At 45.0% G+C, this 72,089-nt stretch overlaps 1 protein-coding gene across 2 annotated transcripts; it reads right to left on the reverse strand.

Moving 5' to 3' along the window:
• Positions 1-5,062: 5,062 nt before the first annotated feature.
• Positions 5,063-29,400, reverse strand: LOC109877802 (A-kinase anchor protein 11). Of its 2 annotated transcripts, XM_020470010.2 has the most exons (14): positions 29,084-29,400; positions 26,158-26,257; positions 25,908-26,018; positions 25,772-25,825; positions 25,184-25,315; positions 24,211-24,472; positions 20,386-24,071; positions 20,060-20,230; positions 19,636-19,955; positions 19,083-19,229; positions 15,857-15,940; positions 9,378-9,424; positions 8,502-8,704; positions 5,063-8,391 (listed from the first exon to the last, which is right to left on the reverse strand). In XM_020470010.2, exons 2-14 carry the CDS (start codon positions 26,218-26,220, stop codon positions 8,206-8,208), a joined length of 5,466 nt encoding a protein of 1,821 aa, XP_020325599.1. In that variant the 5' UTR covers positions 26,221-26,257; positions 29,084-29,400; the 3' UTR covers positions 5,063-8,205. The 2 variants fall into 2 exon arrangements, with proteins under 2 accessions (XP_020325599.1, XP_020325600.1); XM_020470011.2 differs by lacking the exon at positions 15,857-15,940.
• Positions 29,401-72,089: the final 42,689 nt, after the last annotated feature.

Genomic DNA, 72,089 nt, shown 5'->3' on the forward strand with positions numbered 1-72,089 from the left:
ATGCTGTGGGTCTGAGGGCTGCCCAGCCTCTAATTATCCCACTGACATAGTGCTGTCCATGTGTGTGGTAAACATAATCTCCTCTGTGATCCCAGCAGGACCTAAACACACAGTCTGCCTCTGCTTCACCAGGACCCCTGCATTACATCACTTCTTTCATCTGCCTCTTCATCTCTCCAATTTACTATTCCCTCACCCCATCTCCCTGTTTCACCCCTCTCTCTATCGCCCTGTTTCACCCCTCTCTCCATCGCCCTGTTTCACCCCTCTCTCCATCTCCCTGCTTCACCACTCTCTCCATCTCCCTGCTTCACCACTCTCTCCATCTCCCTGCTTCACCACTCTCTCCATCTCCCTGTTTCATCCCTCTCTATCTCCCTGCTTAATCCCTCTCTATCTCCCCATTTCATCCCTCTCCATCGCCATGTTTCATCCCTCTCTCCATCGCCATGTTTCACCCCTCTCTCCATCGCCATGTTTCACCCCTCTCTCCATCGCCATGTTTCACCCCTCTCTCCATCGCCATGTTTCACCCCTCTCTCCATCGCCATGTTTCACCCCTCTCTCCATCGCCATGTTTCACCCCTCTCTCCATCGCCATGTTTCATCCCTCTCTCCATCGCCATGTTTCATCCCTCTCTCCATCGCCATGTTTCATCCCTCTCTCCATCGCCATGTTTCATCCCTCTCTCCATCGCCATGTTTCATCCCTCTCTCCATCGCCATGTTTCACCCCTCTCTCCATCGCCATGTTTCATCCCTCTCTCCATCGCCATGTTTCACCCCTCTCTCCATCGCCATGTTTCACCCCTCTCTCCATCGCCATGTTTCACCCCTCTCTCCATCGCCATGTTTCACCCCTCTCTCCATCGCCATGTTTCATCCCTCTCCCCGTTTCATCCCTCTATCCATCGCCATGTTTCATCCCTCTCTCCATCGCCATGTTTCACCACTCTCTCCATCGCCATGTTTCATCCCTCTCTCCATCGCCATGTTTCATCCCTCTCTCCATCGCCATGCGTCACCACTCTCTCCATCTCCCTGCTTCACCACTCTCTCCATCGCCATGTTTCATCCCTCTCTCCATCGCCATGTTTCACCACTCTCTCCATCGCCATGTTTCACCACTCTCTCCATCTCCCTGCTTCACCACTCTCTCCATCGCCATGTTTCATCCCTCTCTCCATCGCCATGTTTCATACCTCACTCCATCGCCATGTTTCATCCCTCTCTCCATCGCCATGTTTCATCCCTCTCTCCATCGCCATGTTTCACCCCTCTCTCCATCGCCATGTTTCACCCCTCTCTCCATCGCCATGTTTCACCCCTCTCTCCATCTCCCTGCTTCACCACTCTCTCCATCGCCATGTTTCACCCCTCTCTCCATCGCCATGTTTCATCCCTCTCTCCATCGCCATGTTTCACCCCTCTCTACATCGCCATGTTTCACCCCTCTCTCCATCGCCATGTTTCACCCCTCTCTCCATCGCCATGTTTCACCCCTCTCTCCATCGCCATGTTTCATCCCTCTCTCCATCGCCATGTTTCATCCCTCTCTCCATCGCCATGTTTCATCCCTCTCTCCATCGCCATGTTTCACCCCTCTCTCCATCACCATGTTTCATCCCTCTCCATCACCATGTTTCACCCCTCTCTATCTCTCTGTTTCATCCCTCTCTATCTCCCCGTTTCATCCCTCTCCATCGCCATGTTTCACCCCTCTCTCCATCGCCATGTTTCATCCCTCTCCCTGTTTCATCCCTCTCTACCCTCTGGTTTCCTGCCTGGGTGGATTGATGGTCACACTGTACTTCAACTGTAACGCTAACAATAGTGAACCCATTAGCTACAGCAGTTACAGCAAACATCAATCTAAACTGCTGCCTGTCGTCAATTGTCATTACCTGACACATTACAAAAGCCTATGACAGAACTCCTGTTGCTCTGTGTGAACTGCGAGAGAGAGAACAGAGAGAGAGAGAGAGAGACAGACCGGGAAAGACATGTGAGAGGTTGTAACTGACTGGAGGGATGTGAGGAGGCATGTTCTGCATGTTTGTAGATTTTTGGATGACCTCCTGTTTGCCGTTCATCTCCAAACCACATCTCTGTGGTGAAACATGAATTCCTACAATAGGATGTCTGGTGCCAGGCCAGTTGAAGTTCCAGCTCCACTGGAGTAGGCTGCCTGACAGAGCTGGGAGGAACAGCACTAAAGGCAGGATCAACAATGACATCAATGTTGGACGTCTCCAGTCATCTGAGGATCTCCCTCCCAAACCTAACCTCTCTTTCCTCTCTGTGGTCGATTCAAACACCACAGCCCCGGAGATATGAGACGACCGTGACGTGTGTGTAATGCACCAGGTTTGTGTGTGGGATGTGCAGGGAATGTGAGGGTGCCTTGAAGTCATGGAAAAAGGTGAGGTGTTGAGGTGTTTCCCTTTTTGAAACAAAAACACATTTAGCACAAACATCCAGAGTCAGACATTGTGTCATATGGGCATACTGTGTAGGTAGATCAGAGGGAAGTAACCATACCGTTTGTTATTAGGTTATTAAGCAACACTCTCTATTCATCAGTAGTGAGTGTTCAGTGTTGACCCAAATCTCAACTGTCTCTACGTTTAGTTTCATACTGTGGAAAACAACCTGAGTGGACGTCAGCTGGGAGATGTTGTGCAGCGGCTCTGAGTCAATCTGAATTATTATCCCTCTTCTAAGATGGATCCATATACCACTAGTTACCATGACCGATCTGCTGTTTTCAATCACTCTAGTCAAAACATGGGCTTCATGGTCAGGGGAAAACACGAGCAGGCCCACTTGACTTAGACATTTCCCCTCCGCCAAATGTCTTCTCTTCCTCTTCTCATCCCTTCATATTGGGATAAACACTTCTTCTCTTGTCATTCCCTCCTTCTCACATAAAATGAGTCAGCTGCTCCTCTGACCAGACTTCTTATCTCCCTCTCTGCTTCCTTTCTCTCGTCTCTCTCCCTCCTTCCCCCTCGGTGTTGCCTGTTTGGTTTCCATTGTAACCAGGGTCAGGTCATGTCCGTCGAGGTTTCCGCTGCCCATTTCTACGCACAACTGCCTGGTCCACAAACACAACACACACACACTCACTGCCGTCACGAGCGTGGATGCCCTCTGAACTCTGACGACTCCTAGCCACTCTGTAGGCTACAAAACAGTGCCCTGCGATCACTCCTCCTAGATAAACATATGCTCTCACTGATAGACATACGAACAGTGAGAAATGGTGAGCAGTATTCTCTTCATGTGTGGACAGATGAGTGATGACTCAGAGATCTCTGTGGGAGGTTTCATCTCATCTCATCAGGATTAAAGACTTTCAGCACCAGGATACTCATGTCACTATGTATGACGCCATCAATAAACTTGTTTTTAATAGAAACTAGATGACACTAAAAACAAGAGAGAAGTTCCTCAAACGTGGCCCCAGCTGATCATGGCTATGAAGCTGTTACACAAGAGAAGTGGTCTGTTTACCATAAAACCTTTAATAAATCTACCCTATGAAAGACTTCTAAACACAGCAAGGATATGAATCTATTTGACTGGCAGAAAATGCATCCAATGTGGTCTGCCACGTTATTCCTTCAGGTCATCCACAAACTCCCCAGATGTGCCTCTGAGTCCCCCAATTAACAAAACACCCACACATAATTATCAAGACAAAAAGTCTACCCACACAAGAAAAGGACAGTAGAAAAACAGTATTTTGTTGAACAGGGCGAGGGTAAACAGAGGCTTGGTGTAGAATAGATGATGTAGCTGGAGTTCCCCTTAGACACAAAGCCCTGAGCCTGTCATGGATTCCACAGGCCTGACTCAAACACCCCTCCTTCTCCTCTCCAGTGGTCTCTCCCAACAACCCAGCCGTTTGTTGGTGTAGGGAGGGAAGTGATGTCAATGGGCTGTTGAATCATGTCCGACCCAGGGGGGATTCCAGGCTGGGGCCAAGCCGATCTGTCAGACCACACCAGTCACACCCTGATAACAAGTCGGATGTCAATTACATAAATAATGGAATACTAAGCACACACCTTAGAACAGGGATCATGACCTTTTTTTGGAGCGGGTGGTCGCAGGGGGGGGGGGGGGGGGGGTCTGAACTTTGCGGTTCCACTTTTTTTAGTTTGAACCTTTATTTAAGGTGAAAGTCAGTTAAGAACAAATTCTTATTTACAATGACATCCTGGGAACAGTGGGTTTACTCCCTTGTTCAGGGGCAGAGTGACAGATTTTTACCTTGTCCGCTCTGGGATTTAATCTAGCAACCTTTGGGTTACTGGCCCAACACTCTAACCACTAGACTACCTGACGCCCCACATGCACCGCTGAGGCCCTGGGTCAGATGCCCAAACAAGAGTTCACACCCTAAAACATGAGGTGCTGACAGAAATTGATAAAGATAAAGAAGTCAGCAAGTCACACCTTATCCTCTTCACTGCAGTGTGATCTGTCACAGTCCATGCTCCTCAGACTGGCAGAGATCAGATATGTGCCTCTGTCACATTCCACAGCTCCTGTATCACAGCGATAAGCCTGCAATTAGAAAGACAGACACTAGCTACCATTCATCCCAGGCCTCTGGGGCAGTACAGTAAGCTGACAGGCCCTCAGCATTGTGCTGTAACACTAACGCCTAATTACAGATGTATCGATGGGAGGAAAACCATCTGTAATTACATACAGAACCAACAATGGCTGTCTGTGTGGCAGCACGGAGGAATAACCACACGCCGTAGCACAGTCGTTAGGAACAGAAGGGCTTGGTTAAGTGATCACACGGTTTCCTTTCAGAACTAGAGATGATCCGTTTAATGCGGTACTACTGTTGACTGTAGACACGATGAAACAAGTGACTGCTCGTTTGAATGGCGGTTCAGATAAAAAGCCCTCTCCAAAAGAACCCCAAAACACCTCGGCCAGGTGTCCGCAAGGCCAAAGGCAAGTCTTACAGAGAGTAAACTTGATTTGTGATACAACATTCGCTACATCAAACACCTAAGAAAGGGTAGTACTAGGTAGGTAGTTAGGCAGAATCACATGAAAAAGCTTTATTGATACACAGCTTAAACAATGACAAATACAGTGCTTTGCCGTCAAGCTTAGATTGTGTGAAATATTTAGCGATGTCACTAGAAGGGGACAAATAGTAGTGTACTCACTGTTACAACTTCAATCATCATGAAATATCTTATTTGGCAAGATTATACAAAGAAGTAGGAAAAATACAGGATCCAGTAAACACAATTTGCCTTCCGCGGTGCAGGACAAGACGCTAGTAGAACTGCAACAACGACAGTAACAAAATAGACTGATCTGATAGTACATCTCATACTATGGAGTTCTCTCTGCGGACGCACATTCAGCTTTAAATAACACATTATAGGGGCAGGCAGCCAGGCGGCCTGTGAAGGAGCGCATTGGAATGTACAGTAACACTAAATACATTGATAGATACAGGAGGGCCCGACAGCGACCAGCTGTCTACATGTTTACAATCACAACTCAACAAATAAACATATTACAATCTTCCTCTGAAAAAAATATATGGATACTGTGTGTTATTGTACTGTGACATAGTTGGCAAACTCTTATAGGCTCTATATACACTCTCTGCCCAACTCCCATATATCTCCATACATTCCTCTTTAATTACATACATTTTCTCCTAGACAGGAATGTGTTTTCTAATACAGGTTTTAAAGTTCTTAACAGTGTCCCAATACATTAAGGTTATAAACACAATGTGTGTGAATCCTTTTTCAGATTTCACATGGATCAGAAACATTTGGCAGCACAGAGAATCAGCATTAATACACAAGGCATCAGCAGTGGCCTACTGTACTGTATGCTGTCAAGCAGTTTGACAACGTGGAGTCTACAGCTATGCTGTCAAGCAGTTTGACAATGTGGAGTCTACAGCTATGCTGTCAAGCAGTTTGACAACGTAGAGTCTATAGTTATGCTGTCAAGCAGTTTGACAACGTGGAGTCGACAGCTGTGCTGTAAAGCAGTTTGACAACGTGGAGTCTACAGCTATGCTGTCAAGTAGTTTGACAACGTGGAGTCTACAGCTATGCTGTCAAGCAGTTTGACAACGTGGAGTCTACAGCTATGCTGTCAAGCAGTTTGACAACGTGGAGTCTACAGCTATGCTGTCAAGCAGTTTGACAACGTGGAGTCGACAGCTGTGCTGGAAAGCAGTTTGACAACGTGGAATCTACAGCTATGCTGTCAAGCAGTTTGACAACGTGGAGTCTACAGCTATGCTGTCAAGCAGTTTGACAAGGTGGAGTCGACAGCTGTGCTGTAAAGCAGTTTGACAACGTGGAGTCTACAGCTATGCTGTCAAGCAGTTTGACAACGTGGAGTCTACAGCTATGCTGTAAAGCAGTTTGACAACGTGGAGTCTACAGCTATGCTGTCAAGCAGTTTGACAACGTGGAGTCTACAGCTATGCTGTCAAGCAGTTTGACAACGGAGTCGACAGCTGTGCTGTCAAGCAGTTTGACAACGTGGAGTCGACAGCTGTGCTGTCAAGCAGTTTGACAACGTGGAGTCTATAGTTATGCTGTCAAGCAGTTTGACAACGTGGAGTCGACAGCTGTGCTGTCAAGCAGTTTGACAACGTGGAGTCGACAGCTGTGCTGTCAAGCAGTTTGACAACGTGGAGTCGACAGCTGTGCTGTCAAGCAGTTTGACAACGTGGAGCCTACAGCTGTGCTGTCAAGCAGTTTGACAACGTGGAGTCTATAGCTGTGCTGTCAAGCAGTTTGACAACGTGGAGTCTACAGCTGTGCTGTCAAGCAGTTTGACAACGTGGAGTCTATAGCTATGCTGTCAGGCAGTTCTAACTGGGGCTATTGCACAGCTGAAGTGTCATTAGGGCTCATTCACTGACAGGCATCTCAATATAACAATTTTCAAGTGATGAAGAGCATGAGGATCAGGCCATGGTAAACACTGAAATAGGCTCTGCTGATGGTACAGCTATAGTACAGTGCAGAACTATAGCATGGAACCATTTGAGGAGCACGTACAGGCATATGTTGTTTATAACATTGTAAGTGATTGTAATCGACCACAGCACAAAGGCCTGCTAATGCAGTCCTGGGAAGTTCTATAACACAATAGTGAGTGTTAAGTTCTCACTCCGTTTGTCCAGGGATGTCAGAAGCAGAACAGCCATGCAAACTCAACAGTTCAATACACGCAGGCAGGCATGTATATTACAGTGTAGAGAAGCCACAGGATGGTCAATATCCACATCATTTCACATGGTCTGAAATCCCCTTAATAATACAAGCAATCAGTGTCACAATAACATCAGAGATTTATTTTGGGCCTGTGTGAATGTTCGCTGCTGTGGTTGACTGACTGACTCTAACTTTACTGTTAACCCTAACAGGATATGGGGCCACTCACTCAAACATTTCATTATGTTGTAGTATCATCTATAAGGAGGCAGAGGCCTGGGGCAGCTGGTGGAAATGCCCAGCCTCACCTCACCACCCTTAAAGTGAATTCACAGCAGGAGTGTTTCTGTGTTGGGGTAGGAGAGGGAAGTTGCGGGGGTCAGATTCCCTCGGCCCACACTAGATGATGTGAGAAAGAGTGGCTGTGTGCGATGACGGTGTCAGAGGGCCAGAGGGCTTTAGCAGAAAGGCACATGAATCAACGCATGTGATATGCAGCCTAATATTAAACACAAAAGAACCACAACAAAACCAAAGAGAAGAAAAGACACAATTACTTTCAGTCACGGCATGCAATATATGCCCACACCCGCTCACCCACCCACCCACCAAACACAATAGATAATATTAAGAAAAGCTGTTTTTATAGCGCCCTCTGGGTAATGAATGGGTGTACAGCCCTATAAGAGACAGGATCCACAGTACAAGGAGGTGGCTAGATTTGGGGTTTGGCAGGTACGCTGCACATCACTGAAGAGTGATGGGAATCTTCATATGGTTTAGTTTAACATGGCCAGGTAGTGCTCATTATGTGGCAGGCTTCACAAATACTGTACAGTAAGTCACGTGGGGGTGAGGAGAGAGAAGACGAAATGAGGGAGAGGTGAGGAGGGAGGGGAGAGGAGAGAGGTGAGGAGGGAGGGGAGAGGAGAGGAGAGAGGAACGAGAGGTGAGGATAAGTGCAGTCAGCCTAGGCGTGCTCCAGGAGCCACTGGAAGAGGGGAGTGTGGTGGAGTGCTCTCCCTGCCTGGGGTGTCTCCTCTCTGGGTTCAGACTGGGGTGGGGTGAAGGTTTCCTCACAGTAGCGCAGCAGGGCTTGGAGCAGCTCTCCCACCCTCCACTCCCTCTCCTTCAGCCTCTGGACCACCGCAGGCAGCTAGAAGGGCAGACAGAACACAGCTCAGCAGGCAGGAACAAGTACACACCTCAGTAATGACAGAGGCAGCCGTCCGTCCGTCCGTGCGTGCTAAGGTTAAAGCCACTCACCTGCTGCAGGTCCCAGCTGCCACTATGACCCAGCTGAACCATTGGCAGGTCTGCAATGGAGGCCGCCGCCCACTGCAGCATGCTCCTGAGCTGGGGGTCAAAGGTCATGTGCTGTGGGTCAGAGGTAATCTCCCTGAGCTCCGAGTTGACCACCAGGAGGAGCCTATGAGCCTGAGCCTGGCCCCGGTCCACACGCACAGAACCTGGAGGGGGGAGAGAAAAGATATCATCATCATCCTCCTCTTTATATCTTTCAAACACCTCCTGTGTCTCTTTCTTTGACTCCCCCAATGTATCCCCCTGTTGTCTCTCTGTGTGACAGTCCTCTCTTCAGTACAGTAATATCCCATCTCAACCTGGCTTCCCTTGTTTCCTCTGCTCTAAACTGGTGGTGGGCCAGGCCTGTTTCCCATGCTCCCACCCACACTGTGCCTGCGTCTGGGCCTGACACAGCCTGGAGCCTCAGCCCTTTAGAGAACAGCCCACGGGGGGCTCTGGTCTGACAGATAAGCAGGGAGACTCAGGGGGAATAGATGAATGAATGAGTGGCAGTGTGGCTGAATGTGTGGGCGGTGGGTGAATTCCCCTCCTAGCAGCACAGACACACACAGCTCCAAGTCTCCTAGTCTAACCACTCTTAATCTATAGCAGGGAACTCAGGATTAGAAGGTTAACATTTTCATGCTGAGGTGGTTCTGATTGTAGTGTGGTTGTGTAACATGACAACATGGTACGGTATGTACTGTTGCTGCTGATAGAGACCAAGTTTAACCATCAAAACTATCAAATGCTTCATGTAAAAAATAAGAGAATATATAGCAGCCCATTTTCCATGGATATCCGGTGCAGTTATTGATATAAGTAACTATATCATACCGCAGGATTCATCCTTGGTCTCAAGCTCCTTGTCCTCAGTGCAGTCGCTGTGGGGTAAGAAACATTACACTGGTTAGAGAACTGACCTGCACAAGGCCATAGTAGAGACACAGAGAACAGACACAGAGAGAAGAGAGGGAGCAGAGAGAGAGAGAGAGGGAGAAGAAAGAGAGCAGCTCGTGTAAAGAGGAAGAAAGTGACAGAGAGCAAATAGAGCAGAGAGGAGAGAGAGAGCAGAGGGAGAGAGAGAGAGAGAGAGCAGATGGAGGGAGAGAGCAGAGAGAGAGAGAGAGGGAGAAGAAAGAGAGCAGCTCGTGTAAAGAGGAAGAAAGTGACAGAGAGCAAATAGAGCAGAGAGGAGAGAAGAGAGGATGAACAGACTAAGAGTGTGTGAGAGAGTTAGTGTATGTGAGAGAGAAGAGTGAGGGAGCGAGAGAGAAGCGAGGGAGAGAGAGAGAGAGAGAGCAGAGGGAGAGAGAGGAGAGAGCAGAGGGAGAGAGAGGAGAGGATGAACAGACTAAGAGTGTGTGAGAGAGTTAGTGTATGTGAGAGAGAAGAGTGAGGGAGAGAGAGAGCAGATGGAGAGAGAGAGCAGAGGGAGGGAGAGAGAGAGCAAAGGGAGGGAGAGAGAGAGCAGATGGAGAGAGAGAGCAGAGGGAGAGAGAGAGAGAGAGCAGAGAGGAGAGAAGAGAGGATGAGAGAGAGAGAGCAGAGAGGAGAGAAGAGAGGATGAACAGACTAAGAGTGTGTGAGAGAGTTAGTGTATGTGAGAGAGAAGAGTGAGGGAGAGAGAGAGCAGATGGAGAGAGAGAGCAGAGGGAGGGAGAGAGAGAGCAAAGGGAGGGAGAGAGAGAGCAGATGGAGAGAGAGAGCAGAGGGAGAGAGAGAGCAGAGGGAGAGAGAGAGCAGAGGGAGAGAGAGAGAGAGAGCAGAGGGAGAGAGAGAGAGCAAAGGGAGGGAGAGAGAGAGCAGAGGGAGGGAGAGAGCAGAGGGAGAGAGAGAGAGAGAGCAGAGAGAGACAGAGAGCAGAGGGAGAGAGAGAGCAGAGGGAGAGAGAGAGAGAGCAGATGGAGAGAGAGCAGAGGGAGAGAGAGAGCAGAGGGAGAGAGAGAGCAGAGAGAGAGAGAGCAGAGAGAGAGAGAGCAGAGGGAGAGAGAGAGCAGAGGGAGAGAGAGAGAGCAAAGGAGAGAGAGAGAGAGCAGAGGGAGAGAGAGAGAGCAGAGGGAGAGAGAGAGAGAGAGCAGAGGGAGAGAGAGAGAGAGAGAGCAGAGGGAGGGAGAGAGAGAGAGCAGAGGGAGAGAGACAGAGAGCAGAGGGAGAGAGAAAGAGAGAGCAGAGAGAGACAGAGAGCAGAGGGAGAGAGAGAGAGAGAGCAGAGAGAGACAGAGAGCAGAGAGAGAGAGAGAGCAGAGGGAGAGAGAGAGCAGAGGGAGAGAGAGAGCAGAGAGAGAGAGAGAGAGAGAGAGAGAGCAAGAGGGAGAGAGAGAGAGAGAGGGAGAGAGAGAGAGCAAAGGAGAGAGAGCAGAGGGAGAGAGAGAGAGAGCAGAGGGAGAGAGAGAGAGAGAGAGAGAGAGAGCAGAGGGAAGAGAGAGAGAGAGAGCAGAGGGAGAGGGAGGAGCAGAGGGAGAGAGAAGCAGAGGGAGAGAGAGAGAGAGCAGAGGGAGAGAGAGAGAGAGCAGAGGGAGAGAGAGAGAGAAGCAGAGGGAGAGGAGAGAGAGAGAGCAGAGGGAGAGAGAGAGAGAGCAAGGAGAGAGAGAGGAGAGAGAGAGAGAGAGAGCAGAGGGAGAGAGAGAGCAGAGAGAGGAGGAGAGCAGAGGGAGAGAGAGAGCAGAGGGAGAGAGAGAGAGCAGAGGGAGAGAGAGAGAGCAGAGGGAGAGAGAGAGAGAGCAGAGGGAGAGAGGAGAGGAGCAGAGGGAGAGGAGAGCAGAGGGAGGGAGAGAGAGCAGAGGGAGGGAGAGCGAGAGAGCAGAGGGAGAGAGAGAGAGCAGAGGGAGAGAGAGAGAGAGAGCAGAGGGGAGAGAGAGAGAGAGAGCAGAGGGAGAGAGAGAGAGAGAGAGAGAGCAGAGAGAGAGAGAGAGAGCAGAGGGGGAGAGAGAGAGCAGAGGGGAGAGAGAGAGAGAGAGCAGAGGGGAGAGAGAGAGAGAGATTAAATGGGGAGCAGAGGGAAAGCAAGAGCAGAGAGGGAGAGAGCAGAGGGAAAGAGAGAGAGCAGAGAGAAAGGGATTAAATGGGGAGCAGAGGGAAAGAAGAGAGCACAATATGACATTTGAAATGTCTTTTATCTTTGAAGCTTTTTGTGAGTGTAATGTTTACAGTTAATTGTTGTTGTTTATTATCTACTTCACTTGCTTTGCAATGTTAACATATGTTTCCCATGCCAATAAAGACCTTAAATTGAATTGAGAGCGCACAGAGAGAGAGAGACAGAGAGAGAGAGAGATAGAGAGAGAGAGAGAGCAGAGGGGGAGAGAGCAGACAAGTCTTCGGGACAAGTCTCTGAATGTCCTTGAGTGGCTCAGCCAGAGCCCGGACTTGAACCCGATCAAGCATCTCTGGAGAGACCTGGAAATAGCTGTGCAGCAACGCTAAACATCCAACCTGACAGAGCTCGAGAGGATCTGGAGAGAAGAATGGGAGAAACTCCCTAAATACAGCTGTGCCAAGCTTGTAGCGTCATACCCAAGAAGACTTGAGGCTGTAATCACTGCCAAAGTACTGTGTAAAGGGTCTGACTACTTACCTAAATATTATTTCTGTTTGAAATGTTTTTATACATTTGCAAAATGTTCTAAAAACCATTTTAAGGTTTGTCATTATGAGGTATTGTGTGTAGATTGATGAGGAAAAAACTACAATGTCATCCATTTTGGAATAAGGCTGTAACGTAACAAAATGTGGAAAAGGTCAAGGGGTCTGAATCCTTTCAGAATGCAGTGTAGATATCACTCCTGGACTAGGGTGGGGTTTGGCATTGTACTGTACAGGCTACAGAGATAGATATCCCTTATCCTAGGGTGGGAGGTCGAAATGACTGTTGCAGTGCTCATTTTGACACTCATTTTTTTTGTCATTTTGACTCAAATATTATTAAGTCTTAGTCACATTCTTGTCATTTGAATAATGATTTAGTTTAGTTATTGTCAAAATGACTAAATCAGTGGGCAATTTTAGTCAACTAAATATCCTTTCATTTGAGTAAAATCACATCTGTATTGCCTCATTAACCGATAGTAAACATACATCACTGACACACACATACAAAGCCTTGTCCTACCAACATACTTTTCTGCATAACATCATCTCCTCTTCCCAACAGCAGAAATATTACAAACATAGAAGAATATATAACAATTATCTGTCCATGTAAATTCCTAATTCAGCCAATATAGATATTACACATTACATACAAAACAGACACACTCAAGCGAGAGCAAGAAAGAGACAGACAGAGTGAAAGGAGAGAGAGAGAGAAATACAGAGAGCAAGACAGAGACAGACAGAGTGAAAGGAGAGAGAGAGAGAAATACAGAGAGCAAGACAGAGACAGACAGAGTGAAAGGAGAGAGAGAGAGAAATACAGAGAGCAAGACAGAGACAGACAGAGTGAAAGGAGAGAGAGAGAGAAATACAGAGAGCAAGACAGAGACAGACAGAGTGAAAGGAAAGAGAGAAATACAGAGAGCAAGAGAGAGAGACAGTCAGAGTGAAAGGAGAGAGAGAGAGAGCAAGAGAGAGACAGACAGAGTGAAAGGAAAGAGAGAGAGAAATACAGAGAGCAAGAGAGCGAGAGAGAGAGATTTATGCTTGTTTATTTTCCCTTGTGTACTTTAACCATTTGTACATTGTTGCAACACTGTATATATATAATATGACATTTGTAATGTCTTTTTTGTTTTGAAACTTCTGTATGTGTAGTGTTTACTGTTAATTTTTATTGTTTATTTCACTTTTGTATATTATCTACATCACTTGCTTTGGCAATGTTAACACGTTTCCCATGCCAATAAAGCCCCTTGAATTGAGAGAGAGGAGAGAGAGGAGACAGAGCGAGAGAGGAGACAGAGCGAGAGAGGAGACAGAGCGAGAGACAGAGAGCGAGAGAGAGAGCGAGAGAGAGAGAGAGGAGACAGAGCGAGAGATAGAAAACCACAAAATGAGGTGGAAACTGAGCTGTACTTCCTAACCTCCTGCCCAATGTATGACCATATTAGAGAGACATATTTCCCTCGGATTACACAGATCCACAAAGAATTCGAAAACAAATCCAATTTTGAAAAACTCCCATATCTACTGGGTGAAATTCCACAGTGTGCCATCACAGCAGCAAGATTTGTGACCTGTTGCCACGAGAAAAGGGCAACCAGTGAAGAACACACACCATTGTAAATACAACTCATATTTATGCTTATTTATTTTATCTTGTGTCCTTTACCATTTGTACATTGTTAAAACACTGTATATATAATATGACATTTGTAATGTCTTTATTGTTTTGAAACTTCTGTATGTGTAATGTTTACTGTTAATTATCTACCTCACTTGCTTTGGCAATGTTAACACATGTTTCCCATGCCAATAAAGCCCTTGAATTGAATTGAGAGGAGACAGAGAGAGAGAGAGAGGCACAATCACCAGATGGTGCAGGAAAGTATTGGAGAAGTCGCATGGGTTACACCTCCATCACTCGTCCCATCATTGACATCGTTATCAACGTTCAACCGACGATGCAGCCACTATGATGCCTAAAAGGAGAATTGGGGCTACAGACTTTGAACGGGGGAGCTAATGACTGTTTCGCCCAGTGATGTAGTCGAGTCACTAAATCTCAAGTCTGAATCGAGTCCCAAGTCCCCTGTGTTCAAGTCCGAGTCCCCATGTCTGAGTCACTGGGTCCACATCAACTCAAGATAAAGTTCAGCAGTCAGATAAAGTGTAGTGGCTAGAGTGATTTAGTCAATCAAATGTTTGCTATCCATTTTCTTTCTTTCTGTACCACCAAATATTTGCATATAGGCTACTGGTAATGTTACCAGGGCCATGTTCAGTTGCAAAACGTTCTTGAACATTGCAGATAGAAATTCAATGACTAGAGCCGATGTTATTCCTTATTCAACATGTCAGAGGCATGTTTGTTCTACATAGCATATTTCTATCTGAACTTTCCAAAACATTGCATCTTGCTGAACGCGCCCCAGGTTGTTCGCTATAGCTAGCTAATAAGGTAACTTGACTGAACAAGGGGTAGCCTAAACCAATGGTTAACGGTCCGGACCGCAAGTAGCCTAGTTTTAAAACAGTCCGAGATATGCTTTATGAATATAAGACCGCCAATGGATGATAGAAACAAACAAACACTGTATTACAGGTAATATCATTTGAAGAGTAATGGCTAGAATCAAGCTGTTTTCTCTGAGGAAAAGAGGGAGACTTGGCAAGTACGTTGTCTACAGAACCTGGCTATGAAATACAGTGGGTTGAGCGAGACTTTTCTATACTGAAGGGAGAGAAAAATATAGCTGGCATGTTAATTTAAACTAAAGCTGCTTGTGTTTCTTAAACCAGGCAAAGGGTATCTAACTAGAACGTTGGTGGTGACTGGTTCGCTACGGGGAAGCAAGACAGTCGCCTGCGCGATGTGTATAATTGGAAGGCGGAGCCTGTCTGCCCACACTCATTGCTTGCTCCCCTGCAGCTCACCAGCTGATATAGGCTAGGATGTGTGCCGTATCCTTCCCAGTGTTTTGTCGAGAACTACGTGCTCTACAAAACACTCTTGTCCAGTCCACGTAGTATTCAGATTTTACTCAGAGAAAATGTTGTCTCGTCTCATTTTAATCAACTCAAATAAAAAATCATTTACGTTTAGTGGTAGTTTTTCTGGGTCTCGTCAATTGCCAGTGAAAATAGGTGTTTGACGAATATTTTATTCCCTATATTTGTTGACGATTAACACTGATCTGTTGTCATCACACTCAGCCATGCAGCATGCAGGCAGACAAGCAGCCAGCCAGACAGGCAGACAGAGGACATGCAGCAGGTTCACACACACACTGATTCCATTGACTAGGCTAATTCCACTTGTGTGCCGACATAGTGGCGAAGAACACACTGACAAATACATTCTCTGTCCTCAATGGTTATCAAGAGGGATCTGTAGAGGGTAGAAGCTGTTGTCTCATACACAGTCACATTCTACAGTGTTGCTGATCACAGCTCTGACATCATGCAATGATTAGGGGGCGTAGGTAGAAGTTGACCCTAACCACTGACACAGGATCACATTATGTAATGGTTTTCTAATGGTAAAGGTTAGGATTGGGTGATAGGATCTGATCTTACATCTGTGGTTGAGGGCAACTTCAACCTGCACCTATGTGGGAGTTAGCAGTCAGCATTATAGCAGCGTTAGATGTGTGTGTGTGTGTGTGTGTGCGTGCGTGCGTGTATGTGTGTATGTATGTATGTATGTATGGACCGACCTGTCGGAAGGAGAGAAGGACAGGTGCTCCTCATACATCTCTCCCTCTAACCCCAGGCTGCTCCAACTACTGCTGTTCCCATTGCTGCAAGAGACAAGACCATTGCTCAACACTGGTAACATACATACACTGATCATAACCCTGTCCATTACCCTAATCCTAGCAATGACACTAACCCTGAACCGACAAACCCTAACCTGCTCCAACTAAACCTAACCTGCTCCAACTAACCCTAACCAGCTCCAACTAACCCTAACCAGCTCCAACTAACCCTAACCAGCTCCAACTAACCCTAACCAGCTCCAACTAACCCTAACCAGCTCCAACTAACCCTAACCAGCTCCAACTAACCCTAACCTGCTCCAACTAAACCTAACCTGCTCCAACTAAACCTAACCTGCTCCAACTAAACCTAACCTGCTCCAACTAAACCTAACCTGCTCCAACTAACCCTAACCAGCTCCAACTAAACCTAACCTGCTCCAACTAAACCTAACCTGCTCCAACTAAACTTAACCTGCTCCAACTAACCCTAACCTGCTCCAACTAACCCTAACCTGCTCCAACTAAACCTAACCTGCTCCAACTAAACCTAACCTGCTCCAACTAAACCTAACCTGCTCCAACTAACCCTAACCAGCTCCAACTAACCCTAACCAGCTCCAACTAACCCTAACCTGCTCCAACTAACCCTAACCTGCTCCAACTAACCCTAACCTGCTCCAACTAAACCTAACCTGCTCCAACTAACCCTAACCTGCTCCAACTAAACCTAACCTGCTCCAACTAAACCTAACCTGCTCCAACTAACCCTAACCTGCTCCAACTAAACCTAACCTGCTCCAACTACTGCTGTTCCCATTGCTGCTGGGGAGACAACCGTTCAACAATGGGCACACACACAGTCTTAGGCATGGGAATCACTTCGGTCAAGCAGGTTCATAAGATACCTGGTTGATCTTTCTTACCTGACAGCAACAACTGCTTTAAAGCATTACATGATCCATCTCAATGTGAGGCTCATACAATAGTTTTGGTCCTGAAAAAACTATCCAAGCAATAACTGATGACAGCCCAATTATGTTAGATGAGATCACTGCATACTAGTCTTCACTTGTGAATTCCACTGGGACATCCAGCTGGCAGCATCACAACACACTGTAGATCCGACAAGGCCCTTGAGCTAGGCACTTAACCCTAATTTGCTCCAGGGGCACAGTACTACTATGGCTGACCCTGTAAAACAACACTTTTCACTGCACTTATCAAACCAAATTGTATTAGTCACATGTGTTGAATACAACAGGTGTAGACCAGCGTAGCCTAGTGGTTAGAGCGTTGGACTAGTAACCCAAAGGTTGTAAGTTCAAATCCCAGAGCTGACAAGGTAAAAATCTGTCGTTCTGCCCCTGAACATGGCAGTTAACCCACTGTTCCTAGGCCGTCATTGAAAATAAGAATTTGTTCTTAAATGACTTGCCTCGTTAAATAAAGGTAAAAATATTATTTTTTTAGGTGAAATGCTGACTTACAAGCCCTTAATTACCAACAATGCAGTTAAAAAAAATAAGAATAAGAAATAAAAGTAACAAGTAATTAAAGAGCAGCAGTAAAATAACAATAGTGAGACTATATACAGGAGGCACTGGTATAGAGTTAATGTGCACTGGTTAGTCGAGGTATCTAGCCGACAATATGTATTTTTTTGTTTAGTTAAATTAGCCTTGATTATCAGGCTGGCTGGAACCTGCACACTGCGCAACCTGGTATGTAAAGAATGATGTGGAGACCTAAAAATAGCTCCACCAACTAGTTAAATGATGACCTGAGCTAAAATACTGTCTCCGTAGCTGTGGTTTATGAAAGTGGTATGCTGAGAGATTGTTAAGTCAATCAGTTCTTCTAGGGTTTGAAAACCTTTACAATGGAGCCTTTCCCTTCCTGAGTTATCTAGTTTATATGTTGACAGTTGGGAGACAGTTGGGAAAGTATTTTAAAGGGAGAGAGAGAAGCTAATGAATAACAAATGGTGGAAGGACTTTGTTCTTGTGGAAAGGGCCTGAGGCAGAGAGAGAGAGAAAGGCTGCTACAGACACACCTGAAAAATAACTATCTGTTCTCCTCACACATTCTCCCATTCAGTATCTGGGGAGATACATGTTGACTGGGTCTGCTTCCATAGAGATATCAGACTGAGCCAGGGAACGTCAATAACTCTCCTCCAACCGTGAGACTGGGTGAGACCACGTCACTCTCAGAGCATTACATCAGATTCACTAACAGACCAGTATGTGTGTGTGTTTCTATCATAAAGGAAAATGATAGAAATGATATGATGCATTAACTCAAACAATCTCAGCAGAACTTGGCATTAAGCAGCTATTTAAATTATATAACATGTGAGAGAATATATGTAATGTACTATTTGCTCAAATCAGAGATAATTGTTTCTCGGCAGCAGAAGGTCCTACAGGTTCCCAAACTATACATTCTGCTGATGACCTCACATCATCCAGCAGCCATCCGACAGACAACATGGAGAAACCAGTCTTGTACTGATCTCAACTCAGTCTCGCAGCATCAAACCAGCTAATCCCCAATCACCACAGTCACCTTAAAATGCCATGGGAAATGCCATTTGACCTCTTGATTGAAAAATACATCTATTTCTCATTGGCAGTGCAGCCAAAGCAGTGATGGCTGACTTGCCTTTATTAGTTTCAGCATTAATTGAAGTCTAGGCTGAATGCCACAACCCTGGTCTAAAGCTCTACTAACTTCTATATCAATCCATCTGTGGACATTGAACATGGGTTAGTCCTTCGCTGGTGTGAAAGAGTGAGACAGAAAACAGTACTCAAAGACATTAAAGTAGTGTTTCAAGAGGTGAATCATTAATCAACTAATCTAGATTAGATCTCTCTAATGTAGCCTTCAGAGTAGAGGTCGACCGATTAATCGGAATGGCCGGCTAAATTGATTTTATTGATGTATTATATTAAGTTAAAATAAGTGTTCATTCGGTATTGTTGTAATTGTCATTATTACAAATAAATAAATAAAAATGGGCTGATTAAATCGGTATCGGCCTTTTTTGGTCCCCCAATAAAATCGGTATTGGTATCGGCGTCGAAAAAACCCATAATCGGTCGACCTCTACTTCAGAGAAACTAAAAGAACAGAGCAGATTAGTTTGAGACTACATGATGTTCTGTGTGTTCCCTACCTGTCGCTGAGGTGCAGGAAGCTGCTGGTCTCGTCGGGGTGCTCGTCCTCAAAGCTAAGGTTGGACCAGCTGCCCAAACTGTCATCTCCCACACTCAGACTGAGCTGCTGGGACACCGTGGACTCTGTGGCCTCCCTGCCTGGAGAGCTACCACAGGACATGGAGAAAGGGAACCAGACACAAGAATAAAGATACAGAATCTTTATACAGAGACATCCAGTTCATAATCCTATCAACATTAGGGACTGAGAGTTAGTAATCAAGATGGTGGACCTCTTCTTGGCTCCTTTACTATTGTTGTGTAATCTGGTCAAGTACAAAATTGCGAAAATTATGGACTCTTCAATTAATTGCCCAAGATGGTGCGTCACAAGAATTAGTCAAACCCTTACATATTACTAAGCATCATGGTTAACCATAAGGAAATCCATGTGAACAGTCATGGAATCTTATGGGTCTTGACTCACCATGTGGTTGCTCTCTAGAACATTAGGGCTCATCACAGATTGGTGGTGTTGTGTCTTACACAGACTTTGCCACAATGTATTTGTACCTGAGGTTGGCAGTCTGGCATGCGTTGGACAGCGCGGACGTCATGATCTCTGCGGTCAGACTCTCGGCAAAGCTTTGCCCGTCGTGTCCGATCCCGCTGTCAGCATTCAGGCTGGTGTTGCTCAGCTCTCGTTTCGCCCCCTCCATTGCCGTAGTGACGATCTCCTCTGCGAACACTGCCCTGCGGTCCAGATCGATGTGGATCTCAGGGATCTCCAGGCCACACACCCCCACCTCCCCGTCTGGCCTCCTCCTCTGGCCTGCTCCTGCCCCAAGGATGTACTGCCTGCTAGGCCACGAGCAGAACGGACACTCGATTACCTGTAATAGCAAACATGAATACTCAAGAACTGTATATAAAAAAAATGAGTGGGTGATAGACAATAAGTAATCCATCAGAAAAAAAATGGCTGAAACTTCTTGACCTGGCAGTATCGGCAGGTTGTCTCCCCCAGCACAGAGCCCACTGCTCCCCCCTCAGACGGTCTCTCAGAATGGGCGTGTCTGTCTTGACCCTGTTGGGCTGGGTGTCCGGCCGAGGCCAGGCCCATCTCCAGTGTGTCGTCCACTATCTTCCTGGCATAGTGCTCCATGACCTGCAGAGACAAATGCTGGGAATTGGAGAAAGCTGAAGTCTAATGCTACAATGCAATGATGATAACATGAATCAGACTGCTGTTAAATCAATGTGTACATGTTTTAACAGTCTCTTTCCCTACTCAAATAAAATTATGAACTAAACCAAACTTACCTGCATGACTCCACTGCTGTAGCCTCCGTCGTCCAGGCAGCCTGTGCTGTGGTACTGCCTGCCCTTTCCCTCGTTGGCCAGCAGGGGGCATGAAAAGGAGTTCCTGATCAGGTTCTCTGCCATGTCCTCCAGCTTGAATTTCTGATACAGACACGAGTCAGTCAGGGACTTGGGTAGTCGGTCTGACGACACACAGAGTTTGCGTGTGACGTCACAGGTGATGTTGTACGCCAACGACTCTGCGAAGTTCACCAGCTCCATGTACTCCCTCTGGCTCCCATCATCAGAGTCGCTGGAAGGAGATCCCACTCTCCCTGCTTCGTCCCTGGGTACCGACAGCTCAGCGTTGGGCCCCCTGCAGCCATCCTGGTGGAGCCTCCTGGAGGAGTGGTGCCTGGAGGAGGAGGGTCTCTTCTTCATGTTGCGGGCAGCATGGGCCAGGCCCAGTTTGATGGAGCGATAGGCCAGACGGCTGGCATACTGATCCAGGACCAGCTCCCTGCTGCCTCCCTCTTTCTTCAGCAACCTGATGAGGTAGCCAGCATACTCATCTGTCACACTTTCACAGCTGGGGTAGTCAGAGGACAGGCCAGAGCTGGCAGTAGATGTGGAAATTGACGGGTGGAGGACAGAGGAGAGGAGGTCACCAGACCACTGTTCAGCCAGATGACCCACTCTGCAGCCCCTGCTGTGTTCACTGGGCTGGAGTTGGTTGTGGTGGTGAGGGCATTCCCCTGACCAGTCCTGGCTGGCTCGTTTGACTGATATTTGACGACACTGTCCTGACCCCATTATCCTCTTCACGTCACTGATCACCTCTCCCGCGACCTCGCCAGCGTAGATCCACAGCGTGTTCAGGGTCTGCTCCGAGAACTGGGCCACGCTGTCTCTTCTGTCCTCCACCGTCCTCCTACCTCTATCCTCCACTCCTCCCAGAGTGTCCATCTCTGTCGCCATGGAGATGATGTGGCACGCCAGGCGCTCTGCATAATGGAGGGCTCCCTTGTCGGCCATCTTGTGTCCTCCAACAAATAGGTTGAGTTCTGGCTGCGGACAGTTTCCTGTCTCGGTTCCAGAGTTAAGTCCCTCTACTCCACCCTCCTCTTCCTCATTCCCTTCTGCCTCCTCAGACAGAGACCTCATCAGTTTGAGCATGAAGTCAGCCTTGTCCATCTCAGAGGGAGACTCTTTGGGCTCAGGCCCTGGCTGGTAGTGTGGGGTGGATGGAGGGGTGGCGGGAGAGAACTCCTTGGCCAGTTTGCCTTTCAGCTTCTTGGAGAACTGCTTGATCTGCTTCTCCTGGGACACCTTGTTGGGATGCTGGGGGGTGGAGGGGGGCGTACCAGGGGTCCCGTAGGACTTGCAACCAGCGCCGGGAACCATCTCCTCACCGGAGGCCATCTTCCTGCCTTCCCGGCTGTCCATCTCCAACCCTGGAATCTCTAGAGTGTCCTTCATCATCACAGGCCGGGTCTCTGAGACAGCTCTGCTGGTCCTGGAGCCTGACTCACAGGTCACTCTCCCTGGGTTCTGAGAATGAGGGTGGAGAGAGGAGTGGGAGGTCTGGTCAGTGACAGTACCCTCCTGTCTGGATGGAGGTCCCCGACCAACAATGGCTTTAGAAAGGAAGTCAGCACAGTCCTCCACCTTCTTCTTCATCTTTGTGGCAGTCATCAGCTCACATGCTTCACTCACTATCATATCCACCATGTTGCCAGAGAAGTTGTGAAAGGGTGTCTTTGGCAGCAGGTCAGTCTGTGTGGCAGCAGTAGCATCAGAGGCGGCTGTGGTCACCATTCTGCTCTCTGAGCTGCAGCTCCTCTTGGGGCTGGTCTGGGATGTGTGGGCCAGGCTGATCTTACACTGGCAGATCTCTTCTGAGTCGTGGAAGAGGGCCTGGCCTGCCTGGGGGACAGGTACACAGCTGGCCATCCCAGACACACAGAACAGAGCCTTCTTCACAGTACAGCCATCCTCCCCTGATGGACCTGGGCCTTCCTCGGCAGGGTTAGGCTGGTGGTCAGCAGCAGTACTGCAGGTAGTGTGTGTTTCGTCAGTGCTGACGTTGAATATGTTGTCCAGAGAGACACTGATGGCTGCTTGGGTGGTGAAGGCCACGTCAGCCTGGGACAGTTCGATGAAGGCCTCCTGGAGGACAGACTCAGAGAGGTCCGAGGCATAGGAGGACACCACCTCCTCATCGTCATCCTCCCCCACGCTGAAGGACCAGTCACTGGGGGTGAGGGGGGTGGAGGGGTGGGAGAACTGACACACTTCCATCATCCCCTCATACACTAGTTCCTCCGCCAGGTCGGCGGCAAACTGAGTCACGGTGCTGTTGAACATCTGCTTCTTCATGGTCAGGAAGTCCTTCAGAGCGCCCGACACTGCCTCTCCCACCAGGAACCCAGCCAGCCCGTTGATGGCCCGTTCCTTCAGGACGTAGGCGCGGCGCATGCCGATCTCCTGGAAGGCCATCTGGAAGACAGACGAGGTGAGTCTGGCAGCCAGGTGGCAGAGGGTGGTGGTGCAAGAGGACACTCCCTTCTGCAGGTCTCTCAGAGCGCTGCCCAGACTCATCTCTACCAAGTCTGTAGCGAACCTCTGGATGCCGTCCTTCAGAGACTGGGGCTTCTGCTGCAGCTTGGAGACAGTCACCGTCTCCTGGATCTCAGACAGCTTCATGACGTGTCCAGACTGGTTCTGGAACTCCTTGTGACAGACACAGCTCAGGTTCTTGTTGTCATTGAGGTCCACGGGAGACTGGTATCCACACACGGAGCCCAGGATCTCCTTGGACAGACTGCTGGCAAAGTCTGAGTAAGTCTTGTAGAGGGAACACAGGTCCTGGGGTTTCTTTAGCTCTGACTCATCTCCTCCATCTCCCTCTGTCTTCCAGAAGTAATCCAGAGCTCCATCTCCGAGTGGGCTGAAGGCTGAGGAGCTAACGGGGCTAAACAGAGGACCTCCACCTTCCTCACAGGAGGTCCGGGACGGCCGGGGGGAGTCAGGGGATCCATACGGAGAGCCAAGGGGGAGGGGACTTCTGAGTGGGGTGGGCTTCTTCACATTCGCAGGGAGGGTGCGCTGGTCAAACCGGTGAGGGTTCATGGTGGAACAGCTTCGGGACACTTTCTTGGACCCTGACTTGCCAGTACCAGAGTACTTCTTCTTCTGGTCTGGGCCGGTAACGATAACAGAGGAAGTCGGGTCTAAAGGCAAGGTGAGTGTACAGCTCTCTGAGCTCAGCTCGTCTAGGTCGTCAAACTGGTCAAAGCTGTCGAAGAACTCGCTGACCTCAGAGTCAGAGTCCTCCACCCTGTCCGTCGGCCCCCCGGGGATCTGAGGGATGTCCAGTGTCGCTTTGAGACTTTTCTGGTAGCCAACCTCATCTAGGAAGATGATTGGACTAGGGCTGGACCCGTCCGACTCCTCTGATTCGCTGACAGGACATGTGGGGGAGGGGAGCCGGGCTCTAGGGCTGCAGAGGGTCCACTGGGAATCTGCCCTTCTGGAGCACTGTACGGTAACGGACACCTCTGGAGGAGGCCTACGATTGGTTGAGGACATCCTGTGGGAAGAGCTGATTATGATCCTGGAGCCTGATAGGTCCTTGTCTCTCTTGTGGGCAGGGACTGTCTGGGAGGCCACATCACGGTGGTTTCCATGGAGATAAGAGTCATCGGCTAGGGAGAGAGGGAGATAGAGAGTGGAGGGGTAAATGTTTCGGTCTAAAATTGACTTAACACTTAAGGTTACGCAATAATAAGTGAACACATCATGCTCTATTGAACGTTCATCTACATAGAGCTGTGATGAACCTACCGTTGTTATTCTCTCCAGTGGCCTCCTCTTCTAGGTGTTCCAGAGCGGTGACAAAGTCATCTTCGATGGAAGACACAGACTGGTTGGTGTCATCATCCTCGGGCTGGCAGGGTTCTGCCGTGCCCCTGTGGAGGGCCTGGAGCTCCAAGGCATAACGGACCCCCGCAGCATAACGCCCCAGCAGGCCCACCAACACACCAACAATGGCCTGACTCGGGCTGGAGCTGTGCCTTACAACACACACCGCCTTTATCGAGCACTGCTGCAGAGGATAGAGAAGAAACAGTCAGAGTTTGCTGGCTGCCTGGTACAGTAGTTTATTCTTACTGCCAAGGGACAATTAGCTCTTTGAGGAATAAAAAACTAGGTCTGCAGACTGTCAGTGCCTGCCAAGACACGGTAATCATCGGAGAGTCTTTGGCTTTGGAAACTCACAGGAATTCACGCAAGAGTTCTCTTTCCTTCGGTCTGTGTCTTAAAGAGAGAGGGGCTCTACTGGGACAGTCTTGTTATGTCTACATGTCTGATTGTGGTCTGATGGGTTGTTGTATATGCAGAATAGAACACTCAGCGTCACTTCTGTCTTGGCCACCGTGGGTAGAGGCTCAGTTTTAGTTGCACTGCCTGTCTGTATATCTGTATGTCACACACACTGTAACCACAATGCTGCAGAGCCAGACTGAACACTAGTACAGACACATGGGACCAGGCAGGACAATGTGGCAATCACTGGTGAGAAAACAAGCAACCACACTATCCCAGAGATCTGTATACCTGGCTAGGTTCAACAGGGTGAAAACACAGAATCTCTCAGGCCTTTACAAGCAGCCTGAGTAAGGTCCTATGAATCAGCTTCAAACCTATATTGAACTCTTATTTACCTGTGAAATACTGTATTTCCTCTGAAGCAGTCTATAGACCTGAGAAACACACAGTCTTTCCCCTATTAGACACTTCCTTCTCTCATGTCTACCTGTGTAGTAGAGTCCCTCCTGTCGGCTGGTTTCCTGCTGTCCTTCAGCAGCAGCACCTCTTCGTTCCTCAGGCTGGTAACGTGGGGAGACCTCAGGAGCTCCGCCAGGTCCCCTGGGAGAGACGACAGGGCCTGGGAACGAGGACAGAACATCACACAAATAATACGTTAATAATGAATCACTTAAAGGGGCAATCAGCAGTCGCTACATCCATTTTTTAACTTAATTCATTAATTATATGTACCCATTGATTCTTGAAGAATATAACTTATAAATAAATGCTTCATGAGTTTAGTTCAACTGTCATACCCCATCAGAACCCAAAATATAAGCTTGTTTTACTCTAACATTTGTAAACAAAGTAAATGTAAACAAACATTATAGCTTCAAAACATGGTTCAAACTATCATTTTCATATCATGGATGGTCAGTCCTTGCATCCACAGCTGTCTATGAATCTGAGAATGGTTACATTTCTCCAGCCCCAACTCTCACATCTTTAAAGAAACGCTTTGTTATCGTTTCTACTGCTGAGTGCCGCATTCATTGAACTACAAAAGAGTCAGAGCTGGTGCAGTACATCTCACCTGTAGAGTTAGATCCTCCCCTTCAGAGAGGCCAGGCAAACACACAAAATTGATCTGAGGGAAGAAAAGGACAAGTCAGGGAAATCCTCAAAATCATGAAGTCATAATCAAAACGTGTGTGTGTTGTGATATACACCTCAGTCAGGCGTGGTGTGTCTCTGGTCTGTAGCTCCAGTCCCATGCTGCACAGCTCCTTCCTGCTCCTCAGAAGGCTCTTCACACACTGAGGCCCACTGTCACGCACCGTCTACACCATACATACAATTAGAGGGTAGCTTAGGTTTCACACATGCACAACCTCACACACAGTACCAGGTTATCAACATTTAAATGAAATAAATCGATCAGTCAATTAATGAATCAGAATATGGCAGTCTGACACTAACCTCTTTCCTGATGGAGGCTCTGGTCCTGAGAGGAACTCCTTGGATACGGGCACAGGCGTCCATGGCAACGCAGGCTGGGTGTGGCGGACTAGCCACTCACCTGTAGAAGGAGAAAGAGGGGAAGGAGAGAGGTGGGAAAGAGGGAGAGATGTTATATTTTAAAATGTTATATCATTCAATTCTGATTTACTGACAATTCTCAAAGAATAGAATGAAAAACAACGATCCTAGTCTATTGCAAGTACAGCTGCAAAGGGAGGGTATATTATTGGAAACTTTACAAGTTCACCAGTAAACTAACAGAATTTTGCTATCTTTCAAGGATTTTATGTAATCTATCACAAGAATATCAGAGGTATCTGTAATAATCTCCAGCCCCCTGTGGCCTTAGCACATGTAGAATCTACACGGAGTATACCAAACATTAGAAACACCTTTCTAGGAACACAGCCTCAATTCATCACGGCATGGACTCTACACGGTGTCTAAATCATTCTACAGTGATACTGGCCCATGTTGACAATGCGTTCCACAGTTGTGTCAAGTTGGCTGGATGTCCTTTGGGCGATGGACCATTCTTGATACACACTGGTAACTGTTGAGCGTGAAAAATCCAGCTGCGTTCTTTTGTCTTGCCCATTCACCCTCTGAACAGCACACACACAATCCATGTCTAAATTGTCTCAAGGTTTAAAAATCCGTCTTTAACCTGTCTCATCCCCTTCATCTAGAATGATTGAGGTGGGTTTAACAAATTATATCAATAAGGGATCATAGCTTTCACCTGGATTCACCTGGTCAGTCTATGTCATGGAAAGAGCAGGTGTTCTTAATGTTTCGTTCCTAATGTCTTTATACTAAACCCTCTTTGATAAGACTCAGTCTTCATCCACTCTCAACACAAACCCTAATCATAACAGGAAGTCAGCTGTAGAGGTTAAGAGGTTAGATGTACCACTGCACAACAACACAACCCCAGTCACCTCAGAAAGACAAACACTGGTGGAGATGAACTGAACTGATGCACTCAAGCAAACACTCAGATTAAGTTCAATAAATTCAGAAATCATAAAAGCAGATATTCTTCAATCAGGTTTCCAGCAGCCTTAGATGTTGGCCTAGTCACTCTGTCTGATGTCTTCCTTCAGGCTCCAAGCCAGCACGGACGATCAAACGGCCGTAGAGAGAACAGGGGTGTGGACCCGGAGTCTGAACACTAACCCAGGGCAGGAGAAACACACTTGGTAAGCATGAAAGAGCAGCTAAAGACAGCAAAAATATTTACAGTGAGCGAGGAAGAAAGTTTCCCAAGAAATGTGAGCTGTTCTTTGAGGTGCTGTCCAAAGCAGCTGGTTGAATCTGAGTCTAGACGGCCAGTCTTTGATAGGATGCCTGTCCTCTATGGGAACCAACCAGGGGAAATAATGAATACTCTCTTTCTCTTCCTCTGCTGTCCCAGGACCTCCTGGTCTCTTGGCTGCTTTGGTGGGGTTTTCAGAAACAACAACGCATGCTGTTACCAGCTAACCTCAGCTATGTACTGACCCCACTGCTATGACCATAGAAATGCAGCTCGAACTAGGAAGTATAGTTTTGCGTGACTGCTACACAGCAGCAAACTGACAGGCTTCTGTCTCTACTACTGCAAGTTGTATTTTCTCTTGATGGTTCTGATGATGCTCAGTTCATGTGTCTTATACCATGGCATTTTAGTAACACATTTTTTTATTTTTACATTTAGGCTTATAATCATACTCAAATCATAGACTTTGCACAAGAAGCTAGTGCAGAGAATGTCAAACTATGGGGATATGGCAAAATAGAAATGACCTATACTACAGGTTCTTATGGTCTCTGTAAGCAGCTTGGCATGAATTGTGTAAGGGCTCAAAATAGGTCAGCCTTTGAGGCGTTGCAGCATGAATGTGTGACTATGTGGGCAGATGGGTAAACAGGAGGAAGAAATGCAGTAGCACACAGGAGTGAAACTACAGCTGAAAATTCAGATAACCTTTTCAGTAAACCATACATCTTTACAACTAGGTAATACACAACACAAAAACAAACAATAAAATATCTGACAAGGCCCGCAGTTGTTGTTGGTGTAGCTACATCATCATCTGCTGGGCTGATACTAGGAACTGCGTTCTATAGCCTACTGAAAATAGGGGGAGTGATAGCTAGCTACTTTTGCTATCAATCTTTCACATTAGCTCGCTACTTGGGGGAGGGGGAAGGGGAAGGGGGGAGAGGGAAGGGGGGGGGGGGTAATAGATTGCCATTGTAGGTGGTGACAGGCCTGTGTCGCATCTGTATTATACACTAACGTTAGCTACCTTATGCGCTATGAAACCGTCCATAACCGCCTGTGTGGTTGACCACAACAAACATGCAAGCCAGCTGATCAAGCAACGAACTAACGTTAGAATTCGCTCCAGTTACGTTTTACTAGTAAACAACTTTCTAACTTCTCGTTCAGGAAAAACTGTAGCTATATAGCTTGCTAGGTAACTGCAAACACGTTTATGTTATGGCAGGCCATAATTTACGGCCAGTGTCGCATTTTCAGAGGAAATGGAAATTATTATTTGATAGTCCCATTACCTGTGACATCCCACTATAGGAGTAGCGTAACATGTTGGTTTAGTATACTCTGTGCAAATCAATCACCTATCTTAGCTAACTAGCCAAATGTCAACAAGCTAGCGTAAGGGTATTGACTAGTTAGCTAGCTAGGCTAACTGTCAAACATTGTAGCTAGTTAGCAACGGACATTGTTCCACTGCACTGTCATTATGCTAGCTAGCTGGTGTGAACATATACAAAACAATTGTCCTCTCATGTCATTAAATAATGACGATACAATAATTTATCGTCAATTCACCACAAATATGGTATTTCAACCTCCCACTCCTGTTATTCTCACCATTTAGCAAGTGTTGGACTAGAAGCGAGATGATATTCCACTGACTGACAGTTCATTCCATGAAAACAAGACTGATTCAGGCAGTAGTAATCACTCTCTGAGCTCTGCTTTCCCTCGGCGATGGAGAAGCACAGAGTAGTCGATTGCGTGATGTCATATCTAAGAAAAGATGCCATGCCAAGCAAAATTCTAATAAAATGGTCCTACATCAAGTACAGATTGTTTGTGAGGCCTGGGTGTCTTCAGCACTAAATTGGAAGTAGGCTGCCCCATTCATAGAGGCTAAATGCTTTAGCGCCTTTTGACAGTAGGCCTATCTTCTGACAAGGGGGTGTTAAGAGCCCCGATGCTTGCTGTGAACATTAACAGGCATCGCGTGTTTCCCAATGGCCATATCTCCATGTTACAGCGTTCGTTTATGGAAAAGTGACAGAAGACAAAGGCGACCTGTACTAATTAGCTATGTAGTGTGTTCCAAACACCTGACCTGTGTGTACGCGTAAATCACAGTCACACGACTTGGACGTTACATATTTGATGATTTGAGACTCAGCTTAATAGACAATAAAATGGCTTTACTTTAAATTATTCGGCCAGGCTTTGTAGCACAGTCTCCGCGGGTTTACTCTCTAAGCAGCGTTAAAAATTCAACAGATTGGCTAGCGAAACGCAACCTCTGAATGGACCAGCAAACTGTCAATGCTGTAGAGTTACAGGATCCGGTGCACTGCAAAAATCTAATTGTAGGGAGAGGATGCATATAAATATAAATAAATATGCAGCTCAATTTAGAAGCGAACCAGCAAGGGGGCATCAAGCAATAATTAGTCTACTAGCAAAGGCCTACTGGTCTTTTGGAAGGCCTATGTCAAAATTGCTTGAAATGTATAATTTACGTATGAAGCTTGCATTTTAAATGTGTTTTTAAAATGTATTATTACTGTGGCAATGAAGCACCATAGACGCGTCTCTCTACTTGCACTCTCCAAACTGTCGCCGGTGGAGAGCGCTTCTCTTGTCGAAATGTTTGCTGTTGCTTTCTCAATTTTAATTAAATGCAGTGGTGAAAATAACTTACGTAAACATACTTTAAAATACTACTTGATTAAGTAGTTTTTTTGGGGTGTCTGTACTTTACTATTTATATTTTGACAACTTTTACTTCACTACATTCCTAAAGAAAATGATGTACTTTTTACTCCATATATTTTCCTTGACAACCAAATGTACTCGTTACACTTAGCAGGACAGAAATGGTCCAATTCACACACTTATCAAGAGAATGTCTCTTGTCATCCCTACTGCTTCTGATCTGGCGACCCTACTGTCTCTGATCTGGCAACTCTACTGCCTCTGATCTGGCAACTACTGCCTCTGATCTGGCGTTTCTGAAGGATGTCTGATTATTCCATCTCAGCATGGCGTATTGCAACACTTAGACATGTCTGTTTCATGTTTGAAATTATACATTTTCATTTAGGCCTACCATTTCTCTCTGACAGGGTCGGTATGTTTATTGTCCACATGAACATTCAGCAAGATGCATGAGGTAGAAGTTCCATTTATGTGTATAGTTTCCTTTGTTATGAGAATATTTCCCGTGATGTATGATATAGCTCTTTCACCATGGATTACCAAGACCTGTAAATGTATCTACACTGAGCAGGATAACCTGCCTTGCCTTCTGCTGATTTCCCTTAATTAAGACTGCTATAAGGTCCCTATTTTACAATTACGTCATCAAAATGTGTTATAAATAAAATAGTGAAAAGGGCTGTCTGATAGCTTCAATAAATAGGCACAGATTTGTAATTTGGACTTGAGACTTGACTTGAAAAAATGTGACTGGACTTGACTTGCTCTTAGAATGTATGACTTGCACTTGACTAAAGACTTGACCCATTCATTCTACTTGGGACTCTACTTGAGACTCAAACCTTGTGACTTGAGACTTGCTTAATAGCCTAATAGTGACTTGGTCCCACCTCTGGTAACTCGGGAAGTCTAGTGGAACTTAGTGTAGTTCAGTGGGATGGAGGCACCCATAGCTGTATGGATCTGTAAAAACCTGCTACAGTAAGTGTATCTTTTTTTATTTGAGGAATTCTTTCCTGCTGATGAACGATAAGGGCCATGTGTATAGAAAGCGGTATTGCAAGTGAGGATTATTGACCTTTCTAAAATGAAAACAGCATCGGGATTGTAGAACCAGTCGTGGGTGAAGCTAACTGCTGAAAACTGTGGGGAGAAGGCAGAATGCCACTAGAGTTTTGGTTTTTGAGCTAGATTGGAAGGACAATACTGCCCTACCAAGCAAAAAGGCAGTAACTGTTCATAGAGTGGAACTGTCACGTCCTGACCGTAGAGATCTTTTTATTCTCCATATTTGGTTGGTCAGGTGGGAAACTCTATGTTCTTTGTTTCTATGTTTTGGCCGGTTATGGTTCTCAATCAGAGACAGCTATCTATCGTTGTCTCTGATTGGGAATCATACTTAGGCAGCCTTTTTACCTTTTGTATTTGTGGGTAGTTATCTTTGTTAGTGGCATTATAGCCTAAGTAAGCATCATGGTCTTGTTCTTTGGTTTGTTGGTGACATTTATCAATAAAATAAATGTACGCTCACCATGCTGCACCTTGGTCCGGTCATTTCCACGACGACAGCGATCGTGACAGGAACTGAGAAACTGTTTTTTATTTACCTTGGTTTCACAGTAATTTTATGTAGTTACTGCTAACATGACTGCCATTTTCTCCAAAACACAATACAATAGAGGCAGGATACTTGTCCACATGATTAAGCATGTATTTAATGTAGTAAAAATGACATTAACAAATTTTAGACCAAATTAGCAGTTTGCCATTTTGCTTGGTAGGGCAGAGTAGTGGCACCAGGAATCCAAGTTCCTAAGAAAAATAAATGATTTAAATCAAAATGTCTGAAATAACTGTAAAAGCTGCAGAACACTCTTAGCTTTAATGGTTCATCATCAGGTTTAGTGCCTCCTCTTCTTAGAGCGACAGCCTCTCTTCTTTTTAATTTTTAAATTTTTTACTTCACCTTTATTTAACCAGGTAGGCTAGTTGTGAACAAGTTCTCATTTACAACTGCGACCTGGCAAAGATAAAGCTAAGTAGTTCGACACATACAACAACACAGAGTTACACATGGAATAGACAAACATACAGTTAATAATACAGTAGAAAAAGTCTATATACAGTGTGCAAATGAGGTAGGATAAGGGAGGTAAGGCAATAAATAGGCCATGGTGGCGAAGTAATTCTAATATAGCAATTAAACACTGGAATAGTAGAAGTGCAGAAGATGAATGTGCAAGTAGAGATACTAGGGTGCAAAGGAGCAAGATAAATAAATACTGAATGGGGATGAGGTAGTTGGATGGGCTAATTATAGATGGGCAATGAGGCAGTGATCACAGAGATCTTGGTTGAAAAGAGCAGAGGTGTATTTGGAGGGCAAGTTGGTTAGGATGATATTGATGAGGGTGCCCGTGTTTACGGATTTGGGGTTGTACCTCGTGGGTTCATTGATCATTTAGATTGTAGGGTGGCCGGGGTGTTAATCATGTCCCAGTTTAGGCCACCTAGCAGCATGAGCTCTGAAGATAGATGGTGGTGTCCAGGGCACAGCTGGGGGCAGAGGGTGGTCTATAGCAAGTGGTAACGGTGAGAGACTTGTTTCTGGAAAGGTGGATTTTTAAAAGTAGAAGCTCAAACTGTTTGGGTACAGACCTGGATAGTAAGACAGAACTCTGCAGGCTATCTCTGCAGTAGATTGCAACACCGCCAACTTGGGCAGTTCTATCTTGTCAGAAAATGTTGTAGTTATGGATGAAAATTTCAGGGGTTTTGGTGGTCTTCCTAAGCCAGGATTCAGACACGGCTAGGACATCTGGGTTGGTAGAGTGTGCTAAAGTAGTATATTAAAAAAACTTAGGGAGGAGGCTTCTGATGTTAACATGCATTAAACCAAGGCTTTTACTGTTACAGAAGCCAACAAATGAGAGTGCCTGGGGAATAGGAGTGGAGCTAGGCACTGCAGGGCCTGGATTAACCGCTACATCACCAGAGGAACAGAGGAGGAGTAGGATAAGGGTACGGCTAAAGGCTATAAGAACTGGTCGTCTAGTACGTTCGGAACAGAGAGTAAAAGGAGCAGGTTTCTGGGTGCAATAGAATAGATTCAAGGCATAATGTACAGACAAAGATATGGTAGGATGTGAGTACATTGGAGGTAAACCTAGGCATTGAGTAATGATGAGAGAGATATTGTCTCTAGAGACGTTTAAACCAGGTGATGTCACTGCCTATGTGGGAGGTTGGAACTAAATGGTTGGTTAAGGCATATTGAGCAGGGCTAGAGGCTCTACAGTGAAATAAGACAATAATCACTAATCAGGACAGTAATGGACAAGGCATATTGATATTAGGGACAGGCATGCATAGCCGAGTGATCATAGGGGTCCAGTGAGTGGTTGGGCTGGCTGGGACACGGCGATTCAGACAGCTAGCAGGCCGGGGCTAGCAAGCTATCAGAAGGGCCTTAGAGGGATGTTGCGATGGAGGAAAGTCTGTTTTAGCCTCTTCGTGTGGTGTCGTCGATAGATGGATTAGATTAGTAGGGTTCAGAGTAGCAGAGGGTTCCAAGTCCAATTGGCAAAATAGGTATAGTAGCCCAAGAAATTGGCTGATGGATCTATTCAGCTAACAGTCCAATATGCTCTAGACAGCTAGCGGGCCACGGCTAGTAGGCTAGCAGATGGGCATAAAGGGGACGTCGCGATGGAAGGGCCTGTTGGAAAAAAAACCTTGGGCAGATTACGTCGGTAGTCCAGTCGTGATGGATAAGCAGGGCTTCGTTGAGTAAAAGGGGCCCAGGCCAATTGGCAAAATAGGTGTAGTGGCCTGAGAAATTGGCCGATTGGCCTATTAGCTAGCAGTCCGATATGCTCTAGACAGCTAGCGGGCCGCGGCTAGCAGGCTAGCAGATGAGCATTCAGGGGACGTCGTGATGTAGGAGCCAGTTGAGTACCCCCTTGAGCAGATTATGTCGGTAGTCCAGTCGTGAAGGATCGGCGGGGTTCCGAGCCCCGTACCGGCAGTAGAAGGGGTCCGGGTATTGTAGCCCAGGAGTGGCTGATGGGCCTCTTCAGCTAGCTTCTTGGGGAAGCTTTGGGAGGTTGACACTGGATGAGCTTTGTTTGCTTTCCAGTTCTCAGTTTCCCACTTAACACCCCTCTTCTCCTGGCCACCTCCTACCTCTTACACGTCCACTATCTAAGGAATACAAACAAGGACATAAAGAACAAACTAATATATAAAGTGTTGTTTTTCATGACTCTTTTTGCCTTGTTTCCAATGAATAACATTGTGTTGTTCTTCTATAGGCTTTCTCAGATGGTCCCATTCTATCCCCAGTACTTGTAGAAGCCACTGGAAACTGATCAGGCCAATACCGTTCAACAAACAAGAGATGTGAGCAGAGAGGACCCAAAGCACACATCCTGCAGATTCCATCCTTCTGTCTGCTCTCCCTTTTTTATTTTATTTATCCGTTATTTTACCAGGTAAGTTGACTGAGAACACATTCTCATTTGCAGCAACGACCTGGGGAATAGTTACAGGGGAGAGGAGGGGGATGAATGAGCCAATTGTAAACTGGGGATTATTAGGTGACCGTGATGGTTTGAGGGCCAGATTGGGAATTTAGCCAAGACACCGGGGTTAACACCCCTACTCTTAAGATAAGTGCCATGGGATCTTTAATGACTTCAGAGAGTCAGGACACCCATTTAACGTCCCATCCAAAAGGCAGCACCCTATTGGCCCTCCAACACTTCCAGCAGCATCTGGTCTCCCATCCATGGACCAACCAGGACCAACCCTGCTTAGCTTCAGAAGCAAGCCAGCAGTGGTATTCAGGGTGGTAGGCTGCTGGCTATGGACCCATGGACTTCTCCAACCTTCCTCCTCAAGACAGGTTCTCCTGTTCCTTCTCTCTCCTCACTCTTCAGCTCAGTTTCCTGGGTAAGAGGTCCTCCAAACATGGCTACAAAGCTGGGCATAGAATTTCTGGTGATCTGGTGAGAAGTGTGTCCAATAGTGGCCTGATTTGTTGTCCAGTGATGGTAGATATTGCTTAGAACTGTGTGTCAATGTTGAAAGGTGGTAGCACTGGCCCACTGTTTCGGGATCATGGGGGGCATCAGGGTCTCACAAAGACCCTCACCATCTGGGATTCCAATGTGTAATGCCAAAACACCCAGATAACAATAGTAGCACACTTCAAAGTCATTTCTCAATAGTGAATAGTCAAATCAGAGAGAATTGAAAAGTAGCCTCCAAAGAAATAGGTGAGTTCTAGTGTTTGGAATGTTTGATTGGACTGTTGGAATTAGGATGTCGTGGTACTGCCATACAGTGGCTTATGATGTCACAGTTGTTAGATATGACTATCCACAAGTTTCCCATGTCCCATGATGCCTTGAGCGAATTATGGGCGTTATTTCTGGTTCAAAGTAAACTAACGGAAGAGCTTGCCAAACTAATAATGATGTGGGAACACAACCTGACAGGGATCAAAATGGTAATATTAGCCTACCTATTAGCCTACCTTTACCCTCCATAATTGATGGTTGGGAAGATGACGTGAAGAAGTGGCCTCGTATCACGTACGGTAGCACATTTACTTACTTAGCTTGCGATGGTAAGGCGATGAGCAACTTAAAAAGTTTGGAGGCGAACCAATACCTACACAGTCACAAAGTCAGTCGGGTGTTATTGAAGGATGTTGGAGACGACCTTGTCTACCTAAAAGCAGACATAGAGCAGAGTCAGAGCCTGCACACATCTCATTACAAGGCGTGGGTACTAGCATCAACGACAGATGTCATACAGACAGCGGGTTGCTCATGTATTGCGGGGCCAGGACGCTCTTGTAGTCACGCTGCAGCAATTCTGTGTAAGATCAGTAAAGTACATACAGTATTAAGAAAACTCTTCAAGTTATGTTTTTGTTATAACGTTGTCATTTAAATTTTTAATAACATAAAACAAAAATGACATTCATCTTCATATTCCATCTATCATCAGTACCACCATTTTGTCTGGCAAAATATATTGTTCCAAAGTCCATTTATTGCATGTTACTGTTCTGAGGTAGGTTCTCCATAGGCACATCATACATTGCATTTTGTCTGCTGCCTTAAGATTTACAATGGGTGTAAGGTGTCATAAAACCCCCCACCTCTATACCTCTCTATCTCTCCCAGCTGGTGGGTGCAAGACTTGTCTCTGTAGGATTGTGGTCCACGGTAACCTGGCCCGAACAGGCCAGTCATGACAGTCCCCCTCTGGTGGGTTCAACTTGGAAGGATTCTTCATGTTGCAACCCACCATAAGAATGACCATCGGGTGTCCCTGTGGATCACCGGTGGTTTACCCTGGTAGGCTTTCTGCAAGCTGCAGATCACCACCAGAATGGGCATGGGAGGTCTGGCGGTGACTCTGCGTTCAGGCCCATCGTCCGGTTGTCCCGGCTAGTGGATCTAGGCAGTACAGTAACGTAGGCAGACGTTAATAACACACAACACTCAGGCAATACATCACTACATTTCTTCCCCAAATTAGTGGCATTGTGGCACTAACTGGTGGTTGTATGGGGAACTTGTTTATGGCTCTATCGCTTCCTAAGGAAATTAAACAAAATGAATAAAAACATAAATAAAATATATACAAAATATAGCTACCACAACTAATCATCTAACTTGGACTATGTTCTATATACGTCTAATATACGTCTTGGCTCTATCATGGCATTGTCTCTAATGTCATATATAGGGCAATCCTACTTAAAGGTGGGTAGTTAAGGCACTTTGAAAAATGACACCCTAAATGACAAAGCTTACATTGGTGACATTACAGGGCTGACCAAGCAAATTCGGGAGAGGAGGCTGGGGATGGATCCTCTGATGGGGTTTCAGGATCTATTGCCAACTTTCCCGAAAATCGCTTCCGTCCCACAGGTGATCCAAGTATAAGACCTCATTAGGTCTTCCATTGCACGTGTGCGCCTGTATACGTAGCAGGTGCACACGCCATGGGAAATAAGACCAAGGATCATGGTAACAGTCAGGATACTGTACGGCACCGTCTAAGAGCGGGCAACAGACCAATCGTTTAGCTTGTAGTCAGTCGGGTCAACTAAAAGTGCCCCATCCAGTGTGCAAAGATCAACAGTCATGGGTCCCTAGTACTGGATTTGGTTTTGAATGGCTTGTGGTAACTCAAGGGAACGCTTAGCAAAAACATTTCAATCTCTTTGTCTATCTTGTCGTCGGGAAGTTGGTATAGAGCGAGGTCATTTATGATAATTGCCCCCGCTGGTACCTTAACAAAAACAGTCTGGTTGGGGAGGTTCAATTGGGTGGTTGAGTCATGGTGTTCGTAATTCATAGTGGCGGACACGAACGGGGTGTTAACCAACCATCGATTCCCTACAACCTCCACTTGTGTGGTGGTGGCACCATCCCTTGCTGTTAGTTTGGCTCTACAGTGTTCTTCGCTGGTGATAGGCTTAAGACCACAAAAACGCTCAGTGTTATCCCTGACGAACGGTTTGCTAGGACAGAGGTAGTGCACGTCTTTGGTTAGAGTACACATTATCAGGTTAGAAATCTGGATTGTTTTCCTGATAAGCTACGACTAGGGGTGTGGCAATTTTCACGTGGGTCTTGTGGCGCCAAAATCCTACATTTAGAACCGTTTTCAATCTATAGATATTCTCCAGTTCAACAACCGGCAGCGTCAGTAAAAATCCCACTTCATTACGTTCAAGATCAATGTTTATTGGGATTGCTGACCCCAGACTATAGGCCAAATGTGATTGTAACGGCCTTATCGTGGTTGTAGTAGCTGAGGTCAATATGTTGTGTACTTTTGAGAGGGGCACTAGATATGAGGGGATTCTATTCATGGCCAAGTGATCCATATAAGAGCTAACTTCACGGAGAAAGTCCTCCAATAACAATTGAACCAATTGGACATGGGCATAGTCATGGTTCATGAGCTCTACTAGCTTTCCTATAGACAGGAGGATTTTGTTCCGAAAAGTAGAGTGTGTGTTTACCACCAGAATAGTGTTCTGGAGAGACTTTCTCACATTTTGCAACCTGAGTGCCTGTGCTTTCATCTGTTGCTGGATAAGTGGCATCTCTTCAGTAATCTCCTTAACATTTCTCTTGACTGTGGCTAGACTGACTGCGTTGACGGCAATGGTACCTAGGGCAAATAGCAACCCTACGGCTTCAGCTAAATCAAGTCAAATTTTATTGGTCACATACACATGGTTAGCAAATGTTAATACGAGTGTAGCGAAATGCTTGTGCTTCTAGTTCTGACCGCTTGTGCTTCTAGTTCGAGAGAAGCGCCCCGACTAATTGTTTTTCTCACCTGGGCTCTGCTAATTCTGACTGTGCGACTGTGAACTTTTGGAGTTGGGCCAACATATGGGCAGAGTCTAGCAGGGCGTGCTTAACTGGGTGGTCCAGTCAGTCCCGGCCCAACTCAAATGTGCTGCAGGTGGAATGTGTTGGCGGTATACGTCCTCTGCATCTAGGTGTGTGTACTCTGCAGTTAGTTATAAGGAGTCATGGATCATCGCTGAGAACGATTGCCGTCGGGGGTCTGCTCATGATTACATCTGCTTCGTTGGTTTTGACCAGGGTGCAGAGTTTCAGGATCAATTGCTTTGTAAAGAAAAATATTTTGACAACAATTTTTCAGATTTTCCTATTTTGGACAGCACAGCGCAGGACAATATCAATAGTGACAACAAATGTATGTATTGTAGCTGGGAAGATAAGAAAATATGTTAGCTGCAATGTACTGATGGCCAGGAAGGGATGAGCTGAGGATACTTCTGACTTGCTAGGTTTCTATCTATTCGGTGCTGGCTTGCACCCCTTCTATTCCAATGGGGGGGGGGGGGGGGGGTGTACGACTTTATTTGGTTCCTGTGAACCCACTTTAACGTGGCGTTTAGTCGAAATTTGTTGATTCTCGTGTGGCTTGGTGTATATGTAGTACCACAGCTTATCCTTGACCTCGAACACCTGGTGTGAGGCCTTTTTGTCGTAATAGGTCTTGTCACCTTCTGCAATTCTTTCCTTCAGTGTATGCAAAGGTAGTCTGGAGGTGGGTTTGCAAGTCCGTCACATGGCTGCGACGACATCTCCCGGTTGGTACAGGAGATGCAGTGGAAGCGTCATTTGCCCGTCATCATCTCGAAGGGTGTTATTCCCGTAGACCTGCTGCGTGTGGCTCAGATCGCCATCAGTACCAGTGGGAGTTTGATGTCCCAATCTTTGTGGTTGGCTGCCACATATTTCCTCAGGATTCTGATGATTGTTTTGAAGGCGAGGTCAGTACAGGTGCATCAAAGCTGGGACCGAGAGACTGAAAAACAGCTTCTATCTCAAGGCCATCAGACTGTTAAACAGCCACCACTAACATTGAGTGGCTGCTGCCAACACATTGACTCAACTCCAGCCACTTTAATAATGGGAATTGATGGGAAATGATGTAAAATATATCACTAGCCACTTTAAACAATGCTACCTAATATAATGTTTACATACCCTACATTATTAATCTCATATGTATATGTATATACTGTACTCTATATCATCTACTGCATCTTTATGTAATACATGTATCACTAGCCACTTTAACTATGCCACTTTGTTTACATACTCATCTCATATGTATATACTGCACTCAATACCATCTACTGTATCTTGCCAATGCCGCTCTGTACCATCACTCACTCATATATCTTTATGTACATATTCTTTATCCCCTTACACTTGTGTCTATAAGGTAGTAGTTTTGGAATTGTTAGCTAGATTACTTGTTGGTTATTACTGCATTGTCGGAACTAGAAGCACAAGCATTTCGCTACACTCGCATTAACATCTGCTAACAATGTGTATGTGACAAATACAATTTTATTTGATTTGAATACATAAGTATAAAATATATGGATAAGCAGTGACAGAGTGGATACGATGCAATAGATAGTAAAGAATAGATAGTGAAGTATACAGTATACATTACATACATATAAGATGAGTAATGCAAAATATATAAACATTCTTAAAGTGGCAGTGTTCCATTTATTGAAGTCGCCAAAGATATCAAGTCTGTAGGTAGGAAGCCACCTCTCTGTGCTAGTGGTGGCTGTTTAACAATCTGATGGCCTTGAGATAGAAGCTGTTTTTCAATCTCTCTGTCCCAGCTCTGATGCACCTGTACTGACCTCGCCTTCTGGATAGAAGTGGGGTGAACAGGTAGTGGCTAAGGTGATTATTGTCCTTGATGATCTTTTTTGCCTTCATGTGACATCGAGTGTTGTAGGTGTCCAGGAGGGCAGGTAGTTTGTCCCCGGTGATGCGTTGTGCAGATTGCACCACCCTCTGGAGAGCCCTGTGGTTGTGGGCGGTGCAGTTGCTGTACCAGGCAGAGATACAGGACGCTCTCAATTTTGCACCTGTAAAAGTTAGTGAGGGTTTTGGGTGACAAGAAGGCACTGTTGTGCCTTCTTCACCACACTGTCTGTGTGCGTGGACCATTTCAGTTTGTCGGTGATATGTACACCAAGGAACCTAACACTTTCCACCTTCTCTACTACTGTCCCATCGATGTGGATAAGGGTGTGCTCCCGCTGCTGTTTCCTGAAGTCCACTCTCATCTCCTTTGTTTTGTTGACGTTGAGTGTGAGGTTATTTTCCTGACACCACACTCCGAGGGCCCTCACCTCCTCCCTGTAGGCTGTCTCATCGTTGTTGGTAATCAAGCCTACCACTGTAGTGTCGTCTGCAAACATAATGATTGAGTTGGAGGCGTGCATGGCCACGTTGTTGTGGGTGAACAGGAAGTACAGGAGAGGGCTGAGAACACACCCTTGTGGGGCCCCAGTATTGAGGATCAGCAAAGTGGAAATGCCTTGTATGCATCGCGGAAGTTAGAGTAGCAGTAGTCGAGTGTGTTACTTGCTCGTGTACTGCAATCGATATGCTGATAGAATTTAGGTAGCCTTGCTCTCAGATTATCTTTGTTAAAATCCCAAGCACAATAAATGTAACCTCGGGATATATGGTTTCCAGTTTGCATAAAGTCCAGTGAAGTTCCTTGATGGCCGTCTTGGTATTCGCTTGCGGGGGGATATACATGGCTGTGATGATAACCGAGGCGAGTTCTCTTGGGAGATAATGCGGTCGGCATTTGATTGTGAGGAATTCTAGGTCAGGTGAACAAAAGGACTTGAGTTCTTGTATGTTGTTACAAATACACCATGAGTCGTTAATCATGAAACATACACCCCATCCCTTCTTCTTACCAGAGAGATGTTTGTTCATGCCAGCACGATGCACTGAAAATCCCATTGGCTGTACGGACTCTGACAGCATGTCCCCAGCTAGCCATGTCTCCGTGAAACAGAATATGCTACAATCCCGGATATCTCTTTGGAAAGCAACTCTTTCCCTAATTTCATCGACTTTGTTAACTAGGGACTGGAAATTAGTGAGTAATATACCCGGAAGAGGTGAGTGGTGTGCGCGCATACGAAGCCTCACTAGAAGACCGCTCCGGCACCCACTCTGACGGCGTTGTTTTGGGTTGGCCTCTGGAATCAGTGCAAATGCCTCAGGAGGTGCAGACAAAGGATCCGCTTTGGGAAAGTCGTATTACTGGTCGTAGTGCGGGTAAGTTGACATCTCTCTGATAGCCAATAGTTTTTCCCGGCTGTATGTGATAACACTTAAGGTTTTCTGGGCTAACAATGTAAGAAATAATACATAAAAAAACAAAATAGTGCACAGTTTCCTAAGGACTAGAAGCAAAGCAGCCATCTCTATCAGCACCCTCTTGCCGTCATTGGTCGCGGGCAGGCACTCCACCCACTTTGTGAATGCGCAAGTTACTGTGAGGAGATACTTGTTGCCTCTGGCCGACCTGGCAACTGGGCCGACCCAGTCGATCTGGATCGAGCTCCAGGGGTAAGACACACCCTTGCGTTGCAGGGGTGCTCTGTGAAGTGGCTTGGAGGGTTGAAACTGGCAGCAAACTAGACACCCCCTCATGTATTGTGCCCCGTCTTGTTCCATGTGAGGCCAGTAGCAATGTTTCAAATGTAGCCTTGACCCCCCTATGGCCTCCACATGGCTTGTCGTGGACATGAGCTATCATTATCTCCCTCTGTGTTTTAGGAACCACCCACCTTCGTGTGGCATCGGTTTCTGAAACATAAACCAGTAGGTAATCTAAAAGTGTGGGGTGCTGTTTAGTCGTGTGATCCTCCCAAAGCCAGTTCGGACAATGGGTGGTTGACAGGATCAGACAGGAAAGCCATCAAAGTGGTGAGGGACTCATCTTGGTATTGCATAGCTACTAGGTCTCCATTCAGGAATGAGTTAGCAACATATTATGTTCGTGTGAAGATGTTTCCCGCAGTGCTACATGGATACGCGTTACCACAGACACCATGGTCGCCTCAGTGATTATTGCATCTCGAGCATCGAACACCCAAGGGGTGCTGGTAATTGCACCAGATTCCACCATGATGTTGGCATGGTTGTTGCCAAGTTTGTCACGACCAGCTAATTTGAAGTGTCCCTTGACTTTCTTCCAATAAACCTGTATGCCGTGTTTGGTGACGAGGTCATTGCAGGTTAGAATAAGCTCGTTGTTTTTCACTTCTTTGCCACTTGAGGTGGTCATGTGCTTTTGTTTCCAAAACGGTAAGTGGCATAAGAAGGTGAGTCTGGCGTAGTTTGAGTCAGTGCAGATTGCCAGTTCTGACATGTTGTGTTTCACCGCCGTTTCCAGTGTGATAAGCAACTTCTGTGAACTGAAGCGGTTTGCACGGAATGTCATTGTGCCATACCAATCCCACACCAGCTTGCAAGTGGTCTAGATGACGGTAAGAACAGCCATCCACAAATGCCATCGGCATGCATAGGCATACGTTCTCTTCGAAGTAGTGATGGTTCGAAGGCAATGGCAGAGCTACGTCACGTGGGGGTGGTGCGAAGTTGGTTTGATCGTCACCACAGTGTTGAAGCCCCACCCAAAGGCAGGTTTTTCACTTTTGCGTAGTGGACTACTACATCATGGCTCTGCAGTGTCATAAGCCAAGCCACTCTTCTACTGTTGTGTACAGCACACTCAAATCAAATCAAATGTTATTGGTCGCATACACATGGTTAGCAGATGTTAATGCGAGTGTAGCGAAATGCTTGTGCTTTTGGTGCTGACCGTGCAGTAATATCTAACAGGTAATCTAACAATTTCACAACAACTACCAACTACCAACTACAACAACCAAGTGTAAAGGAATGATTAAGAATATGTACATATAAATATATGGATGAGCGATGGCCGAACGGCATAGGTAAGATGCAGTAGATGGTATAGAGCACAGTATATACATATGAGATGAGTAATGTAGGGTATGTAAACATTAGATAAAGTGGCATTGTTTAAAGTGGCTAGTGATACATTTATTACATCAAGTGATTTATTATTAAAGTGGCTAGAGATTGAGTCTGTATGTTGGCAGAAGCCAGTTAATGTTAGTGATGACTGTTTAATAGTCTGATGGCCTTGAGATAGAAGCTGTTAATCAGTCTCTCGGTCGCAGCTTTGATGCACCTGTACTGACCTCGCCTTCTGGATGATAGTGGGGTGAACAGGCAGTGGCTCGGGTGGTTGTTGTCCTTGATGATCTTTTTGGCCTTCCTGTGACATCGGGTGGTGTAGTTGTCCTTGAGGGCAGGTAGTTTTCCCCTGATGATGCGTTGTGCAGACCTCACTACCCTCTGGAGAGCCTTATGGTTGTGGGCGGAGCAGTTACCATACCAGGCGGTGATACAGTTCGACAGGATGCTGTTGATTGTGCATCTGTAGAAGTTTGAGTGTTTTTGGTAACAAGCCAAATTTCTTCAGCCTCCTTAGGTTGAAGAGGCGCTGTTGCGCCTTCTTCACCACGCTTTCTGTGTGGGTGGACCAATTCAGTTTGTTCGTGATGTGTACGCCAAGGAACTTAAAACACTACTGTCCCATCGATGTGGATAGGGGTGTGCTCCCGCTGCTGTTTCCTGAAGTCCAAGCTCATCTCCTTTGTTTTGTTGAAGTTGAGTGTGAGGTTATTTTCCTGACACCACACTCCGAGGGCCCTCACCCTGTAGGCTGTCTCATCGTTGGTGGTTATCACTGTAGTGTCGTCTGCAAACATAATGATTATGTTGGAGGCGTGCATGGCCACACAGTCATGGGTGAACAGAGAGTACAGGAGAGGGCTGAGAACACATCCTTGTGGGGCCCCAGTATTGAGGATCAACGGGGTGGAGATGTTGTTTCCTACCTTCACCACCTGGGGGCGGAAAGTCCAGGACCCAGTTGCACAGGGTGGGGTCGAGACCCAGGGTCTCGAGCTTAATGACGAGTTTGGAGGGTACTATGGTGTTAAATGCTGAGCTGTAGTCGACGAGGCTGGTTTTCTTTTTGTAGTCCGTGATTGACTGTCGACCATGCCACATACGTCTCGTGTCTGAGCCGTTGATTTGTGACTCTACTTTGTCTCTATACTGACGCTTAGCTTGTTTGATTGCCTTGCGGAGGGCATAGCTACACTGTTTGTATTCGATCATGTTTCCGGTCGCCTTGCCATGATTAAAAGCAGTGGTTCGCGCATTCAGTTTTGCGCAAATGATGCCATCAATCCACGGTTTCTGGTTGGGGAACGATTTAATGGTCACCGTGGGTATCACATCACCGATGCACTTGCTAGTAAACTCGCTCACCGAATCAGCGTATACATCAATGGTATTGTCCAATACTATCCGGAACATATCCCAGTCTACATGATCGAAGCAATCTCGAAGCGTGGAATCAGATTGGTCGGACCAGCATTGAACAGACCTGAGCACGGGCGTTTCCTGTTTTAGTTTCTGTCTATAGGCTGGGAGCAACAAAATGGAGTCGTGGTCAGATTTGCCGAAAGGAGGGCGAGGAAGGGCTTTTCGTATGCATCGTGGAAATTAGAGTAGCAATGATCCAGGGTGTTGCCAGCCCGGGTCGCGCATTCGATATGCTGATAAAATTTAGGGAGCCTTGTTTTCAGATTACCCTTGTTAAAATCGTCAGCTACAATGAATGCAGCCTCAGGATATGTGGTTTCCAGTTTACGTAGAGTCCAATGAAGTTCTTTCGGGGCTGTCGAGGTGTCTGCTTGGGGTGGGATATACACGGCTGTGATTAAAATCAAAGAGAAGTCTCTTGGTAGATAATGCGGTCGGCATTTGATCGTAAGGAATTCTAGGTCAGCTGAACAAAAGCACTTGAGTTCCTGTATGTTGTTATGATCACACCGTGACTCCTTAATCAGAAGGCATACACCCCCACCCTTCTTCTTACCAGAGAGATGTTCGTTTCTGTCGGCGCCATGCGTGAAGAAACCGGGTGGCTGTACCGACTCTGATAACGTATCCCGAGTGAGCCATGTTTCCATGAAACAGAGAACTCGGGAGCGGTGGGCTGTGTGCCCGTCTACGGAGCCTGACCAGAAGACTGCTCCATCTGCCCCTTCTGCGGCGCCGTTGTTTTAGGTCGCCTTCTGGGATCCGATCCATTGTCCTGGGTGGTGGTCCAAACAGAGGATCCGCTACCGGAAAGTCGTATTCCTGGTCGTAATGTTGGTAAGTTGACGTTGCTCTTATATCCAATAGTTCCTCCCAGCTGTATGTAATAACACTTAAGATTTCCTGGGATAACAGTGTAAGAAATAATATGTAAAAAAACTAAATACTGCATAGTTTCCTAAGAACGCTAAGCGAGACGTCCATCTCGGTCGGCCCCAAACAATCATGGATTCGTTGGCTTTTCAGAAGAGTCACAGGCTGGTGACATGTTTCTATGATCCCCTTTTGTCCGCCGACATAACTGGTAAAGTATTTGACTGCCCAGACTGTCGACAGAGTTTTTTTTCTCGCAGTCTGAGCACTTGTGTTCAGCAGGGTTGAGTGTTTAGTTTGCATAAGCAACCACACGTTTGTCTTGGTTGTATTTTTGGTACAACCCAGCACTAAGGCAGTACTCTGAGAAACTGATTTCCAAAAATGACATACTGTCTTTGTTGGGGTATACCAAACAGGGTGACTCACAAAGCAGGGTTTTCAAGGAAGTCAGAGCTTCGTCATGAGTGCCATCCAAAATGAATGGGGTGTCTTTCTGAAAAATACGGGTCAAAGGCTTTGACAAGTCGGCGTAGTTTTCAATGAATTGACGTGAGTAATTACATACTCCCAAGAAACTGCATACCTCATGAAGGGTTGTAGGTGTTTTAAAGTTACAGACTTCTTGGATTCTGTTAGACTGTGGCAGGATGCCCTCGGCACCCACCAGAAGCCCAACATAGTTTACCTTGGTCCTGCGCCATTGTCCTTTCATGATGGCCAACTTAGCCCCTGCCTCCCCGAGTTGGGTAGGAACGTGGTCCATCTCATTGAGGTGATGTGACCGTCTCACTTCTCATGAGAACATTGTCTATGTAGATTATCGTCCCCCTGGAGGCTGCGTCTGGCATTGCCTTGTGCAGGAAGATGTTGAACTCTGAGGGGGAGTTTGCATACCCATACAGGCAACGATTGAACGTGAAGAGCTCGTTCGTGAAAGAGAAAGCCAACTTGTGTTGGTCACGAGGGTCAACTGCCAAGGAACAGAAACGATTCGCCACATCGACGGTGGAGAAGTACTTGGCGTTTGCCACCTTTGGCAACTCTTGGGCGAGCTGTGTCATTGGCCAACGATACAACGGAACCAGTTTGTTGAGTTGTCTATAGTCAATGGTAAGACACCATCAGGCCACACGGGAGCGCTGTACGTACTGTTACCTTCCCTGATTATCTGTTTATCTAATAGGGAGTTGATAACCTCTTGTTCCGCTGCGTATGCTGCAAGCGGAATTTTGTATTGTCTCACAAACGTAGGAGCAGCTCTGTGTGGCATAGGAATACGCACCACGTGAATGCCCGTAACACCGCAAACCTGCCAGTTTCCCGACCATATCTCACTGTGTTTGTTAAACAATTCCCTCAACTGATGTCATTCAGTGTCATTGACAAGTGCGTCAGCCTCTGACAGTAGCTGTACTACCTGGAAACCAGGATATGGTTCGGCGACATTTTACAGATCTTCATCGGGTGGTGAAGGCAATTCAATGGTGGGAGATTCATCGGCTGTTACTTCACAAGAGTGTATCTCACATGCAGGAGGAGATGCGGTATTGTCCTCCGTGACGATGGAGTATATTAACAGGTCGTTGTCGGAATCGACATCCAGCCTGAACATCGATGTGTCGTCAAGTGGCAATTAAGGGAGTTATTGTGATTGCTTTTGACGGACAAGTAAACAGCCTACCTTCCTTGCCACATAGGTCTAGGGAGGATGGAAGAGGCTCAATCACGGGAACAATAAGTTCAAAATCATGGAAGGAGTAATCAGTCAATGTTCCAAGCTGAGTGTGCCGAGGAATAGAAATATCCGCCTGAGTCAGATTCTGTACCAGGAGGTGTGGATCTAGCGTTTAGTTCCAACAGCGATACATTGAATGGTAATATTGTGAACCTAAAGTGCCAGTCAAAAGTTTGGACACACCTACTCATTCAAGGGATTTTCTTTATTTTTACTATTTTCTACATTGTAGAATAATAGTGAAGACATCAAAACTAGGAAATAACATATATGGAATCATGTAGTAACCAAAAAAGTGTTAAACAAATAAAAATATATTTTAGATTTTAGATTCTTCAAAGTAGCCACCCTTCGCCTTTGCACACTCTTGGCATTCTCTCAACCAGCTTCACCTGGAATGCTTTCCCAACAGTATTGAAGGAGTTCCCACATACACTGAGCACTTGTTGGCTGCTTTTCCTTCACTTTGCAGTCCAACTCATCCCAAACAATCTCAAATTGGGTTGAGGTCGGGTGATTGTGGAGGACAGGTCATCTGATTCAGCTCTCCAAAACAAATAATATTCCCACTAAGCGCAAACCAGGTGGGATGGCGTATCACTGCAGAATGCTGTGGTACTGTAGCCATGCTTGTTAAGTGTGCCTTGTAAATAAATCACTAACAGTGTCACCATCAAAGCACCCCCACACCATCACACCTCCCCCATGCTTCATGGTGGGAACCACAAATGCGAAGATCATTCGTTCACCTACACTGCATCTCACAAAGACACGGCGGTTGGAAACAAAAATCTCACATTTGGACTAAAGGACAGATTTCTACCAGTCTAATATCCATTGCTCGTGTTTCTTGGCCCAAGCAAGTCTCTTCTTATTATTGATGTCCTTTAGTAGTGGTTTCTTTGCAGCAATTCAAACATGAAGGACTGATTCACGCAGTCTCCTCTGAACAGTTGATGTTGAGATGTGTCTGTTACTTTACTCTGTGAAGCATGGTAACTCTAATGAGCTTATCCTCTGCAGCAGAGGTATCTCTGGGTCTTCCTTTCCTGTGGCGGTCCTTATGAGAGCTAGTTTCATCTTAGGTTTGATGGTTTTTGCGATTGCACTTGAAAAAACGTTCAGTTATTGAAGTTTTACAGATTGACTGATGGACTGTAATTTCTCTTTGCTTATTTGAGTTGTTCTTGCCATAATTATGAACATGGTCTTTTATCAAATAGGGCTATCTTCTGTATACCACCCCTACCTTGTCACAACACAACTTATTGGCTTAAATGCAATTAGAAGGAAAGAAATTCCACAAATTAACTTTTAACAAGGAACACCTGTTAATTGAAATGCATTCGAGATGACTACCCCATGAAGCTGGTTGAGAGAATGCCAAGTGTGTGCAAAGCTGTCATCAAGGCAAGTGGTTGCTAGTTTGAAGAAACTCAAATATAGAATATATTATGATTTGTTTAACACTTTTTTGGTTACTACATGATTCCATATGTGTTATTTCATAGTTTTGATGGCTTCACTATTATTCTACAATGTAGAATAGAAGTAAACATTTAAAATAAACCTTTTATGAGTAGGTGTGTCCAAATTCTTGACTGGTACTGTATGTTATATATTTTTATCTCCTGTTTCAGGAAGTGATGTCACTGTGTACTGCCCCTATATATAATACCTTCCACCCCCACCTGGGATATGGATGCCCGACGAAGACCTAAGGGTCAAAATGGTATAATAATAATAATTATTATAATAAAATCACCTGGGAGCATGAGCAGCAGTGTGTGGTGTTTTCCTTTTTGTCTTCCACCTGTGTAATGATCATGCTTTTTATTCAGCTTCTTGATATGCCACACCTGTCAGATGGATGGATTGTCTTGGCTAAAGAAGAAATGCAAACTAAGAGGGATGTAAACAAATTTGTGCACAAAAGTTGAGAGAAGTAAGTTGTTTGGTGCATATGGAACATTCCTGGGATATTTTATTTCAGGTCATGAAACATTGGACAACACTTTACATGTTGTGTTTATATTTTTGTTCAGTATAGATTTCCAGCACCAAAAAGGGTTCCCCTATGGGGACAAACCCGAAAAACCCATTTTCTAGGAGTGTAGAGGGCAAGTCTGGGAACCAGCCTAAGTCTTATAGCCACGGGACTTCTCCTCTTCTGCTCTGTGTAACACCACCTGGGTGATGTCTCAGCATCTCTGGGCGCCAGAAAGGGGCACCACACACCACACGCCCTCTGCCTCATCAGGGCTGTATTCCTCCAGCTCCCATTCCTCTCACGCTTCAGGCGACTTCTCAAATTATGTTCTCAGAATATCAGGATTTGGCAGCCAGGTGAAACAAAAAAGCTGGCATTTTCAAACAAATACATTAGCCATTTAGCTAAATAAATATAGCAGACAGAGGGTGACCCAGAACCTGACCTGGGTGTCCAAGGGGCACTAATGGATGCAAAGCAACTATACTGGGCACCATAACCACATAGTGGAGACTGCAAACAATGATAGTTTGATTAGGATAATTAGTAGGCAGTCATCATTAGAACCATTTTCAGCCAACCCCATCCTCTCTGGGGTTACACATCTAGCTTATCACTCAAATTGCAATATTAAGACTAATCTAGATGACATATATTTACATTGTCAATTAATTGAATCTGTGAAATTAGTGTGTTTTCTTTCATCAGACAAAGGAGACTAAATGTATGCCATTCTATTCTTCCTAACAGCTTTGACTGTAAAGTTAGATTCTTTCCAGAAGGGGGCGGTAGTTGACCACCCCAAGTCCAGTCATGCCATCTTATACACTGCATGACCAAAAGTGTGTGGACATCTGCTCGTCAAACATCTCATTCCAAAATCATGGGCATTAATATTGAGTCGGTCCCCCATTTGCTGCGATAATGGCCTTCACTCTTCTGGGAAGGCTATCAACTAGATGTTGGAACATTGCTGCAGGGACTTGTTTCCATTCAGCCACAAGAGCGTTAGTGAGGTCAGGCACTGATGTTGGGCGATTAGGCCTGACTCGCAGTCGGCGTTCCAATTCGTCCCAAAGGTGTTCAATGGGGTTGAGGTCACGGTTCTGTGCATGCCAGTCAAGTTCTTCAACAAGTTCTTTGTCCGTCGGACTGCCAGATGGTGAAGCGTGATTCATCACTCCAGAGAACACGTTTCCACTGCTCCAGAGTCCAATGGCGGCGAGCTTTACACCCCTCTTGACCACACTTGGCATTGCGTCCTTCTCCCGACGTACAGTTCTTGTGCTGAAGTTGCTTCCAGAGGCAATTTGGAACTCGGTAGTGAGTTTTGCAACCGAGGACAGGCGATTTTTACACGCTACGCGCTTCAGCACTCGGCTGTCCCTTTCTGTGAGCTTGTGTGGCCTACGCGGCTGAGCTGAAAAAACTCCTGTGAGATAAAAGGCTCATATGAGTATGGATGTGAGAAAGCCACATAAATTCATTGGAGGGGTGGGATGTGATTATCACTAAACACCAGGACTGTTAGCAGACTGTAATGTCATATTCCCTTTTTAATATGGCTTGGCCGTGCAGAATCCCCTGAGTGGCTCTGCTTAGCCCTCTCAGCTGATCTACTGCTCAATTGATTCTGGAGCTGTGCGTGTGTGTGTGTCTACCGTATGTTTTCTGACACACAGCCAGCCTAAGGAGATAACCATACAAAAGCAATCAAATCACTGAATTACCAACATCTTAACACGTACTACCGCTCAGGCAATTATCTCCAGAAAGCAACACACACTCAGGCACGCACACACACACATACACACACACACACAATTAAATCTGTGATGCCAGTGTTCTGCTGTGAAAATGATTGCTTTTAGGGTAGTGAGTCCTGGGAGAGGTGCTAAATATGCTAATACAGATGTAAGGGGGAGCAGAGGTTCAGAGAGACTCTAAGCAATTACACTGTTCAGACCAAGGCCAAGAGGAGGGATGGCCCCAGTACCCCACCCCCAACACACACATCCAGCCCCTCACCTCCAGCCTGTTCCTCCTGAGAGACTGACAGGGTTTGTAACTCCCCTTAGCTAACCTATAGCTTAGAGGATGCTACTAGAAGGGCCTTGTTTTACATCCAACTGGCTGTGGAAAATTGTGATGTTGAGTATCACAGACAGTATAGACCACATGCAGCACAGGAAAGGATTTATAAAGTTGGAGTTGAAATGATTGTAATAACTTATTAATGGTGTTAAAGCAGTTAGAATAGCTTTGTCGGGTGATATTTATGAGACTAATTTAATCAAGTTTAATTGATGCATGAATATTTAAATGTTTACCTCTAACCCGCTGTAGTGTAGCAGCCTCCAGGGAAAGATAAGGGATCAGTAGGGTAGAGTCAACCTGATCAATGTTTTAAACCCTTTAAACTCTGTTCGTGCAAACATTTATGAAAATATCTGAATTATTGAATGACCACAATTTCTATTCAGACTTTTAGATTAGCCGTTTAATATCACATTATACTACAAGTGTACAAAATATTAGGAACACATGCTTTTTTCCAAGACAGACTGACCAGGTGAATCCAGGTGAAAGCTATGATCCCTTCTTGATGTCACCTGCTAAATCCACTTCAACCAGTGTAGATGAAGGAGAGGAGACGGGTTAAAGATGAAGGAGAGGAGACAGGTTAAAGATGAAGGGGAGGAGACAGGTTAAAGATGAAGGGGAGGAGACAGGTTAAAGATGAAGGGGAGGAGACAGGTTAAAGATGAAGGGGAGGAGACAGGTTAAAGATGAAGGGGAGGAGACAGGTTAAAAATGAAGGGGAGGAGACAGGTTAAAGATGAAGGGGAGGAGACAGGTTAAAGATGAAGGGGAGGAGACAGGATAAAGATGAAGGGGAGGAGACAGGTTAAAGATGAAGGGGAGGAGACAGGTTAAAAATGAAGGGGAGGAGACAGGTTAAAGATGAAGGGGAGGAGACAGGTTAAAGTTGAAGGGGAGGAGACAGGATAAAGATGAAGGGGAGGAGACAGGTTAAAGATGAAGGGGAGGAGACAGGATAAAGATGAAGGGGAGGAGACAGGTTAAAAATGAAGGGGAGGAGACAGGTTAAAAATGAAGGGGAGGAGACAGGTTAAAGATGAAGGAGGGGAGACGGGTTAAAGATGAAGGGGAGGAGACGGGTTAAAGATGAAGGGGAGGAGACGGGTTAAAGATGAAGGGGAGGAGACAGGTTTAAGATGAAGGGGAGGAGACAGGTTAAGATGAAGGGGAGGAGACAGGTTAAAGATGAAGGGGAGGAGACAGGTTAAAGATGAAGGGGAGGAGACAGGTTAAAGAAGGATTTTTAAGCCTTGAGACAATTGAGACATTTGTGCCATTCAGAGGGTGAATGGGAAAGACAAAAGATTTAAGTGTCTTTGAACAGGGTGTGGTAGTAGGTGCCAGCATCCCTGTGGAATGCTTTCTACACCTTGTAGACCGTGTCCCGACAAATTGAGGCTGTTCTGAGGGTAAAGGGGGGTGCAACTCAATATTAAGAAGGTGATCCCAATGTGTTTTACCCTCCGTGTATCATTTGATATGTTAGCCTAATCACCACATGGTATTCCCTTTGGATATTTAGGATCCATTATGTAATCAACAGAAATCAAACTAACAGGTCTGGAACTTATTTCATTCTTATAAAACTGAACTTTATTTCTTCTGCTGGAGATTTTCCTGCCATCCCTCTGCTATAGGAATCACACACTCTCCTGGATTAGTTTGGCCAACAGGTCTGTTCTGTCTGGCTATCTATTTTTTTCAGTAATTGGACATGATTAATTTTCATTGTTTTCACAAAGTTGTCAGTGAGAATTAATGAGGAGTCATTTTCTGTTCAACTGGTAGAAAGAAAGCGCGATGGCCTTCAGAATGATCCATTGTTTGAGCTCTCTCTCTTTCTCTTTCCTCCTCCTCCTGATGGTTGAGGTTAGGATATGTGTAGTGTGGTATGGTGAGGGACTGTCCAGTGTCCTCCCACCATATCAGCAGTAGAGAGCCAGAGGCTGGATGACAGACACATGTAGCACAGAGAGACATACTGTAGTGTGCTGTGTAGTGTAGTGCTCATATCAACTCTGACCCCTGATGATGTATGTACAATCATTCCTAATCTCCCATATGAGACCATGGTCAGGGCTGGAAATGACAGGGATCCAAACATCTTTGAAAAAGTAATTTCAGTTTGCGTCAAAGTCCCTTTATAGCCAACTGGCCTCTGTCTGTCTTTACTGTTAAAGAGACTGCTTATCCTCTATAGGAGGAGAATACATTAACACACTCGGCTACATACAATACTACACTACACACTCTCTGTGTGTTCAAAGCTCTGTCCCTCTCCAGACCTCTAATACACTCACAGAACCGCCTGTGTGAAAGCTGTGTGCATGCGCCTGCGTGTTTCTGGTCACTCTGGGTCTCTCTCTGACGGTCTCAGAGTTGTAATTCCTGTCTGGTTAAGTCATGTAGAGCATGCTGGGTAGTTTCGTGCTAAACAGCCTTTTTTGGGAATGTCATGTGAGTGCTTCGATGCCTTTTCCCCTAGAAATCAAGTCAGAGTTGTCTGGAAGCCTGGAGGTTATGGAATGTGAGTCGGCTGAGGGCCCAGGGCTGGTTGGGAATAACCAGGCTACATCTCTGAGTTCTCAGGGACACACAGCGGACTGCAGGTACTGCAAGGCAGAATACCCCTAATCAGGGGTCGGCAATAGGCTGCCCATGGGCCAAAAGCGTCCCGCAAGTAATATTTTTGTGCCCCCAAAAAGACTGTAAAATCACCAGGAATTCAGATAAAGATTCTCAATGTCTCAATGTCATCAAGGTATGAAATGATTGTTATTTTCAAAAACAATCACTTTTTGGGCTCAGTTGGCCTTAGTTATGGTCAATTTGCAGTGTACAAATTATTATAATTAGGCACGGCCCCATTTGCTCTGACAAAAACCGGCCTGCCCTAATCTAGTTGCCTGCCCTAGACACTGATCTAAGGGCAGATGTAATAGTTAAAGTTGGGAAATGTGTAAGGTAAGCTGACACTAGATCTGAGGGCAACCTTCCAAACTCTTCTCTCAGTATCTTGCTAAGGCCACAGACTACATTCACAGATTGCGTGGTCAGCTACTGATGTAGCTAGTAGCTTGGCACTGCCCTAAATGTGTGTACCAAAACCGAACATGAAGAGAGTGTATTTTAATTAGTGCTAATCAACTGCAGTGCACTTGTACAGAGTTTACACTAATTATCTCATGTGCACTTATTAGGAGTTAGACAAGACTGAAATAGTCACAGCAGGACTATTTCCTCTTATCTCCTCCATCTCTCTGCTTTATCACTCACAACAGCTAATATACAGTCTCACATTACTGCAAGTGAAAACTCAGCAGTGGAGAAACAGACAACACACACAAAAGTGCCACGGGCACACACACAAGCACGCACACGCCACGGACAGACACACACACACAACGGCCATTATCCAGTATTCCCAGGTGTGTGAGGAATCGTTGAGGGCTAATTTGTTGTGTTAATGTTATTCCCAGGGCGGTGCTGATGAGACTGATGGAATGGCTCTGATTCTGCTCCATGAACACCCCAGGAGACCCTAGGAGTTAATGGGCTGTGTTGTGGTGTGTGTGTGTGTGTGTGTGTGTGTGTGTGTGTGTGTGTGTGTGTGTGTGTGTGTGTGTGTGTGTGTGTGTGTGTGTGTGTGTGTGTGTGTGTGTGTGTGTGTGTGTGTGTGTGTGTATAATGGGCCATGGATGCTGTTATTGATCCTGAATAGAGTAGCAGTGTAATGGAGGAAAATTGGGAGGTGTGAAACATGATATAAGATACTATATAATAACTTTATTAATCTCTAAAGGGATGTTTGATTGCACCAGCCTCTATGGCCAAAGCAGATACAACAGAAAGACATAAAGACTATGAACTCAGGACACAATACGGCAGTTTAGAAGTATCTGTGTTTACGACAACTGCTGGGAATACCACTGTTTTATTTGTATGGCAATGAAGGCTATGTAATAGATGCAGGGCTACTGATGATTTGCTGTAGAACAGAGCTTTGATGCAGCAGTCTCACAGTGTACAGCACAGTCTGCAATACTGTAGTCTTTATTATTTTTTATTGTAGTCTTTAGGAGGTAGATCAGCTTTAATATTGCAGATAGATTGTAGCGTACTTCAGTTAAATTGTCTGCATAAATGTAAATCCTCCATATATATATATTATTCTACAATGTAGAAAATCATAAAAAATAAGAGTAGGAGTGTCCAAACTTTTGACTGGTACTGTATGTACATATGTGTATGTATGTATGTATGTATGTATGTATGTATGTATGTATGTATGTATGTATGTATGTATGTATGTATGTATGTATGTATGTATGTATGTATGTATGTATGTATGTATATATATATATATATATATATATAAAAGTGTTAAACAAATCCAAATATATTTTATATTTAAGATTCTTCAAAGAAGCCACCCTTTGCATTGATGACAGCTTTGTACACTCTTGGCATTCTCTCAACCAGCTGGCATGCTGGCATGCTTTTCCAACAGTCTTGAAGGAGTCCCCCCATATGCTGAGCACTTTTTGTTGCTTTTCCTTCACTCTGCAGTCAAACTAATCCCAAACCATCTCAATTGGGGTGAGGTTGGTTGGTAGTGGAGGCCAGGTAATCTGATGAAGCACTCCATCACTCTCCTTCTTGGTCAAATAGCCCTTACACAGCCTGGAGGTGTGTTGGGTCATTGTCCTGTTGAAAAACAAATGATAGTTCCACTAAGCGCAAACCTGATGGGACGGCGTATTGCTACAGAATGCTGTGGTACCATGCTGGTTAAGTGTGCCTTGAATTCTAAATAAATCACGGACAGTGTCACCAGCAAAGCATCCCCACACCTCCTCCTCCTCCATGCTTCACAGTGGGAACTACACATGTGGAGATCATCTGCTCACCTACTCTGCGTCTCACAAAGACATGGTAGTTGGAACCAAAAATCTCAAATTTGGATTTATCAGACACAAGTAATTTTTCCAACAATTGTTTACAGACAGATTATTTAACTTGTAATTCACTGTTTCACAATTCCAGTGGGTCAGAAGTGTACATACACTAAGGTGACTGTGCCTTTAAACAGTTTGGAAAATTCCAGATAATGATGTCATGGCTTTAGAAGCTTCTGATTGGCTAATTGACATCATTTGAGTCAATTGGAGGTGTACCTGTGGATGTATTTCAAGGCCTGCAGAGTTAGCTCCAGGTAAATGTTGCAATTTATCAGTCATTCCTGGAACTGTGACCAAAAACAAGCTACATATGGACAGTACCAAAACAAATGATAGTTGGTAAGGTTGTATATATATATATAAAATTCTATTGGTCTAATAATTTAAATTGGACCATACACTTATCATAATTTGGTTGTAATCCAGAGAGGTTAGAAAAAGTATCCAGATCCTGTCTGAGGCTGTGGAGGGATAACATTGTGATATTATTGTTGGATCTGATTTTAATAGATAACATTTCGATGGCCATAATAAATAGATATGTCGATAGTGGACAACCTTGTTTTACTCCTCTTGACAGTTTAAAACTTTCTGAGAAGTAGCCATTATTTACTATTGTACACATAGGGTTACTATGCATGATTTTTACCCATTTTATAAGAGATTCTCCAAAATGTAAATGTTCCAGGCATTTATATGTAAACTCCAGTTATACTTTATCAAAAGCCTTTTCAAAGTCAGCTATGAATAGCAGGCCTGGTTTCCACAGCTTTTTCATAGTGTTCTATTGTTTCCAGTACTTAAATTATCTTAAATTATCTCCAATGTACCGTCCATGTAAAAAAAACTGTCTGATTAGAATTAGTAACATCCGAAAATACCTTTTTAATTCTATGCGCCATACATTTTGCTAGAATTTTTGCATCACAACATTGAAGTGTAAGGGGCCTCCAATTGTTTAAATGGACTGGATCTTTATATTTATCCCTTGTATCTGTTTCAGTAATAATGAAATCAGACATTCTTGTTGAGTGTCTGATAATCTACCATTTATATGGTTAAAACATGCTAATAAAGGTCCTCTGAGTATATCAAATAAAGTTTGGTATACCTCAACTAATATTCCATCCAGCCCTGGAGTTTTCCCAGAATTAAAGGCTTTAGTTGCATCAAGAAGTTCCCCCTCTATAATTGTGCCTTCTCATGAGTCTTTCTGTATGGCTGTTCATTTTACACTATTCATATAAAAAGATCCATGCAATTAGCTTCGGTTAGAGGAGATAGAGGAGACTGAAACAAAAACATATGCTTAAAGTACTCTGCTTCCTCTTTCAAAATATCATTTGGTGAATCATGGGTGACTGTCATTTGTAACAAGTTTCAGTAAATTATTTTTGGTAGCATTTCTAGATTTAATATTTAAAAAATAATTTGGTGCATTTTATCCCATATTCCATCCAGTTTATACTGTATATATTTTTAAAGAAACGTGGATCATCATAATTTGGTCCATAAAGGTTAATGAGCCATATCTGTGTATGGTCCAATAACAAATTTAAAATAATCCATCTACCTTGCGATCTGTTTGGACAATTTGCACATTCGGATCAAAATTACTGTTAATTAAAATCATCATCCATTTTGATACTGTAGTCTTTGTAGTGAGTGTGTGTGCCCTTGTTGCTATGTGAAAGAAAGAGAGCGTTAGGAGATGTAAACATGATAAACAAGAGCAGACTTACTTTACAGCTGCACCATGCACACACACACACGCGCACACTCACACACTCTCTCTCTGAACAACAGCAGAGTCATGTTACAGCTGCAACGCCAGGAAATCAAACACTGACTTACAAAACCCTGGCACTGGACTTGTGAAGCAACAACTGTGTGTGTGTATACGTGGGTGCGCTCTCAAGCATGTAACTCTGTGTTGTTGTCTGTTCACACTGCTATGCTTTATCTTGGCCAGGTCACAGTTGCAAATGAGAACTTGTTCTCAACTAGCCTACCTGGTTAAATAAAGATGTGTGTATGTATGTGTGTGATGGCCCACATGTGGGCACCATACCAGGCTGGGTTGGGTGTTTGCCTGAGATAAGTGAAGGAGGGTAGTGGTAGAGAAGGGGGAGCTATGGGTTGGGAGGCAGGGAAGGCATGGATGTTTTCTCTTCCTAAAATCTGTAGTTTTCTGTTGGATGGTGAGGAGGGGTAAGCAGGGGTAAAGGGTGAGGATGGTGAGGAGGGGTAAAGGGTGAGGGAAAGTGGAAGTAGCAGGAAACAGATCCAGGCCGATTCCCCTCTGTCCCCAGGACTGGATCAGCTGCCCACAATAACAGCTCTGCACCATATTGCTCTTTGTCTACACAACAGGGCATATCATACTCTACAGAATGCTTCGGTAACAGAACCTCTCCCTCTCTCTCTCTGCGCCTCCTCCCCATCCCCTTATCCATCTCAACCTCTCTCTGTCTCTGTACAAGCAGGGTCAAGCCAGGACACAGCATGATGATGATTAATTTAGTCTTTTAACCTATCATCTATCATACAGGTCTTTTAACCTATCATCTATCATACAGGTCTTTTAACCTATCATCTATCATACAGGTCTTTTAACCTATCATCTATCATACAGGTCTTTTAACCTATCATCTATCATACAGGTCTTTTAACCTATCATCTATCATACAGGTCTTTTAACCTATCATATATCATACAGGTCTTTTAATAACTTACCATCTCAGAATCAACTCTGATAGCAGAACAACCGTCAGAGCTCAGAGAGATGTTATGCTTGTGTTATGCTTGTTTGAATTCCCACTGCATACCTGTTATGTTTTGTCTTTCACTGGTTATGCTATGTTGTATTATGTTGTCATGTCCAACCATGTCTACACCGAAAATGCTGTGCTTCCTCAAAAAAGAAATGAATAAGATTGATCAACATTAGAGCGTTTTACTCATTTGCATTAGCCTTGGCTGCCAGCACAGTGAACACACACACAACCACACAAAGGTTGAGGGGCAGAGAAAGGGGAGAAGAATGTGTGATAAGCCTGAAGCCCTGTGGAGGGCACGAGAGGGAGAATGCCAGCTATGCCAAACATTCACAACACTTTGTGGTGTCACTAACCGCACCCCACAATAGCCCGTTCTCCTGCCTGTCAATGACACCATTGTAGCATCAGGCGAGCAGATGAGAGCTGCCAAGGCCCTTTATCACACACACATTCCACACACACACTGCCCCTCACACAGAATACACACCACTTCCTCCCATCTAACCACTCTTCTCACCCTCTTCTGTCCCTCCAGATTCCTCTCTTTCCCTGTCTTTCTGCCTGCATGGACGCTGAGAGGCAGGATTGAGACATCCAGAGGAGGCAGCCTCTCTCTTTATAGAGAGCTTGCGTATGTGTAGTATGTGTGTAGAGTAGTTATTTTAGAGAGTGTGTGTGTTTGTCGAGAATATATTAGTGTGTGAATTTATATGTTTGTAGAGTGTGTGTGAGTGAGTAGAGTGGAAGGTTATGTGACAGGGGGGCCAGGCTGGCTGATTCGGGGCCACTCTGGCATGCCCAGACGTGCCCAGCAGGGTGTCTGCTGTGAGGGGAGGGGGGCTCCAAACTCCAGGTCCAGGCTTCAGTGACAGGCCCCAGTGGGTAGACCTCAGAGGGCCAAGACAAGCTGCCCTCAGAGGGACTTTCCTGGGTAAGGAGGACAAAGACTAGCCCAGGGGAGTAAGGAATTAGCTGCCGATTAGTGTGAGTTACTTCTTAAGGCTACAGTTAGGCACCCTGTCAGGCCTCAGAGGAACTCTGAGGAAAGAGAAGGATCAGAGTGATAAAGGATATTACCCCTGTATATTCTCATCCCTCTCTCCTCAGAAAGATTACACTCTCTGCTGGCCGGATCACAGTGTGGGGAGTGTATGACCCCACTGCTGGCTGACAAACACACACACACACACAGACACACACACAGGTCGCGGACAGGGGTCACTGCCTGTGGTATGTCCTTATAGGCTTGTGGTATGTATGGTATGGTCAGTATGGAACAGTAGCAGCAGGTAGGATTGCCTTTTAATCTAATTGAATGTGTAGGGTCAGAGAGCAGAGCAGGAATGAATTGCAGGTGGCAGCGGGTGGTTTCTCACTGTAAAGTCAGTGTGTTAGGGCTAGAGAACCAGTGTCTCTGTCACTCAGTGGGATGTGGTTGATGGACAGGTGTCTGTTCCTCCTAAGCCCTGAAGCCTCTGTGTAGGAGAGGATCAGAGCTGACGGTCTCTCTGGCTACAGGAATTCAAACAGCTGCAGAAGCTACACACACTTTACAGAAACAGTCACACCTTCACCAACAGTTATGTACTCCAGCAAACATATCCTACCATCTGCCCTGTGCAGTATTCTCTGGTTCTCAGTACTGGGATGGTTCATGTAGGACCTGCTAAATGCTAGCACTTTAATCATTAATGAGGAATAATACATTATTAAATATATTATTCATGCGTTAGGCTGTAGTTAGTAGTACGGTCTGATTGGAAACGTGACAGGATTGAGACAGATCACTTCCCACAGTATGTGAACCCCCCAGCACTGTTTTAACTCAATGCACTAACAATGGCTGTGTGTGTGTCGGAAGGGGTGTGCGAGTTGAGGGGGATTCGTCCCTGTAGAGAACTGTCAGAGACCACTAGAGCAGTTGGATGGGAAGAGGAACTCTCACACAGACAAACACACAAACACACACACTCTTTCACACACAAATGGTTAAACATACAGAATAGCCTCTGACAGCCTGTCCAGGCTGGCGCTGAGGCTGGATTGTGGAGCAGTATGTAGTGTGACAGAGCAGTCCACTGCCAGAGACTGAGTCAGATAAACAGGTGTTGTCTGCTATTACAGAGCAGAGGTATGCTAGCTATGTTACTGTTGGGTGGTTATCTAGCTATGTTACTACTGGGTGGTTATCTAGCTATGTTACTGCTGGGTGGTTATCTAGCTATGTTACTACTGGGTGGTTATCTAGTTATGTTATTGCTGGGTGGTTATCTAGCTATGTTACTACTGGGTGGTTATCTAGCTATGTTACTGCTGGGTGGTTATCTAGCTATGTTACTACTGGGTGGTTATCTAGCTATGTTACTGCTGGGTGGTTATCTAGCTATGTTACTGCTGGGTGGTTATCTAGCTATGTTACTGCTGGGTGGTTATCTAGCTATGTTACTACTGGGTGGTTATCTAGCTATGTTACTGCTGGGTGGTTATCTAGCTATGTTACTACTGGGTGGTTATCTAGCTATGTTACTGCTGGGTGGATATCTAGCTATGTCAGGTCCTAATCCAGGCTCTTGTCATCTTCTCTCTAGACTCCTGCAACTCTCTGTTGGCTTGGCTCCCTGCCATCAAACCCCTGCAACTTATCCAGAATGCTGCAGCCCACCTGGTGTTCAACCTTCCCAAGTTCTCCCGCCGTCACCCCGCTCCTCCGCACAAACCACTGGCTTCCAGTTGAAACTTGCGTCCGCTACAAGACCATGGTGCTTGCCTACGGAGCAGCAAGGAGAAATGCCCCTCCCTATCTTCTATGCTCAAACCCTACATCCCAACCTGAGCCACCTCTGGTCTCTGGTCTCCCAGCCTCTATGATCTCTACATACTTCAGTCCTGGGGCGAATATTTACATAATCATTAAGGATTTATTACAGAGTGTTCACTAAACCGTCAGAGTGAGGGGGGGGGGGGGTAGAGAGAGTATTCCTCTTCCACAGCGGGTGGTCAGGTGAAGTAGAGTAGGTCTAGTCTAGCCAAGCAAGTGTTAGGAAGGTATAGTCTTACTACAGACCATAAACACCCATCACTGTAGATCTGAGCCTGATGTCTCACTGTGTATTTAACTTTGATTTAACATTAGTGTCTGCCAGCTGCTAGTTCCAACAGACCACATGCATGCTACAGTCATTTCACAGCTCCCTGCAAATATTCCTCAGTCTGTGCCATAGCTAGTGTAAACACCAGACCTGTGCTGGACTCAGAGATACCAGCACTTCTTCTTATTGGACATAATTAAACATATTGAAGTGCTCCATCTCTCTGAGAGTAGATTCCACTGCGGTGAGGAAATGCAGAACAGAGTTAAACGCTTAAACAGTTGAATAGTGAACCATGTCAATGGTTGAGATTTGTAAAGCCATATGTCAGATGTAACTCAACTGTGTGTTTAGTCTGATTAAATTAATACATTTGACGAGCAGGCTGGGCGAGATTTAAATCATGTAAAAAATATGTTTTAGCTGTTAAAACCCTTAGAGAAAGTAGAGAGAAAGTCAACATCAATGAAATATATCTCTTTTACCTGAGCTTGTTGATTTCTGTGGCTTGTGTATTTCTAACTGCCTGCATGTTCTTGTTAGTTCCTAATGCTCATTAATTAAGAATTAGGTGGCACTTCAAACACGAAAACCCACCAATTTAGCTAATCAGGGGACATGTGATCTCTACCAGTCCCAGCATGCTTCATTGGAGACGGGTGTTGACAGAGAGAGTACTGCCCTTACCAAGTACCAACCACACCCCTAACACAGCCCCTAATACCCTCCATAACCAAACACACGCTTAATACCATAACACACTGTATCATCTCCGCTGTCAGACAATTAGATCCAACTACTCAGCTAGAGGAGAGAAGAGCTGTTTGGATGAGAGGGTGGGATGGTGTGGGGGATTGAGCTTAGCTTATGACTGCAATAGGGACTGTCCTAAAGCCTGGTTGTACTATGACACTCCAATAACCCCCCCCCCCTTGCAGGACTCAACCAGGGCAGGGTGAAACCAACGCAGGCAGGGCCTTATGAGCCTGAGCCCGCTGTCTGTATTTATGCAGGTTGAGGTTCAGACAGCTGGCATTGTGTTGCTGATTGTAAGGCTAATCATCTGCTCAATTACTCAGGCATGTGGAGCAAAGGATGGAGGGATGAATGATGGTCGAGGGCCGTGTTCTGACAGATCAGCAATCTCTCTCCTTCTCTATCGCTCTCTCTCTTTCACTCTCTCTCTTCTCATACTCTCTCTATCCCCCTACTCTCTCTCCCCTTACTCTCTCGCTCTTTCCCCTCCTTCTCTCTCTCTCTCTCTCTCTCTCTCTCTCTCTCTCTCTCTCTGTCTCTCTGGTTGGCTAGAAGGAGAAGAAGTCACACATCTGATCAGTCATGAGCTACTATACTGATCCACCAAGGTGTGAGAGAGAGAGAGCTTGATTCTGTATGCCTCCATTTCTGGCTGTCCATCTACCACGGCCATCTTTACATTTAACAGGCTGTTAAAATCACATCAATACATGTCACAGTATTTAGGGGTTATTGTTGGCTGTGTGAATGCAGGGTATGTTTAACAGACATTCTATTATCCCAACCAGACCACACAGCACAGCTATTCTGGAGGAATCAACTCTGATTAACAACAGAGGAGAAAATGTTGTTTATCTTATTGGTGTATTTCTCAGGGACCAGGCCACCACAGCAGGCAGCAGTACGCCAGTCAAACCAGTTAGGAGCTAACCCTCCTCGAGCAGGACTCAGGGCCATATTTAATCAAACTCTGCAGCTGGTTGCAGGTTTTCATTGAGTGTGGCCCGTAGAACATCACAGTGATAAGATTTTACAGCTGGTACAATCACACTTGATATTCAGCATGATTAGATGTTTATCTAGAAGTGAATTAATTCCTGTAGTGTTGAGATCACAGTTCTGCCTCTGTCAACCCCTGCATCTGAAAAGTTCCCCAACTACAGATCAGGAACAAGAAGACTAACCCTGAAGTTATTCATATATTAATTAAGGACAAATATTGTTATTGGATCAATGTGTACAATTGTGTGAGTTGTGTTTGATCAAAATGAGCAGGAAATACAACGTTCAAGGCATTTCACATTAATTTGTACAGTAACTCATAGATTTAGTTATGGCTACATCAATTTATGAGACTGAGACGGAGAGCTGCAGCCACACTCTCCTCTCCTCTCTTCCTGTCCTCTCTTCTCATTTCCTGTCCTCTCCTCTACATACATTTTTTTTGATAACAGACATTACTGTGAAGGATCTATAAAGGGCCACTGTAAGGTCAAGTATATAATCTGTTCCTAGTACCCACTGCTCGCTCTGCTCCTGAGATTCTTGGATTGAAAACCTGGAGTTGTCCATGAGGAGTGTATTTGAATGAAAAGAAAATAAGCAATAAAGACTGCATTTCCAGTCATTGTCAACATTAATGTATTTATGTGTCACAAAGGAAAAAATAAACCCCAGTTTAAAAGGTCCGTCTTATAGGTATGTTCAGTGGCCGTTGAGTAACCATGTCATTCTGAGTGTGTGTTGCGTGAGGGTGATTGGCTTTGGGTTCAGCTCAGCCTGTTCTAATTAAGTTGGAATCTGTACAGGGGTGTGTGTGTGTGTGTGTGTGTGTGTGTGTGTGTGTGTGTGTGTGTGTGTGTGTGTGTGTGTGTGTGTGTGTGTGTGTGTGTGTGTGTGTGTGTGTGTGTGTGCGCTTGTGGATGCGTGTTTGTGTATTGTGATTATTGAAAATGGTCAATAACATGTACCATTTTCTAACATTTCCTAAATCTGTGATTTATACTCTTTGTTCTTCATCTCTTCAGTCATAGTTGATTTCCACCTCCAGTCCTTCCCCTGGCAGACAGTGGCAGTGTGGATTGGATGTACCTGTGGTTATTCCCCAGGCTAACAGCAGGGGCCAGGCCTTTAGCATGGAAGACCATTACATGCTGATGCATAGGCTACATGCTAATGAGAAGCTACAAGTCCAGTGCTTTGATTCTGCTGGGGAGGAGAGAGGAGAGAAAGGGTGGTATGCAGGGCCTAGGGGACTAAGGGCCAGGTATTGTGGCGGAAGATACAGTTGAAGTCAGAAGTTTACATACACCTTAGCCAAATACATTTGAACTCAGTTTTTCACAATTCCTGACATTTAATCCTAGTAAAAACTCCCTGTCTTAGGTCAGTTAGGATCACCACTTTATTTAAGAATGTGAAATGTCAGAATAATAGTAGAGAGAATGATTTATTTCAGCTTTAATTTCTTTCATCACATTCCCAGTGGATCAGAAGTTTACATACACTCAATTAGTATTTGGTAGCATTGCCTTTAAATTGTTTAACTTGGGTCAAATGTTTTGGGTAGACTTCCACAAGCTTCCTCAGCAAAGCACCCCCACAACATGATACCGCCACCATGCTTCACTGTTGGGATGGTGTTCTTCAGCTTGCAAGCCTCCCCCTTTTTCCTCCAAACATAACGATGGTCATTATGGCAAAACAGTTCTATTTTTGTTTCATCAAACCAGAGGACATTTCTCCAAAAAGTATGATCTTTGTCCACATGTGCAGCTGCAAACCGTAGTCTGGCTTTTTTATGGCAGTTTTGGAACAGTGGCGGAGCGCCGTTTCAGGTTATGTCGATATACAGTGCCTTGCGAAAGTATTCGGCCCCCTTGAACTTTGCGACCTTTTGCCACATTTCAGGCTTCAAACATAAAGATATAAAACTGTATTTTTTGTGAAGAATCAACAACAAGTGGGACACAATCATGAAGTGGAACGACATTTATTGGATATTTCAAACTTTTTTAACAAATCAAAAACTGAAAAATTGGGCGTGCAAAATTATTCAGCCCCCTTAAGTTAATACTTTGTAGCGCCACCTTTTGCTGCGATTACAGCTGTAAGTCGCTTGGCGTATGTCTCTATCAGTTTTGCACATTGAGAGACTGACATTTTTTCCCATTCCTCCTTGCAAAACAGCTCGAGCTCAGTGAGGTTGGATGGAGAGCATTTGTGAACAGCAGTTTTCAGTTCTTTCTACAGATTCTCGATTGGATTCATGTCTGGACTTTGACTTGGCCATTCTAACACCTGGATATGTTTATTTTTGAACCATTCCATTGTAGATTTTGCTTTATGTTTTGGATCATTGTCTTGTTGGAAGACAAATCTCCGTCCCAGTCTCAGGTCTTTTGCAGACTCCATCAGGGTTTCTTCCAGAATGGTCCTGTATTTGGCTCCATCCATCTTCCCATCAATTTTAACCATCTTCCCTGTCCCTGCTGAAGAAAAGCAGGCCCAAACCATGATGCTGCCACCACCATGTTGGACAGTGGGGATGGTGTGTTCAGGGTGATGAGCTGTGTTGCTTTTACAACAAACATAAAGTTTTGCATTGTTGCCAAAAAGTTCAATTTTGGTTTCATCTGACCAGAGCACCTTCTTCCACATGTTTGGTGTGTCTCCCAGGTGGCTTGTGGCAAACTTTAAACAACACTTTTTATGGATATCTTTAAGAAATGGCTTTCTTCTTGCCACTCTTCCATAAAGGCCAGATTTGTGCAATATACGACTGATTGTTGTCCTATGGACAGAGTCTCCCACCTCAGCTGTAGATCTCTGCAGTTCATCCAGAGTGATCATGGGCCTCTTGGCTGCATCTCTGATCAGTCTTCTCCTTGTATGAGCTGAAAGTTTAGAGGGACGGCCAGGTCTTGGTAGATTTGCAGTGGTCTGATACTCCTTCCATTTCAATATTATCGCTTGCACAGTGCTCCTTGGGATGTTTAAAGCTTGGGAAATCTTTTTGTATCCAAATCCGGCTTTAAACTTCTTCACAACAGTATCTCGGACCTGCCTGGTGTGTTCCTTGTTCTTCATGATGCTCTCTGCGCTTTTAACGGACCTCTGAGACTATCACAGTGCAGGTGCATTTATACGGAGACTTGATTACACACAGGTGGATTGTATTTATCATCATTAGTCATTTAGGTCAACATTGGATCATTCAGAGATCCTCACTGAACTTCTGGAGAGAGTTTGCTGCACTGAAAGTAAAGGGGCTGAATAATTTTGCACGCCCAATTTTTCAGTTTTTGATTTGTTAAAAAAGTTTGAAATATCCAATAAATGTCGTTCCACTTCATGATTGTGTCCCACTTGTTGTTGATTCTTCACAAAAAAATACAGTTTTATATCTTTATGTTTGAAGCCTGAAATGTGGCAAAAGGTCGCAAAGTTCAAGGGGGCCGAATACTTTCGCAAGGCACTGTAGGACTCGTTTTACTGTGGATATAGATACTTTTGTACCTGTTTCCTCCAGCATCTTCACAAGGTCCTTTGCTGTTGTTCTGGGATTGATTTGCATTTTTCACACCAAAGTACATTCATCTCTAGACAGAACACATCTCCTTCCGTATGACGGCTGCGTGGTCCCATGGTGTTTATACTTGCCTACTATTGTTTGTCTAGGTGAATGTGGGTTAAAACCACCCTCAGATTTAGAGGCATGTAAAACTTCCCTTTTTATTCTATGAGTTGATTTGCCTATATAAAGTATGTTATGGCAGAGTATACTTTTAAAGAATGTCTTCGGTGGAGTAATTGGTATTACCAAGTGTAAATATAAAAACTTGGGTAGACATGCCATTCTGAAGAGATTTATTCTACCTGTAGGATTTATGGGGAGATTATTCAATTTATTTAGATCTGCGTTTATATTGTTGAGTAAGGTGATAAAGTTATCTTTATAAACAGTATTTTTTGTTTGTCACATATTAAGCATAATATGATAGCGGTGTAAACAGGCAGTGGCTAAGGTGGTTGTTGTCCTTGATGATCTTTATGGCCTTCCATCAGGGGCTGTAGGTGTCATGGAGGGCCCCCGGTCATAGTTTGCCCCCGGGGATGCGTTGTGCAGACCTCACTACCCTCTGGAGAGCCTTGTGGTTGAGGGTGGTGCAGTTGCCGTACCAGGCTGTGATACAGCCCGATAGGATGCTCTCGTTTGCGCATCTGTAAAGGTTTGTCAGGGTTTTGGGTGACAGGCCAAATTTCTAAAGCCTCCTGAGGTTGACACTGTCTGTGTGGGTGGACCATTTCAGTTTGTCCGTGATGTGTACGCCTAGGAACTTAAAATGTTCCACCTTCAACACTGCTGTCCCTTCAATGTGGATAGGGGGGTGCTCCCTCTGCTGTTTCCTGAAGTCCACGATCATCTCCTTTATTTTGTTGACGTTGAGTGAGAGGTTGTTTTCCTGACACCACACTCTGAGTGCCCTCACCTCTTCCCAGTAGGCTGTCTCGTCGTTGTTGGTGATCAAGCGCACTACAGTTGTGTCGTCTGCAAACTTGATGATTGAGTTGGAGGCATACATGGCCACACAGTTGTGGGTGACCAGGGAGAGAGGGCTGAACACACACCCTTGTGGGGCCCCAGTGTTGAGGGTCAGCGAAGTGTTGTTTCCTACTTTCAACATCTGTTTTTGTCATTATTGTCATAGTGTGTGTAGATTGATGAGGAGGGAAATAAACAATTGTATACATTTTAGAATAGGGCTGTAACATAACAAATTGTGGAAAAAGTGAAGGGGTCTGGATACTTTCCGAATGCACTGTATAATATTTTTATGAAATGTATTATTTCAGCTGGAAAGTTGAATGCTTTCACCTTTTAAAAGAATAGGCCACTCAAGACGGTCGAAAGCCTTTTCCACATCAACAACCAAAATCTACATCTTGTTTTTTAGTGCACTGTATTATACTAAAACATGTTATTGAATTTCTTTGTAAGTGTCTACTTTTTATAAACCCTGTTTGATTCATATGTATTAAGTCTGGTAATACTTTTCCATTCGGTTGTTAATGAGTTTGTTACAATGTATTACATTTATGGGTCTGTAATCTACAGGGAACTCTGCAGATTTTCCTGGTTTTAATATAACTGAAATCCTTTTTTGATATATGTAACTAGGAAGTACTGAATTGAGTGATGTGTTGTCATTTGAGTAAATAGGGATGCTACTTTGTCCCAGAATATAAAATACAATTCTATGGGAAAGCCATCCATCTCTTGTGCTTTTCTCCTCGTGAATGTTTTAACAGTGTCTCATATTTATTTTTGGGTGACTTTTCAATCTGCTGATAGTTGCTTCAGTGTTACTGAGTCTAGGAAAGCTGTAGAATCAGTCCTTATTATTATTTATTTAATTCAGATTTTACATAGATTTTCATAGAAGCTGTTAAAATGGTTATTAACAGCATTACTGTTCCTAATTAAAGCATTTGTATCCTTATCTTTTAAAATTATAACTGGTTTTGGGAGTATTTTTTGTTGTTGTAAGGGCTGCGAGGTGTTTACCAGGTTTATTTGCCATTAAATAGTGTGCTTTATTTTTGTTTAACTTGTAGTTGTTAACTCTCTTCAAAAGTAAAATATTATATTTCTGCTTAAATTCAGAAATGTGATTTTCTTCTTTACCCTGTAACGGCGTTCTTCGTTTGTTGAAAGAGAGGACCGAAATGCAGCGTGGTGGTTAATCATGTCTTTAATGAATGAAAACGACGATACATGAAATAACTTATAAATACAAAAAACAACAAACGGAACGTGAAACTTATTACAGCCTATCTGGTGAACACTACACAGAGACAGGAACAATCACCCACGAAATACAAAGTGAAACTCAGGCTACCTAAATACGGTTCCCAATCAGAGGAAACGAGAAGCACCTGACTCTGATCGAGAACCGCCTCAGGCAGCCAAGCCTACACTCGACACACCCCTAATCAACCACAATCCCAATGCCTACAAAAACCCCCAATACGACAACACAATAACCCATGTCACACCCTGGCCTGAATAAATAATTAAAGAAAACACAAAATAGTAAGACCAAGGCGTGACATACCCTGTAAATATCCACTACAGGTTATAAGTTTTAGAACGCGTACTCATTCAAGGGTTTTTCTTAATTGTTTTTAACGATTCTCTACATTGTAGAATAGTAGTGAAGACATCAAAACTATGAAATAACACATATGGAATCATGAGGTAATCTATAAAGTGTTAAACAGATTCTTCAAAGTAGCCACCCTTTGCATTGATGACAGTTTGCATACTCTTTGCATTCTCTCAACTGGCTTCACCTGGCATGCTTTTCTAACATTATTTATGAAGTTCCCACATATGCTGAGCACTTGTTGGCTGCTTTTCCTTCACTCTGCAGTCAAACTGATCCCAAACCATCTCAATTGGGGTGAGGTTGGGTGATTGTAGAGGCCAGGTCATCTGATGCAGCACTCCATCACTCTCATTGGTCAAATAGCCCTTATACAGCCTGGAGGTGTGTTGGGTCATTGTCCTGTTGAAAAACAAATGATAGTCCCACTAAGCGCAAACCAGATGGGATGGCGTATCGCTGCAGAATGTTGTGGTAGCATGCTGGTTAAGTGTGCCCTGAATTCTAAATAAATCACAGACAGTGTCACCAGCAAAGCACCCCCACACCATCACACCTCCTCCTCCATGCTTCACGGTAGGAACTACACATGCGGAGATAATCCGTTCACCTACTCAGCGTCTCACAAAGAAACAATGGTTGGCACCAAAAATCACACATTTTGGACAAATCAGACCAAAAGCCAGATTTACACAGGTTTAAATGTCCATTTTGTGAGAACAGATGCTGGGAGACAAGAAGCATGTACAGGGAGTGAATATTTAATAAATAACAGACATGAAACAAAACACGGACACCGTCTGGACAAGGGAAACAACAACATTAATGCTGACATGGGGATTAAACTGAGGAATAGACAGAAAAAGAGGGGGTGTGAGTCCAATGAAGTTCTAATGCTCGTAATGATGGTGACAAGTGTCTTTGATGAGAAGCCTGGCGCCCTCGAGTGCTCGAGAAGGGGAGTGGGAGCAGGCGTGACACATTGCTCATGTTTCTTGGACCAAGCAAGTCTCTTCTTATTATTGGTGTCCTTTAGTAGTGGTTGATTCATGAAGTCTCCTCTGAACAGTTGATGTTGAGATGTGTCTATTACTTGATCTCTGAGAAGAATGTATTTGGGCTGCAATTTCTGAGGCTGGTAACTCTAATTCCCTTATCCTCTGCAGCAGAGGCAACTCTGGGTTTTCCATTCCTGTGGCAGTCCTCAAGCCTAGGTTTACCTCCACTGTACTCACATCCTACCATACCCTTGTCTCTACATTATGCCCTGAATCTGTTCTACCTCGCCCAGAAAGCTGCTCCTTTCATTCTCTGTTCCCAACGCACTAGACAACCAGTTCTTATAGCCATTAGCCGTACGCTTATCTTACTCCTCCTCTGTTCCTCTGATGATGTAGAGGTTAACCCAGGCCCTGTAGACCCCTGTACCACACCTATTCCCCAGGCTCTATCATTTGTTGACTTCTGTAACCGTAAAAGCCTTGGTTTCATGCATGTTAACATCAGAATCCTCCTCCCTAAGTTTGTTTTATTCATTGCTTTAGCACACTCCACCAACCCTGATGTCCTAGCCGTTTCTGAATCCTGGCTTAGGAAGGCCACCAAA

Source organism: Oncorhynchus kisutch, linkage group LG26 (genome assembly GCF_002021735.2).
Source record: "Oncorhynchus kisutch isolate 150728-3 linkage group LG26, Okis_V2, whole genome shotgun sequence".
Classification (NCBI taxonomy): Eukaryota; Metazoa; Chordata; class Actinopteri; order Salmoniformes; family Salmonidae; genus Oncorhynchus; species Oncorhynchus kisutch.

Excerpts from the sequence above, each read along its gene's own strand:
- LOC109877802 (XM_020470010.2), bottom strand. The coding sequence starts at position 26,220 with ATGGACGCCTGTGCCCGTATCCAAGGAGTTCCTCTCAGGACCAGAGCC. Across the intron at positions 24,072-24,210 it reads CACTGGAGAGAATAACAACG|CCGATGACTCTTATCTCCAT; the intron begins GTAGGTTCATCA and ends CTCTCTCCCTAG. Across the intron at positions 9,425-15,856 it reads TCCTTCTCTCCTTCCGACAG|CGACTGCACTGAGGACAAGG; the intron begins GTCGGTCCATAC and ends CTTACCCCACAG.